The sequence below is a fragment of the Brassica napus genome, chromosome C5 (genome assembly GCF_020379485.1).
Source record: "Brassica napus cultivar Da-Ae chromosome C5, Da-Ae, whole genome shotgun sequence".
NCBI classification, from domain to species: Eukaryota; Viridiplantae; Streptophyta; class Magnoliopsida; order Brassicales; family Brassicaceae; genus Brassica; species Brassica napus.
The window spans coordinates 22756458-22828546 of NC_063448.1; the positions used below are offsets into that span (position 1 = coordinate 22756458).

General features: G+C 33.6%; 3 protein-coding genes and 3 long non-coding RNA genes across 13 annotated transcripts in view; 5 read left to right on the top strand and 1 right to left on the bottom strand.

The window, feature by feature from the left end:
- Positions 1–1001, top strand: part of LOC106407533 — a 2249-nt gene extending 1248 nt beyond the window's left edge. Inside the window, exons 2-5 of the mRNA XM_048757066.1 lie at positions 1–24; positions 137–246; positions 341–511; positions 717–1001. The exon at positions 1–24 is cut by the window's left edge and continues 35 nt beyond it. Coding sequence (XP_048613023.1) covers positions 145–246; positions 341–511; positions 717–800 — 357 coding nt within the window. The 5' untranslated portion in view covers positions 1–24; positions 137–144 and the 3' untranslated portion in view covers positions 801–1001. The remainder of the gene's footprint in view (positions 25–136; positions 247–340; positions 512–716) is intronic.
- A 6547-nt stretch (positions 1002–7548) lies between these two features.
- On the top strand, positions 7549–8049 carry LOC106408841 (uncharacterized mitochondrial protein AtMg00810-like). Its single transcript, XM_048757319.1, has one exon. It carries the CDS (start codon positions 7549–7551, stop codon positions 8047–8049), a length of 501 nt encoding a protein of 166 aa, XP_048613276.1.
- Positions 8050–20094: 12045 nt separating this feature from the next.
- LOC106409442 (probable purine permease 4) lies at positions 20095–21815 on the top strand. Its single transcript, XM_013850080.3, has one exon. It carries the CDS (start codon positions 20437–20439, stop codon positions 21610–21612), a length of 1176 nt encoding a protein of 391 aa, XP_013705534.2. The 5' UTR covers positions 20095–20436; the 3' UTR covers positions 21613–21815.
- Positions 21816–35432: 13617 nt separating this feature from the next.
- Positions 35433–37967, bottom strand: LOC125587001. 8 transcript variants are annotated; one of them, XR_007323564.1, is made up of 7 exons: positions 37446–37964; positions 36859–37003; positions 36421–36781; positions 36261–36345; positions 35865–36170; positions 35713–35790; positions 35433–35633 (listed from the first exon to the last, which is right to left on the bottom strand). It is a non-coding gene; the product is annotated as an uncharacterized LOC125587001 (long non-coding RNA). The 8 variants fall into 8 exon arrangements; XR_007323562.1 differs by having other exon boundaries at positions 35713–35803; positions 35909–36170; positions 37446–37961; XR_007323560.1 differs by having other exon boundaries at positions 35713–36170; positions 37446–37967.
- A 2815-nt stretch (positions 37968–40782) lies between these two features.
- On the top strand, positions 40783–41455 carry LOC125587002. Its single transcript, XR_007323567.1, has 2 exons — positions 40783–40917; positions 41008–41455. It is a non-coding gene; the product is annotated as an uncharacterized LOC125587002 (long non-coding RNA).
- A 19026-nt stretch (positions 41456–60481) lies between these two features.
- On the top strand, positions 60482–62669 carry LOC106407504. Its single transcript, XR_001281786.3, has 4 exons — positions 60482–60735; positions 60816–61045; positions 61148–61447; positions 61920–62669. It is a non-coding gene; the product is annotated as an uncharacterized LOC106407504 (long non-coding RNA).
- Positions 62670–72089: the final 9420 nt, after the last annotated feature.

Here is a 72089-nt window from a genome sequence, read left to right on the forward strand (position 1 = left end):
AGGGGAAACTGCGACAAATCAAAGGTATGATTAGAACCCAAAGAGACTCATGAAAACACTTCAATTCTCTGAAATTGATTGAAGTTTGTGCAGTTTTTTTCTTTCTGATCGTATCTTTGATTGTGAAAAACCTCAGGTGGATCCATGGGTGATGTACAACTAAAGAAAAGAGGATACATCTGGGCAATCTCTGCTGGGTTCAATGCAGCTCTTGCTGCCATCTCTGCAAAGTTCTTCTCATCTCTCGTAATAATAATAACATTTTCTTAGCTTCATTTGTTTTTTTTTTCCTTAGAGCATTTTGATTAATTTAATTTTGGAATTTTTTAATGTTTAACAGGTGCTAAAATATGGATTGGTTGTATTATGCAATGTGGTAATGTGGGGATGTTATGTAAACAGCTTAAGAGCTCTCTCTTCTCTACAAGCTACCGTCACTAACTTTGCTGCTAATTTCCTCTCTTCCGGTTTTGCTGGCCTCTTTCTGTTTCACGAGTCCTTATCATTCCGTGTAAGTTTTTTATTTAAATCTTGAAAACAATGTTTCTTATGCTATGCTTTTCTTGGATGTCAAAGCCTATTACTATTGCAGATTCCATAACTTGTACTTGTTTTTAAGGTTTGCGTGTATTTAGGACACCAATTGTTATGTTGAAATGGTAGTTTTGGAGTTGTAACATGAGTTTGGCTGATACATTTTCCGATAAATAATGCAGTGGTTTGCGGGAGCTTTATCGATCACCATTGGAGTTGTAATCCTCAGTAAGTCAAGTGTTGATAAGAAGGTCAGTACGGATTAGTACAAGAACCAATATAATAGCTTTCCTTCTTGAGAAGGCTGGTTTTGCGTACAAGGAGTTAAGAGCTGGAGATTAAGTTGTTTGAAGTTTTAGATTTTATTCTGTTAAGAGGACCAAACTTGTAATACCTACGATTGATTTTCATGATTTTATTGAAGTAGTTAAGACTGTTAATACTAAAATAATGTTTGTTCTTTTTTTTTTTGGGTTTGTCATGTCAAACCGCAACAATCTACTGCACGGGTCTTCTTCTTCTGCATCTTGATTAAAATCGAGAGGCAGTGGCAAGAAACTAAGAAACTAATGCGTAGCTACGATAATATGTGCCAAAAATATGTTTGAAACTTTCTAATCACAAAATATACGGTTAGATCAAAGAACCAGCCATGTCGTGGGGCTTACGTCACATATTTTTTCAATAGAAATATGGACAATTCTGTTTTACTTTATGTGAAGTGAACATGCCCTTACTCATTACTTGATTTTCAAGCTACAATGTCTTCTCTTAACGTTTCCATCTCGGGAGTAATAGGCAAATTACTAGAGATGTGAACAATTCTCCACTTCTTAAACGAAACATTTCGATTTTTTTGGAGTTCTTTTTCTTTTGCATTCACTTTTTTTAGGTTAACCACCGTATACATTGTATAGTTTTGCATCTGTGAATAAAGGAAAATATACAAAGATTTTTCTTCTACTTTCAAAAGCTATTTTCAATATTTTGTAGACTCACAAGATAATTCTCAAGAATCCACCAAACCCTGCTATAATCGTATCAAAACAACAATGAAATAGTGGTTTTGTAGGATACGACATTACGGAAAAACAACAATTGAATCAATCATCGTGATGATGAGTGGTAGAACAACTGAAAATTTGCAAAACAATAAGGAAGTAAGACAATGTATGCAAATATATCTTGAGATCTAATGACATTGTTACAACATTAAATATTATTTTGAGGAAGGTTGAAGTACCAAGAAACATTCATTAGATCTCGGAAAGACGACGTTCTAGGGTCACTACTGGGATAATAGAACTGTTAGAGATCTATATGCAGAAGCGCGTTAAACCGAAAACATACTATTCTAGTTTAGCGATGAACATTGCTTGATACAATCTGGAATTGGATGCAAGAATCAGAAATAAATCACAGATGGAAATCAACCACATGTCCCCATTCAAGTACCTTTCTAGTTGATTCATTGAAGCTTCTTCTCTCTAAAACTTTTTACTCACTCTTTAGAAATATATTTGTTATAAATATATTATTACAATTGGTTCTCTTCTATTTGCAATGTCTATATATATAGACAGTCAAGAGACATTTTGTGAGGAGTCACATATGTTCAAGGAAGAGACATGTATTTTCAGCAAAGAGACGCATCTTTTAAATGAAGAGTCACATATCTTCATTTAAGGAGTTATGCGAATAATTTCCTAAAACTAGGGGTTAACCAAACCGGTTTGTTATGCTGCCTAATCATGGATGCAAACCGACCATAAATTAATATCTCCCACTCACACATGATTGGGAGCATGTCAAGTACTAGAGAAGTCTTAAAGATCAAGCGCGAGAATCCTAACTCAGAAATCATAGGGAAAATGAACCGTGCGACCCTTACAAGTACACTAACACTTGGGAGTTAAATTATGCACCTGTTAGGAATACATACAAGTTACAACCCTAGAAAATTATTTTAGATGTTTAATAATATCTTAGTGTATTTTGGATACATATTAGGAACTACAATCATGTTTGGTACAAGTTTTTTTGGGATTTTGAAGGTTTCGGGTTCTATTGGGTATCCATTTAGGTTTGGGTTTGGATAATACTCATAACCCAAAATACCATAAAACCAGATCCATTCGGTATTTATGTCAGGTTTGGATCGGTTCGGATTCATTTTAATTGGAGCGGGTTCGGTTTGGTTTATCGGATTCGGTTTATTTTCCCAGTCCTAGTAAGTGAGATGAGCTTATACACTAGGCATGAATCCTCATATGTCTAATTGGGTTTGTTTCGAGTCATTTCGATTTGGAATTTTGAGAGCACATTAATACCATTCGGATATTATAAAATTTTGGTTCATTTTGGTTAGGTTTAATCATGTTTAGTCTGGATTTAGTAAATCACGTGAACACTAGATGTACCAAGAAATTTTTCAAATTCAGTTCTAAACCTTATTAAGTAATCTGAGACATTCATTTCTACATTAAATATACTCAATTAACTTGAACGAGTGACTTTATGACTTTGTTGATGACTGAAATCATTAAGGTAAAACAAGGATTTGATTGTGGAAAACTTTTAAAAACCAATCATATTTTTTGATGATAAATCATATATAAAAATATTATGCTAACAACAAAGAAGAATAAACCTCATACGTAAAGATAATAATTCTAACGCAAAAAAAAAGCTCACATATATTCATAACAGGTAATCATAACTCGTATACAAAACATTGTGCTAACGACAAATTAAGAAAAACAAATTTGAGTACATGAATTCGAGTAGTGAGACTAACTGAGCTAACAAAAAAATATATGAAAATTGCAAAATAAACTTGAAAATTTTGTGCTAAAAACAAAATAGCATATGCGAGAAAGTAAAAATCATTGTCTACCAAATCGAACCCAGTAAACCCTGAAAAGATTGGGTTTTCATGATATTATGTATATATCCAGTGCAAAGAAAATTACTAATACTTGTGAATGATCCTTGAAGTCTCTTTAGGAAGAGATTTTTGGAAGTGACGATTTTATGTTTCCATTTGGAAGAATTGAAGAAACAATACAAGATTATGAATTTAGGGTTTCAGGTTTGTAAATAGCCAAAGGCATAAAAGAAATCAGAGTAAATATACGAGAATAAAATTTATGAAAAGTATTGATATGAAAAAATAAACAGAAAAAGTTTTCATCTAGCAAGGCTTGCCAAAGGAAATCAAGCAAAGCCAGCTAGAATGAACAGTACCCGCGAAACTACGGTAAAAGCAGACTGATAGTATATTTTAGATTCCCTGGTAAGCCAAGGGTGTTTGGCTACTAGAGTAAGCCTATTCTATTCTGCTTCTGTCTCTTGATAACCAATTGTAATGACATTTTTAGATCTAAGGAAATAAAAAATACTTCCTTACTCTTTCTCTTTCTTGTTCTTCACTCTGTTCTTCAATTTCTTACATGGTATCAGAGCCTTTAAGCTCTTGAGTACCTATTTCTCTTCCGCAATCTTACTCTGATACTCTTTCTCTATTGATTCACCGGTTTACTTTCGCAATTTTCTCTTCAGATTTCTTTTATCTAGTGGATAATAAATATGTGTTTTTGAGAGAAGATAGAGCAGCACAAGCCAATAATGATTCCAGTCACCCTAAAGGGTTCTAACTACATTACCTGGTCGAGATTGGCTAGGACAGCTCTTGGGGAAAGAGGTCTATGGGAGCACATCACCACCAGTGAGGCACCAAGAAAAATCACCCAAGGAGAAGATGGCAAGGAGATTGTAGTGGTAGATGAAGGCAAATGAGGTCAGGAGGATCTCATGGTGCTGTCTATCTTGCAAGGCTCACTTGATACTCCTATCATGGAGTCTTACTCACACTGTGAGAGTGCAGAGAAGCTATGGGATACCTTACACAAGGTGTATGGCAACAGTTCAAATCTCACCAGAATCTTTGAGGTTAAGAGGGCAATCAACAACTTGCAGCAAGAAGAGATGGACTTCACCAAGCACCTTGGGAAGTACAGCCAGCTGTGGTCTGAACTTGAGATGCTGAGGCCAAGCACCACTGATCCTAGTACACTAGAAGAGAGGCATGAACAAGACAAGGTCTTTGGATTGTTTCTCACACTCAACCCAAGCTTCAATGATGTACTTAAACACATATTGAGAGCTAAGGAGCTTCCAAGCTATGATGATGTGTCTGCTCAACTTCAAAAGGAGCTAGGCTCAGATGGTCTCTTTGGTGGATTAGGGAAGCTGTCTATGGTAAACAAGGCTGAGAAGGTGGAGAGTGCTTCAGTCAACAAAGCACACTTCAAACCAGGAGGAGGAGACAAGTCTATGACTTGTGAGCATTGCAAGAAGCTAGGCCACTCCAAAACCAATTGTTGGATCCTCCATCCTCACCTCAGACCGGCGTCAACCAACAGATACAATTAGACCAGAGCACATGAAGCATGAGCTCAAGAGGCCTCAGTACCAAGCTTCATGCGCATGGGAGAATATGGAAGACCCATGATCTCAACCACCCACACTGGTGGATCCACATCCCATGACATGTCTCAGCCATCTCCTGATGATACTTTCATCCGCAAGTCAGACATTGAAGCCCTTATCAAGGCTATCAATGCAAACTCTGGTAACATAAGTATCAATGCTTTAAATTCTATCATAGTACATCTCATACTACTAGACCTTTGATCATTGATTCAGGAGCCTCTCATCATATGATTAGGGATGCTAGACTGATTAGTGATGTCAAACCTACTCTAGGGAGTGTAGTGATTGCTAATGGTGATAGAATTCCAATTGAAGGAGTAGGAAACCTGAAACTGTTTGATAAGAAGTCTCAAGCTCTTTATATGCCTACTTTCACATCCAACTTATTATCTGTTAAGAGAGCAACTAATGATTTAAATTGCAATGTTATTTTTAGTCCTAATGATGTTTGCTTTCAGGATATTAAGACTAGTAAGATGCTGGGAAAATGTGTGAGCAAGGGAGAGCTATATTTTTTTGAAGACACCAAAGTTTCAGATTTATCGTGTGCTTTTAATTTTGCTTCTGTTTTAGCTAGTGAGGTGTTATGGCATGCTAGATTAGGTCACCCTCATTCTCGTGCCTTAGGTCTGATGTTACCTAATCTATCTTTTAAGAATGAAAGTTGTGAGGCTTGTATTCTTGGTAAACATCAGAAATCTGTTTTTCCTAAATCAATGACTATTTATGAGAATTGCTTTGATCTTGTTCACTCTGATGTTTGGACTGCACCTTGTGTGTCTAGGGAGAACCATAAGTATTTTGTTACATTCATAGATGAAAAATCAAAATATACTTGGTTCACCCTGATTCAAACTAAAGATAGAGTTTTAGAAGCTTTTGTTAACTTCCAAAACTATATATCTAACCATTTCAATTCCAATATCAAAATTCTCAGGCCTGATAATGGGGGAGAATATACCAGCAATGCCTTCAAACACCACTTAGCAAAACATGGGATAATTCATCAAACAAGCTGTCCATACACACCTCCACAAAATGGAGTTGCTGAAAGGAAGAATCGCCATCTTATAGAGGTTGCAAGAAGCATGATGTTCCACACCAATGTCCCTAAGAGATTTTGGGGAGATGCTGTGGTATCAGCATGCTATCTGATCAACAGAATCCCCACCAAAGTTCTTCAATATGCCTCTCCCTTTCAGGTACTAAACAAAATAAAACCTCCAATTGATCATTTGCGCGTGTTTGGGCGTGTTTGTTATGTCTTGACACCAGGAGAAATGAGAAACAAGCTAGAAGCCAAGAGTGTCAAGGGAATGTTTATTGGATACTCCCACACACAGAAATGTTATAAGTGCTACATTCCTGATTCAAGAAAAGTTATAGTCTCAAGGGATGTTAAGTTTGTGGAATCTAAGGGGTACTATGAGGAAAAGAGTTGGGAAAGCCTTCAAGACCTCTCACAAGGACCTTCAGATAGGGCAAACAACTTGAGAATCATTCTGGAGAGTCTTGGCATCAGTCAGCCTCAGAGCAGTGAGGTGCCAAGGACTTTTCCCTCACCACCATCTGCTGGAAACAATGAAGAAGCATCACCAGTTGTAGAAACATCCCATCCTGATCCTTAAGGGGGCGGAGGGGGGCAGTGAACCTGAATCACAACCGCAAGAAGGAGACGATTCAGCAAGCACATATGAGCAAGATGGAGATGAATCTGATCAGTCTAGTGAAGATCAGTGTAATGGAGATCAAGGACAAGAAGAGGCAGTGGTAGCAGGGCAACAGATTCAACCATTGAGAAGGAGTATAAGAGTGAAGAAACCATCCAAGTGGGTCGACACCAGAGTGTACTTCAACAACAATGCAGTGGCTCACCCTATCCAAGCAACCTGTTCTTTGGCAAGTTACCCTCAGGAGCATGTAGTCTTCATCAGCAATATGGATCAAGAGTATATTCTAAAGACTTATGAAGAAGCCATGGAGTATGAAGAGTGGAGAGAGTCAGTTGGAGATGAAGTTAGTGCCATGATCAAAAATGATACTTGGTATGAAACTGAGCTTTCTAAAGGAAAAAAATCCGTTACAAGCCGCATGCTCTTCACCATCAAATATCTTGCCAATGGAAAACCAGAAAGGAAGAAGACAAGTCTGGTTGCAAGAGGATACACTCAAGTCTGTGGAGAAGACTATTTGGATACCTTTGCACCAGTAGCTAAACTCAACACCATAAGCATTCTTCTCTCCTTGGCAGTGAACCTAGAATGGGATCCTTGGCAGATGGATGTCAAGAATGCTTTTCTTCAAGAAGAGCTACTGGATGAGGTTTACATGAGGCCACCTCCGGGTATGGAAGATATGGTCAAGCCAGGGAATGTCCTAAGATTGAAGAAAGCAATCTATGGATTAAAACAGTCACCAAGAGCTTGATATCACAAACTGAGTACAACTCTCAATGGTAGAGGGTTTGTAAAATCAGAAGCTGATCATACTCTCTTTACTCTCACAAGCAAGCAAGGAATTATGGTGATACTGATCTATGTGGACGATAATATAATCACAGGAAGTGACAAGGAAAGTATCATCTCTACTAAAGCTTTTCTTAAATCTACCTTTGATATTAAAAATTTGGGTGAGCTAAAGTACTTTCTAGGGATAGAAATATGCCGCTATAAAGAGAGGGTTTTCTTATCTCAAAGAAAGTACGCACTTGATCTTTTAAATGAGGCAGGGAAGCTTGGAGCAAAAGTAGCTAAACCACCACTTGAAGAAGGCTACAAAGTCTTGCGTGAGGGGGAGTTTGAAGACAAACCATTTGGAAACTTCAAGCTCTATAAGATGATGGTTGGGAAGTTGATCTATCTCACCATTACAAGACCAGACATCTGTTTTGCTGTGAACAAAGTCAGCCAGCATATGCAAGCACCGAAGGTTCATCATTGGAATATGGTGGAAGGGATCATGAGATACATAAGGGAGGCTCCGGGTCAAGGTGTTTGGATGGGTTGCAACAAGAGCACATAGATTGTGGGATATTGTGATGCAGATTGGGCTGGTGATAGAGTGGATAGGAGGTCTACTACAGGTTATTGCACCTTCATCGGAGGAAATCTAGTTACGTGGAAAAGCAAGAAACAAAAGCTGGTATCATGTTCAAGTGCTAAGGCAGAATATAGAGCAATGAGGAAGCTGACAAGTGAGCTCATTTGGATCAGAAACTTGCTAAGAGAATTGGGCATAGAGACATCAACACCAAATACCATGCACTGTGATAACCAGGCGGCCATTCATATAGCTTCAAACTCAGTGTTTCATGAAAGGACAAAGCACATTGAAGTGGACTGTCACAAGGTGAGACAAGTTGTGGAGCAGAAGATCATTCTACCTTGCTACACTAGAAGTGAAGACCAGCTAGCTGATATCTTCACCAAAGGAGCAAGTAATAAAGTATGTGAGTTCATTCATCCGAGATTGGGACTCATAGACCTGGATAGATCATGATCCCCTTAAGTCATGAAACATCTACTCTTTTTCCTTTGTGTGTTTTTGTCCCATTGGGTTTTTCACACAAAAGGTTTTAATGAGGGATGTCTTCATGAGTTCCAAGCTTAACCATACCTTATGGTAAAGCTTGAGGGGGAGCATTGACATGAATAAATAAACAGAACAAGTTTTCATCTAGCAAGGCTTGCCAAAGGAAATCAAGCAAGGCCTGCTAGAATGAACAGTATCCCGCGGAACTACAGTAAAAACAGACTGATATTATATTTTAGCTTCCCAAGGATGTTTGGCTACTAGAGTAAGTCTATTATATTCTGCTTCTGTCTCTTGATAACCAATTATAAGGAAATTTTTTAGATCTAAGGAAATAAGAAATCCTTCCTTACTCTCTCTCTCTCTCTCTCTCTCTCTCTCTCTCTCTCTCTCTCTCTCTCTCTCTCTCTCTCTCTCTCTCTCTCTCTCTCTCTCTCTCTCTCTCTCTCTCTCTCCCCTCTCTCTCTCCCTCCCTCTCCTCTCTCTCTCTCTCTCTCTCTCTCTCTCTCTCTCTCTCTCTCTTGTTCTTCACTATGTTCTTCAATTTCTTACAAAAAGATATATGGAGAGACATCACTATTTGTGTAGATTTGATGCTTGATCGAGTTAAGAAAAGGAAAATGTAAGATTTGACAAACATATGAATTCGGGTTGTGAATAATATCGTCTATTCGATCAGGTTTCAGATATACATACTGATCTGAGCATCCATTATAAAAAATGATGAATCCTAAAATTCACTCAAAAATAAGGTTAGGGTTTACAGGTTGATTGTAGAACAAGGAAGTCTTTGCTAGGTTCCTTGACCTCCATTCCACATTGATTAACCCATTTCCTTGTAATGAAGGATCCCTTGAACTTTGTGCCATATTGATTGCGTTATATCTTCAAGATAAGGAGTCTCCAATTTCCGTCCAATGAGCAATATTCTATGCGCTCGCCATTGATGAGGTGAGCTATATTATGAGTTGTGCATTTAGAAAAGGCTGCCTACGCATCCTTTCAGGATCAAGCCTACGTAGTTCTCAGGTAATATCTTGTTTGTGGTATATTGTGTGCCTGTCCGAGGGAACTCCTTGTTTAGCTGGTCATCTTAGTCTCTCTTCTAGATAGGAAACTAGAAGAGAGGTCTCTTCTTTAGGTAAGTTTTTAGATATTTCTTATAGCTAGGCATCTAGGAGAGATAACTCTTCCTGAGATAGGCTTTTAGATCTCTCTTGCAACTAGGCAGCTAGTAAAGAGATCTCCTCTTAAGATAAGCTTCTAGATCTCTCTTATAGCTAGGAATCTAGGAGAGAGATATCTCTTATAGGTAGGTAGTTATAAGAGAGAGATATTCTTGAGATAGGCTTCTAGATCTCTCTTATAGCTAGGAAGCTTGGCGAGAGATCTCATATTGAGGTAGGCTTCTGGATATCTCTTATAGCTACGCAGCTAGGAGAGGGATCTATTTTTGAGATATGCGATTATATTTCCAGCTCTCCAGGTCGTCGTATCTTCATGTCGTTGGATCATCAGGTCATCTAGGCGGTCTGACAGCTAGGCAGTTAGGCAGCTGAGAGCTGGGCAGCTAGAAGCTAGGAAGCAACGAGTTAGGCAGCAAATAACTAAATAATAGCAAACATAGATAAAAAGATATAGAAATATGTGAAAAAATCAATAGATGACTTCCTTTTGATGATAAATATGTGGATCTTATGTGAGAATAGATGATGAATGTGTGAAATCTTCTTTATCTATTTCTTCTCTTCTCCGTTGAATATGTTTCCTCTCATGGAATGTCTCCGTTAGCTAGATAGTTATCCTCCTTTTATATATGATTTTTAGGCGAAGACAATGTCATTTATAGTCATTAATTAAAATAAATGATCGTAGTAATGATCATTCAAGACCATTGACCAAAACTTTTGATGAAGATTTGGTCAAAGTTTTGACTTGACTTTTCATGGGCTCCATGGGATGTGGGCCTTTCGTCTTTTATGGGCTTCTAGTTGGCGCCAAGTTTTGTATAGTCGGGTCGGACTTGCAGTTCAAACTGGGTGTGAAACCGGACTCCAACACAATGCCCCCACCGAATTCTGCGAGCGAATCACTATGCTCGGAGAATTGTTGATATTTCTCTGTGTGTGTTATTGAGCTCGGGAAACCGGACTCCTTCATTTGTGTTTTAATCCTAGTTTAATCAGTGCTTGATATCTACGTCGTCCGCATATGTGAGCATAGCTTAGATTTGATGAGATCTTTTGAAAATATTTATCTGTGAATTTAAATTGTACCAAGGCTAACATAAATTTCAGTGACATAGGGTGCACAAAGTGTTGACTTATTCCATATGTGTTACGGTAAAAAACTGCCTATAAGTACGAAATCAATTTTTGTTTTATCCTGTTTATATGTGGTTTTTTTTTTTTTTGTAACTTAAAGGGTTAAATCCGGGTCTATTAAAAACACAGACCTAACCCCCGGATGGGAGGTGCAACCCACGGATGGATCCTCTCCCGGGTATTCAAATGGACCATAAGCATGGGCCCATATCCGCGTGGCCACATGTGGAGCTAATAATTTCGCACTAGAGGGGAGTCGATCCCTGGCCTAGACCAACAGGGCAATTCCTCCTCTAGTGGAAACCACCACGATGTGGTTGTTTATATGTGGTTTTAGGTGCGGTAATGTGTCCGTCTTATCGTGTACCTACTTGAGCGTTTTAGGATGTTTGGTGTTTTCCGTGTTTTTGAAGTGTTTGCGGATATGATACCCGACTGTCTTTTTTTATAAGCGTGCATACGTTCACGCGGGGCACGGTGAGTGAACTCAATGGATGCACCTCACGGTGAGGGTGTCGTTTCACCAAGACACTTATTAGAAATGCTGAAAGAAACCGGTTATGCCTGGCCAGGCGCTGATATATATCTTGTTGTAATCAAAAGAATATCTCGTGGAGCGTGTAGTTGGGAAATAGAGTTACAATTTTAGTTCATATAGCGAAAGTTTGAAAAAATTAAGCTCAGCGAGCATGTGCTAAATTGAGAGCATGAGCTTGATGCATGTTAGCTCTAGTGAGCATGGACTCGGACACGAGCGAGAGCTCGATGAGTGTAATTTCAAGTGAGTGTGTGCTCATGTGATATAAACAGATTGAGAGCGTAAACTCGTTGATCGTGAGGCTGATTTGAGAGTGGGAGCTTGGTGAACACGGTATCGGCGTGAACCAAGTGAGCTTGGTGAATATGTTGCTCGGACTCTATTTTCTAGTCTTGATTAGGGATTGTTGTTGTATTTTTGTCGACCAAAAATAGTGTCTCAGCTTCATGACAAACCCATGAATGTTCCTTCATTTAATATGAATCCGAGGTGATATGATCCAGGTGGTGATATGATCTAAGGTGCTGGCATTATGACCTCGATATGCGGCCTGATGAATTCGATTAATAGAGAGCATCTAATATTTCTGGCAACGATGCTTTCTGTCGTTATACTCCACTGTCGGATTCATGCTCGAAACTCTTCTTCAGGTTCATGTTCTTGTTATGCCTTTGGCTTCTTGTACTTTGTAGTCGTATGGCTTTGATGAATCGTTATGTTAGAAAACGAAGGATTTGCTCAAAAGTGTTCCAAACCTTCCGAGTCCTATTCTTAATAAAGTTACTTCTTTTCCACAATTTTGATGTTTTGATTCATGTGTTACTTTAGAACCCTCTACTCCTGCCAATGGTTAGGCTGCTTCCATGTTGTATGTGAGCGTCAGATTTAGCACGAATGAATGTCTCTGACTTTCTCTTATGAATATTCTTTAGAATGACTGCTTTTTATTTTAGTGGAGCATGGCTTGTAGGAATTTATGGACGAGCTGTTATATGTGGCGAGTGAGCTGAGAGCTCGGGGAATTCTGAATTGGCAAGAGAGATTACTTCTACGGTTTCCTTGGTGTGGAATGATTTACCATAATCATTAATGAAGAACTTCAAGATGTGATTTTGGTGATGTCATTGCTGTTGACGAACAAAGAGGATGGTGATTTGAGATTTTATTTAGACCTCGGTAAATGGATTCTTTGTCGTGTTGCCGGGTTTTTTCTTACCTCCACGTCATTGAGCTCTTGTGAAATGTTGGGCAAGATATGGGCTTTTGTTTTAAATAACAAACGGGCTTCCTTGACTTCAGTGTGATTTTTGCTTGTTTATGACAACAAGATTGACGAGCTTGATAATCTTGATGACCATCAAAGTCTTGGTTTGAGTGCTGGTCGTCAACATCCAATTTTCTGTTTCTTCCAATGTCTCCCTCTCCAGACGTGTTTTTGTTTCAGTCATTGTCATGTGCGTATTTGTGTTTCACATAGGATCTTTAGAGGGATATTTTTTGAATATATTCTTTCTTCTAGCGCCAAATGATGAATCATAAAATTCACAGAAATAAGGTTAGGATTTTTGGTTGATTGTATGACAAAAAAGCCTCGCTAGGTTCCTTGACCTCCATTCTGCACTGATTATTCTATTTCCTTGTAATGAGAGGTCCCTTGAACTTCATGACATATTGATTGCGTTGTGTCTTCAAGATAAAAGGTCTATAATCTCCCTCCAAGGAAAAATATTATATGAGCCGGTCATTGATGAGGTGAGATATATTATGAGATGTGCCTTTGGAAAAGGCTGCGTACGTATCCTTATCTGGATCAAGCCTACGTACGTAGTTCTTAGGTAAATTTTTATGTGTGGTACCAGGTGTGACTGTCCGAGGGAGCTCCTTGTTTAGCTAGTCATCTTAGTCTCTCTTCTAGCTAGGAGCTATAAGAAACGTCTCTTATTTAGGTAGGGTTTTAGATCTCTTTAGTAGCTAGGCAGCTAGGAGAAAGACTTCTTCTTGAGATAGAATTTTAGATCTCTCTTGTAGCTAGACATCTAGGAAAGAGATCTCTTCTTGAAATAGGCCTCTAGATCTCTATTGTAGCTAGGAGAAAGATATTTTCTTGAGATAGACTTCTAAAAATCAATTATATCTAGGCAGCTAGGAGAGAGATTTCTTCTTGAGATAGAATTTTAGATCTCTCTTATATCTAGACAGTTAGGAGATATATCTTTTTGAGATAGGCTTCTAGATCTCTCTTATAGCTAGGCATTCAATTAGATTTCAGTATTTCAGGTTATTGTGTTATCAGGTCGTCGGATCGTCAGATCTCCAAGGTGTCAAGTCAGCTAGGCGGTTTAACAGCTAGGCAGTTTCGTAACTAGTTAACTAGGCAGCTTAACAACTAGGAGCTCAGAGTTGGAAGCCTATGAATTAGGGAACAATAAGCTAAATAATTACAATCATAGATAAAAGATATAGAAAGATGTGAAGAATTAATATATGACTTCACTTTGATGATACGTATGTGGATCTTATGTTGGAATATAAGATAAAAGAGTTGAATTTTCTTCGTATATTTATTTTCTTCTTTTTTGAATATGTTTTCCTTGTTATAAATCAATTGATGGATGTCTATAACCGGCCTGGTCCATAACCGGCTCATACAATTTGAGAGAGAGACGGCCCAACCCTAGAGAGAGAGAGGCGGCCGTGACCTTAGGAGAGAGAGAGAGAGAGGCGGCTTATGCTTTGGAGAAAAGGAAACTCTATTTCTTTTTCTATGTATTAGTAGTTTTCCTTATCTTAATTGATTTAGGTTTTGGATACTTTCCTTTTTACTTATCTTGTAATCCCCTATATAAAGGGAACACTTATTCATTAATGAAACACAGAAACATTCAGCTCTAAGTCTAGTGTTTTACAACACGTTATCAGCACGAGTCTCTAAACTCCCTGAGAAAATCAAAAACCCCTTAAACCTAAAACCTAGCCGGCGACCTTGAACCCTAACCCGACGAATCCTAATCTGTTCTTGCAAGCGTTCCAGCTTGTGTTCATCCGATCAGCTCCAGCCCTAAGGTGTTTCTGATACAAGACGAACACAGCCTCAGCTCCATCCATTCTCAGCTTGCATCTCGGACAGCTACAGCTCGCGTTCCCCGATCAGCCAGCTCGCGACCCAACAGAGATCAGCTCGCGCGACTTCAACTCTAGCTCGTTCCAGCTCGCGTCCGTTCGAGGTTCTCTTGGTGGTCCGGTTTCTACAATCTGCATGAGAGTTAGGTTGATAGATTACTCTGATTCTGAAACCCTAAAATATAGCTGCATATTACCAACCTTGAAATTGGTAAACCCTAATTGATATGCAACTGAATGATAAGATTGAATGCATCTAAATTGATTATCCTTGTTTGCATTATATTCTGTTGTGGTCGTGTGATTTTGCTATGAACCATACCGAACGGTCGTGTGGCCTAACCATTCCGATGCATTGTTCATACTCGCGGCCTTGTTCCCTTGATAGATCACATTGTTTGCATCATGTGATTGAAAGCCGTGTGGCTTAATGCATCATAGCTTGGCCGTGTGGCCTTGAGAGACACCATATCTGAATGGTCATGTGACCTTGCTTGCATATCTCATGAACCGATCTCTAGGATCGTTGTATCACATTACATGGCCGTGTGGCCTAAGCATCACATATAGACCTAGCATTCTCGACTTGTTTCGCACCATGATCGAGTAGTAAAGTGTTTTGGTCGAGAGACTTATGAAATCATATGCACTGATTATTTTGAATTGGTTGCATCCTAAATCATGAATTGATTGATAATATGGTTTCAGATGCCGAAATATGAGCCTTTGGATTATGCCATTCTAAATCCCTCTGGAGAAAATTATCTAGAATGGGCAATGAACACTTCAGTTGTCCTGAAATCAAGAGGACTCGGAAGGAGTATCATTCAGGGTAACTATGCAACTGGAAGTGAAAAGTATAGGGCCATAACAATTATGCGCCATCATCTCACTGAGGATCTAAGAAATCAGTACCTAAGTATTGAGAATCCTTGTGACCTTTGGACAAAATTAAAATCTAGATACACAATGGTGTTATTACCAAAGGTCAGGCATGAATGGATGAGTCTCAGATTCCAGGACTTTGAGTCTGTGGATGAATATCATTTTGCTTTGTCCAAAATCGTTTACAAACTGAGACAATGTGGTGAAGTGGTAACAGAGGAGGATTTACTGGAAAAGACCTTCCTCACAGCCGGTCCAAGAGATCTATTGTTACAACATATCTAGAGAGAAAAAGGTTTCACCACCTATAATGATCTGCTCTCATGCCTAACTGAGCAGAGTAATCAGTTGCTAAAAAGAAATAGTGAGATGAGATATTCTGAAGCAAATAAGACTGATGTGGATCAGGATGAATCCAAGGCAGCCGTGTCCAATGTAACTGATGGTGTGGCCGGCATGTCTATTGAATAAAGAAAGATCTTGACATGCTAATTGTGTTTTAAGTATTTGATTTGTGTTTTGCTTTAAACCTAATTGTCATTCACGATTTTATATATAATAATAGAATTGATTTTAGTTCATTACTATTATATCTTGTCTGATCTTACTTGATAATGTGAATGATTGATAAAGAAATCGCCTAAAAGGCATTATGATACGGTATAGTAGCCTAGTAAGAAATCTATGGCTAAGGCATTGCCTAAAGGGCATTATATACACCCAAGAATATATGACCCATTGAGTTAATATGGTTTCCAAATAGAAACAATGGGCAAAAGGAAACAAGTTCCTTCAGATTAAAGAAAGAAAGAAAATGCCTAAGACCCTTTAAGAAAGTGGTCAAGACTATACCTATGTAATCTACTGATCAAAACTATGCTAAAGATCAGTATGATAAGAGGCAAGAGCCGTGGTGATCATACTGATATATCCCACGAAAATTATACACTTTATGGCAAGACCAGATTAGCCATCCTAGTCTAAACTTGATGCAAAGATTGATATTGAGAAGGCAAAAAGAGTTATCTCATAAGATCTCACGTTGTGAAACATGTACACAAAGGAAAACTCATTAGGCTTTATTGTCCTAAGCATCACGAAATTATAGTATGTTCATGTGGGGGAGAGAGGATAAACCCGTGATACATGATCAATACTACAAATTCGTGAACCATGGTCTATGACCATGATATAAACGGCTTGGCCGTGCAGTCCATTACTTATAAGGATCATACATCCATCCTAAAGCTTAGGGACATCATGGATTTACATGTATATAAAGTAAAAATATATCAGGCCATATAAGTGATCATAGATATTTTCATCTCAGATTGAATACGGGTCGTAAACCAGACATACACCATCTTAAGAGACTTTGAATAAACCACCACAAACATATGTGCCGTCTAAGATGGAACCTCAGAAGAGGGATTGGGAATATATGTTGGATAAGAGTATGACTTTCTCCCACGACTTCTAAGAGACCTTGAGCCAAATATGGGTAATCAGAAAGTGGCCAGGTACATGGATTGCATGATCAATGAATCTGACTATCCAATATTAAAAGGAGAAAGCTATAAGCTGGTAAAGAGTAAAGAATGATAAGAAACAGAATGGTATCAACCATCATTGTCTTGGCAAAGATCCTCGGATTAGAATTATAGACATCCAAAGAAAGAAAAGATTATACATAGCTAGCTAATCGAGATGCAAGACACTGACCCGAAAAGAAAAGAAAAGAATGACTAAGTCATAACCAGCTTAGCACCAAACGAAATCTGATGTCCTAGAAAGAGACACAGTCAAGTTGTAACAGAGTCTATACAAGATAGACCAAAGTGTTCCATAAGATAAGGAACCTCAGAAAGAAAAAGGTGCATAGAATACAAATCCGAGGTCATAAGGAAACCAGACCAGACATTGAGAAAAGGCTGCGCAGCTAAACATCTAAGGTACCAAACCATGTAGCTTGGGACGCCAAGCTGCTAGGTAACAAAGGTCTTGGATAATGAAATCTCAAATCGATTAGATCATATCTGGAACACAATGGAACCATATATATGTGTCGACACATAAAGATATATTTGTACATAAGAGAGTAGCACTTGAACATAAAGATATAAACGAGGATCAGAACCCACGAAAGAGTACTCATAAAGAATAAATATTAGATTGAAAAGATAAACGTGGGGTTTAAAGTATCTATAGAGAAAGATAGGCGTATTGGCCACATACATATATACAGAAACGTCATCTGATATAAACCAGTGAAATAGATGGGTCTTGTGAGGTAAAAGAAACCGTGAGATATGGTACATGATCACGAGGTCTAAAGGTGTTCATGTTTCCTACTAACAGCATTCAATCATAGCTTGTTACACAAGGATACTCACAGAGACCATGGAACAGATTATAAGGAGATAAACTCCTATGTGGTGGATGCTGCTACACAATTTCGAAATTGACAAAGGTCTGGTCATAAGAAAGAAATTAGATTGACATATAAAGATGTAGTAAGCAGCATATGGATCACTGGATAAAGGACATCATTGTTCCTAAGCTGTTCATGGACTGAAACAAAGCAGCTGCATATAGTATATAATACTAGTAAAGGAGTTCTATAAGAACGATCAATAATTAAGTCCATATGTAAACTAATAAAGAAATTCGAATTCCTTGTTTTATACTAAACCAACCTAAAGAGAGGTTAAAAGGTTTATACAGATCTGTGACACTAGCATGGACCGACTAGATTGTAGTACGGGCTAGTGGAAAAGAAAGATCAGCCCAAAGAAAGGTAATTCGGATTGCCTCAGCTTGCTACCTCGGATAGCATGTTCTCCGGATAGACCAATCCAACATCAGATCCCTTAGATAAGGATCCGGCATAGAAGAACAGTCTGCTGCTGCTGTGAGGCTGAGAGGAGACATTTAATCTATCATTCTCGATCGGATACCAATAGGTTGCAGTCCATAAGAATGTGTGATCGAAGTCCATGACCTAATATATATTCATTGTGTGATATGATCCACAGCAACAGAGGTCATGAGACGACATCAATATAAGGATAGGACTGCAATGAAAAACGAATATGGCATTGCCTAAGGCAATAGAGATCGATGACCACATGTGAGATTTATGAGTGTATTTGGCCATAGTTAGATAAGATTGTAAAATTCATTACAACAATGATCATTGATCAAGTCATGATCTTGGACACTCATGAGACAAGTTATGAACATGTATAAAAGAAGTATATGACTCAACATGGATCGATCAGATTAGTGCATAGTCGATGGTAGTATAGAGAAAACTCATACAGTCCGTTACCTATCAATCAACATTTTAACATCTTCATAGGCGGCTAATAGCCAAAGAGAGTATCCGTGAGGATGTTTTTGGTCGAGGACCATAGTCCTACATGTCTGACCAAAGTATAGAGTGGTCGACAGCAAAGGTTCACTTCTTGACCATGTACACACGATGTCAGAAGACATGAGAAAAGACCGGAAAGATCAAAATGGTCCAATTACGGTTCAGTAATAAACTTGGCCGATTTGATTACTCCCTTCCTTCACGTCCAGGAAAGATCACGCATCAGATGCGTAGACTACAGAACCTACACTGAGGTTCACATAAGGGGGAGCAGTACGTGTTGTACTCTTTTTCCTTCATCATGGTTTTGTCCCACTGAGTTTTTCATGATAAGGTTTTAATGAGGCAACATTAAGCGTATTACAATCCCTGAATGGTTATGACATCCAAGGGGGAGTGTTATAAATCAATTGATGGATGTCCATAACTGTCCCGATCCATAACCGGCCCATACACTTAGAGAGAGAGAGACGGCCCAACCCTAGAGAGAGAGAGAGAGGCGGTCGTGACCTTAGGGGAGAGAGAGAGAGACGGCTTATGCTTTGGAGAAAAGAAAACTCTATTTCCTTTTCCTTGTAATTGTTATCTTTCCATTATTATGTATTAGTAGTTTTCATAATCCTAGTTGGTTTAGATTTTGGATACTTTCCTTTTTACTTATCTTGTAATCCCCTATATAAAGGGAACACTTATTCATTAATGAAACACAGAAGCAGCTCTAAATTTAGTGTTTTACAACATTACTTTCATAAAATATCACACTCTACCTAGGTAGTTATCCTCATTTTATATATAATTTTAGGTGAAAACAAAATCATTTATAGCCATTAAATATAATAAATGATTGTATTAATGATCATTAAAGATTATTGACCAAGAGCATTGAGCCATTGACCATTGACAAAGACTCTTGACTAAAATTTGGTCAAGGTTTTGACTTGACTTTTCATGGACTCTATGTGGTATGTGTCCTTTGTTTTTAATGGGCTTCTGGAAATCGCTAAATTTTGGATAGTCGGATCAGATTACATTTTAGACTGGGGATGGAGATGAAACCGAACTCCAGCACAAAATCTAAAGATTTACTCGGTTGATCCAAACCCAATCCATACCGCTTTTCCGAGACTGGGTTTCGTTCAATTTATTGGATTATGTCGATTTGCCCATACTAGTTTTTACACATCCGAATAACTAATGTAAAATTGTATTTTTCTTGAATTATAAGAATCACAAAGGTTATATCATATGGACAACACTAATAAAAAAACCTTCGATAATTTTGTTGCCTACTCTTTAGGCCTAAACCTCGGAAGCCGTATTTTAACATAGTTTGATAATTGATAGTAACGCCCCAATAGCCAATACATCACATTAACTAACTGAAATAGTTTAGTTGACTGATAATATAAAATGAATATATGCAGTAATTTCTTTAAATCAAAATTAACATATTGGTCACCATATATACACATATGAGTGAGTGTTTACGTGGTTAGACACTGATACCATTCCTCTACCAAAACGTCTTCACCTTTTCAACTCTTCATCTTCATCTTCATCTTCTTTCTCTTCTCATTCGAAATAACATCTACAAATTAAATAAACAAATAATATCAAAACACAAAGAGAGAAAAATGAGTGATGTTCGAGTAAACGCAGATCAACAAGAAGAAGGAGAACAACAACAAAACCTGGTCAAAGCACCGGTCAAGCGATCCCTCGGCCTCCTCATCACCACTTACGGCTGCCTCTTCGTCGGCTCCATCGCCTCGAGCCTCCTCGCGAAATACTACTTCGTCCACGGTGGCTCGAGCCGGTGGGTCTCCACGTGGGTCCAATCCGCCGGATTCCCACTCCTCCTCGGGCTTATCTACTTCCCTCGCTTCGTCTTCAAAACAACTAAGCGCCGTCCCTTCACGCGCTTCACACACCGCCATCTCCTCTTCTCCGTCGTAATCGGACTCATCCTCGGTTTCAACAACTTCCTCTTCTCATGGGGTACCTCGTACCTCCCAGTGTCCACATCATCACTTCTCCTCTCGACACAACTCATCTTCACTCTGATCTTGTCCGTGATCATAGTGAAACAGAAAGTCACTTTCTCAAATCTCAATTGTGTTGTTCTCTTAACGTTAAGCTCTGTTTTATTAGCTCTCGGTTCGAGCCAAGATAAACCGGCCGGTTTAACTAAAACCAAATATTTCATCGGGTTTTTATCCACGATCGGAGCCGGTTTACTCTTCGCGCTCTACCTGCCCGTGACGGAGAGGGTCTACAGGTCCGTTTATTGCTACGCGATGGTCATGGAGATGCAACTGGTTATGGAATTTTCTGCCACGGTTTTCGCCACAATCGGTATGGCTTTCGACGGCGGGTTTAAAGAAATGGTTAAGGAAGCGAACCAAGTTTTCACTAAAGGACCGACGGTTTACTGGACAGTGGCGATTTTAGCGAATGTGGTGACATGGCAGCTCTGTTTCGCGGCCACGTCAGGGATGGTTTATTTGACGTCTGGTATCACCGGAGGTATCTGCATGACGGCGTTACTAGCTATGAATGTGATTGGAGGTGTGGTGATGTACGGCGATGCGTTCGGCGGCGTGAAGATTGTGTCGACGGTGCTATGTGTTTGGGGATTCTCGTCTTATGTATATGGGATTTACGTGAAGATGAAGAAGGATGAGGAGAAGGAGGAGGAGGAGGAGGAGGAGGGACACACCGGTATGAAGACGGTGGAAGACGGGGGAGAGTTAGAGTTGGAGATGGGTATGATTAAAGATGACGTGGCGGCAGCGGATGAAAGGGTTTGATGATATGTGTGATTGAGATAGTCGTTATGATTTTTAGGAAGTCAAATAAAAAGTAATATATTTTATAATTTTTTACATCTAGAGACATTTTCTCACATTCAAATTACACTACAAGACACTTATCACTTGAGACACACTTTCTTTTGTCAAAAAGACTCTTATGACCATAAACTAAAGAAAATCTGTCTTCTCTTCTTATTTCATTTTATTATTTTTCGTATTATACTTTATGTATTTATTTACTTTTATCTCAAGTTCTAAAATATATTAAACAAAAATAATTGTCATAATAAACTACTAGAGCTTGACCCGTGCACCCGCACGGGTGTTTGTTTTAATGTAATAGATATATGAAATTTTTACAATATATTTAATATGTCTGTATAGATGTTTGTTCGATTTGTAATATATAACATTTATGATAGGTCGATGGTTTTTAATTGTTTATAATTTTTTGGTTTCTCATATTGCGGTTGGATATAAAACCGTTAAAGTGATATCTTATATAACATATTCGTCAATTAATAATGTTTAATTACAGTAACATTTTTAATGTATTTATTTTATTAATTAAAGCACCAATTATTATATTTATGTATATTAATAAATCTATCTTTTGAAAATAAAATATTTTATGTCAAATAAAATGTACTAATGTTTTATTAAGATAGATAGAAAATGTAAAATATTTTATTTGTTTTGTTTAGATGAGATTTAGGTATTTAAGAAAATGATGTATACATCCTATTCAAATACTCAACTATTAAAATTTTCCCAATATGGATGGTAACTAATTTTACAAATAATTTTTTTATTATTATATTGAAGGGAATGTATTCTGGATATCCTATGAATATTCTAACTTTTTAGTAGCACATATTTAAATATGGATGTAATTAAGACCGATTTTTTTGATGAGAAATAATAACATACTATCCAAATCGTTGTTACCCAAACCGTAATTGTTTTGTCAACTTACCAAAACCGTATATATTTATCTTTTATAGAAAAGAAACAGTAAAATATAGCAATTATATAAGACTGAAATTAATTAATAAAATATATTAACTTCTTGATATATTATTAATATCTTTATAACCACAGAAATGTCTATAAATTGTGTATGTATTTTTCGCAACTAATTTCTTAACATATAATAGCTTATTTCCGCAAATAAGACTCAAAAACTACGAAATTCAAAAAGTCTTACAAAGTTATAATGTATACTTTGTAAATATATGTTTTGCATATATCAAATTGGGTTAAGATTAGAACAAAATTGATAAATATTAAATTAAACCGGATTAAACCATCTTAGCTATAAACAGGTCTACATGAGTGATATAGATGGTTTCATTGTCCAAATGTGAAATAGTCAGAATACTAATTTTTTTGTAAAACAAATGAAGGCTTTTTGTGTCAAATAAATTTTAACCGGTTTGTATATGCGTTTACGTGAGATAGCTATTGTTATGTGATAAACAAATATTCACTTTCTAAAATAAATACTATAAATGAGAATATATGCTTTCAATCAACGTTTCCTTTAATAATTAACCAAATGATAGTTGTTAGTTTAATTAATAGGGTACAAATATTGTTTCGAAATAATAGCTCTAGATTAAATGTTAGTGGCATTCAATGGTAATTATTTAGAAAAAGCTAGGGTTAAGTACTAAATGTACTTCAACTTTAATAGTTTAGATATATAAAATTCTTTATCTTTTAAGATCCATGTTCATATATATATTATATATATTAATGTGTAAACAAAATGTGGACGTGGACATGAAAGCGTGGATAACAAAATTATAAATTAGTTGTGGACATGAACATCTTAACAGAATTATAAACTAGTTGTGGACATGGACAATATTAATTCGATTTCATTCATCATCTCGGGATCTAAATTCAATTCTAATCAAAATTACATTCATCCACATCATGACAAAGCGCAAATTCCTTAGAGCAGAAATCTCTGACATGCAAGATCTATTACTCTCCGACAAAAGGTAAACGCTTCTTCGATATCATCTCTTTCTCATCTTGATTGAAGTTTAACTGCAGATAATTTATCAATTGAGCTGAAGAAGCTAAGTGTTTGTATTGGAGATAACATAGTTGGTGTCCACGTTTTATGGTATAATTTTAGTAACATGAGTATATGTCCACGTATTGTTGTATAGTTTTATGGAATCAAAACAGAGAGTTTGTCCACTTATCTACTATAAACACATTAACATCACATATCCACACATTACTCATCACTCATCCACACATCACCCGTCCACAAATCACCCAACCACACATCACTCGTCCACAAATCACATATCCACAACTGTCCTTTCCATTAAGGACAAAATTGTCCACAATCTGTTGCTGGCCCACAACAAAGTGTGTCACATGTAAGAAGTGTCTGTAGTTGTAATAGAAAGTCAAAAAATATCTCTTAGTGTAATCAACTCTATCTTTTATGTGTTCTTTCTTTTTCTTCTCAACTTTTATTTTTATTTTTAGGTAATGCATCTGCTTTTTTTGTTTTTGTTTTTAGGGTTCCCCCCCCCCCCCCCCCCCCCCCCCTTTTGGTTATATTTATGAATTATCTAACAATGAATACTGATTATGTAATCATGTAAGTGGGTTTCAATGTCGGTCAATAGTCATATCTATATCTATTGTATGAAATTACGCATTATTATTCCCATTTAGTAATAATAAATTTAATAAAAGGTTCATTTGACAGACCAAAAAACAAGTAGCTAAGCAAAAATCAAGATCTTAATTTGACTTTCACTACTCGGATTTTATTACAAACAGGTGTTTTCCTGTACCATGTGCAGTAAAAAAATTTAAAATATTTTTTAACAGATAAATTTAAATTATATTTTAAAATAAAATTTTATTAATATTGTAAATTTTCTGTAATTTATATATTTGAAATTATAATATTAGATAGATTAAATTATATTTCAAAATTTATAATGACATATGTGAATATATTTATTTTAATGATGATTTATGAGTTATTTCCATATTCTAAATTTTTTTCCAAAAATATAAATTAACATTAAATGTAATATATGAGTTATTACCATATTTTAAAAAGTTTACAAAAAATATAAAATTAAATTAAATGCAATTGTCCATGTCATATTAAGCTATAAGACACGTCATCAATTTCAGTAGTCCTGTCATATTTGTTTTGTGAAATTGATTGTATAAAGTACATGCGGCAAAATCACTTCGTAAATATAGTATAGGGGATAGATAAGATTTGAAACGAGTAAATAATTCATTAATAGCCACTAGAGTTTTGCAACAATCGCCATTATTTCAAATAATATCAAACCCCAAAAAATAGCACTTTAATTTTTTTAAAATATATTATTTCAGATAATGTTTGCAATTTATGCGATTTATGGTATGTAGTCCACGTAGCTAAATAATGATGATTTTTCCACAATACTCTACAGGAAGAAATCATTTAACAAAGAGAAAAAAATACATTCTCTAGTGTATAATGGTATGCTTCGCTTTCTTTTCTTCCTTTTAGGGCATTTTTCACAGATAAGAACCGTTTCAACAAAAAAGTATTACTGTTTTACTATAGATCTTTAATAAAATATTTTGTAAAGAAAAAACTGTCATTCACAAATGTATATGAGTATCTCAAATATCTCTTTTTGTAACTGGCATTCAAAAAACAACTTTTCTCTCTTATTTTTATTTATTTATTATTTTGAATTAAAACATACATTAAAATATTTTTGTATGAACATGCTTTTAGCTTCGGTTTATTTTTTATTTTTTTTCACCAATCTCTTGTTACTAATTTAAGCGAACAGAACAATATTAGCAACATCTTACAACTCACAATGTGCAAACTGATAAACTAAGACCCCGCCATAAAGTTCAAAAGAATACAAGGATAGAGACAAAAACTTAAAAAAGTTTGATAAAATGTTATGCAAGATATCGAAGTTGCCACTTACGATCTAATCTAAGAAAGACTCAAACCATATTTCCAAATCTTCAAATAGCGAACGATTAGTCACAAAAACATGTGACGTCGCAACACTACTCAAAGCCTCGATTCTCAATTGAATGAGGATCATCGCATCTACCGGTCCCAAGTGAGCCATCACATAAGATAGCAAACGGCTAGACATTTGATAAATTTTCCGGGTTTTGAATACCGCAGGAGGGTCACCTCTTACAAAGAGGGAAGTTGGTGGAGAAAATCTCTTTTTTGAGAAGGAGGATGCGGAGAAAGATCTTTCTCGGCCCTGTCGAGAGGAGGTTTGAATAAACTCAGCCATAGAGGTTGAGGTTACCGGGCTGTTTGCTGCAAGCTTTTGTCTTACCAAATCGTGAACCAATGAAGTTCTTAAACTTGTGATCAGCGCTATGAAATCTATCCGTAAGCCAACAAAATCACCAGGAAGCTTCCGTTGTGCTCCTCTGTTACATAACACATGACACACGTTGGTGATTCTAGATAGGCCAACTGAAATTCCCGTCCCCGTGAAACATTGTTCCTTAGCTGAACCATACCAGAAATGTTGGAGTTGACCGGAGAATAAGCAACACCAACTGAAATCTATTATCACCACAGGAGGTTCAAAGAAACAAGTACTTGGTCTGCCATGAGTGGACTGTGGTGAATAATTATTTCTAGAGGAAACTTCGCGAGTTGTTGAGTTAGCAAGTTTGCCCTTTTCTCTCATTTTACGGCATGTTTTGCATTTTGTTTGAGGGTTTTGCGACGAGGTCGTTGGCAAAATGAAAGCATATATCTATCCTGTCTATGTACTTCCCTTTTTTGTAAACTTTATCCTGTTTATTTACTTAAAGAAAATTTATATTGGAACTAATGAGTAATGTGAAAATATATTATGTGAAACTGTGATGAATAATTATGTCGGTCGACGGTCGGTAAATATCTCTAAGTGTATATGTCATAATTAATTTAAATTCATACTTTTTTTTTTTGTAAAAAACTAGCACATATATAAAAATATTACAACAATATTAATTAATAAAATATTATATTAAAATATATAATTTTAAATAGAAATACATAATTAATATTAAAATTCAAGTAAAATACCATATTATTCCATAAAATTATTTCAAAAATGTATATATGATCAGCTAGTACATTTCAAAGTAAAACTGACTCTTTTTATTTTTAATTTGTACATTTTGAGCTAAATATTGTTAAAATCGGGTAATATTAATACTTGCACACACATTAGATCTGAAAAAGAAAATAAAAGAAGAAAATAAAATATTTCTAATACTGGTGATATTAATACTAGTGAATACATTCGATCTGAACAAGAAAAAAATGTACGAAAAAACATCACAAACAACCTCAACAACTATTTTTTGTTACACAAAATTTGTTTGGACAATATTTTGGAGATTTTGGAGGTTCTGAATCAAAGTTACCTTACTATTGGTGTTGTTGTAATATTTAAATTTGTGTAATATTTATGTTTTCATGTATTTTTTTGAAAGTTTTTTTTGTTAAGCTTTTTTGTAAATTGTTGTTTTCTAAATATAGTTTAAAAATATTTTAATTCTTATTTTAAATTTTTTTTAGTTTTATTTTTAAAACTTAAATTTATATAAAAGTTGAAATATATATGAGATATAAATTTTTTAAGGATTAAAACGATAAACGAGAAAATATTTAAGAATTATAAATGTGATGTGTAATTGTAGGGATCAAAATGCAAACAAAATATGAAACTTTAAATTTAAAGTTTTGAGTAATGAAACTCAAATATAGAGTTTCACTTTTCAAGACTTCAAATTTGAAATTTTGAAATTCATTTTTAGAGAGTAAAAAACTTCATATTTGGAGTTATAGAGTGTCTTTTGGAGATGCTCTTAGTCGTCTTCATGTTTATGTTTTTACCTTTTTTCTATTTTACCTTTTTTTACTTAACAAAATTGTATTAAAACAAATGAAAACATTATATATTTTTTAAATTAATTTAAGGGAAATTCTCTCAAATAGTCATTTTTAAGTTTTTGTCATAAAATAGACCTCAAAAAATAAAATGACCAAAACAGCCTTTTTTGTTTTAAAATTTTATTATATTTTTTTTTATTTTTTAAAATTTGAATTCATCCCCAAAATCCTACCCCTTAACTCTAAACACTAAGTCTTAGCTAAATTACCATAAGGGTATAAATGCATATTTACCTTCCTTCCAATAAATTTTTTTGTGAAAATAAACTAAAAAAAATTATTTAAGGAAATTTTTCTTAATTTAAAGATATAATTGTATTAACAAAGATTAAAATCTTAATGGGACAATAAATTTACATAAAGTCTTAAAGAGACAAACCCAACTTTTGAGTATCCCATTTCTCTAGTTTTCACATTTTATTACGAAGAGATAAGGATCCAATCTAATAAATAATTCATTACTATCCGTTAGTTTTCATGAACTGCCATTATTTCAAATAATCTCTTTCTTAACAACTTTTTAGATAATCTCAAACTCCCAAAAACTTATATTTCGGATCATAGTCCATCTAGTTAGTTGATTAGTTTGAGCCTTGTTGGTCAGAGACCTTTCTAACAATAAGCAGCATTTAAAGACAAAGTGAAAGTGCGATAAAACTGAAATGGATTAAAACATATAATTTCCACAAGACTCTCAACAAAGAAATGATATAATAAAAGAAAGCACTCTCCTGGATATAATGGCATGCTTTGCTTTCTTCTCCTCCTTTTAGCTTCAATTTATTTCCAGGGGAAACAGTTCAATTTATTACCGCATGGTTTGCATCTTGTTTGAGGGTTTTGCTATGAGTTCATTGACAAAATGAAAGTATTTATGGTATTTTTTAACGCTAATTTATTAAGATATTAAAATTATCAGAAAGATTACATAGACGATTCGATAACCAACAATACTATCTGATTTATGAAGATTTACGTTTAACTGCATCACCGGAGCCGACATATGAAAATCTACACCTTGACGGGTTTACTTGCACCATGTTGAAGATCCGTAAGCCTTTCTTCCGTAGTCTGCATAATAGTTTAACTAGGTAATAACTCGCGTCTTGCGCGGGATGTGATTATTAGTTTCGTTATTTTTAATAAAAAGACATTAAATCAGTTTAATCTGGATAATGGTTCGGTTTTAAGTTTTTTTTTTTTTTGGTTTTTAATCTTCTAAAATATAAATATTATTTTAAATTAATATTCATTTAAGTTTATTTCGTTAAAATGTTTGATTTTTTTTGGTTTTATTTCCCGTTAAAAACCAAAAATTAATATTATTTGTTTATTTTCATGTTATGGATTTTTGATAGCCGATATGTCGAACCAATAGTTTCTAAACAGATAATAGTTTAAGAAAAAAAAAGAAAATTATTAAGACAAATTATTTCACTACAATTTGGTCGGTAGTGAAAGAAGCATTAAGAAAAAATATTTCAACTTTCAAAAAAATTGGATACTTCAGTTGTGGTAAATACTTAGTTACAAGGTGCTCACATCAAGGTGCACATGTATGTGTATGTAAAAAGTATATAAAAATAGTTGACAAATATATAAAGATAATGTTAATTAATAGTAAATGACATTTTTGTTCAAAATAATACTTGAAAGATAAAATTAAAATTAATTTAAAATAAAAAAGGCCTTGATATTAGTCATTTTTTACATATAAAGAAAATAAAATTGTATCCGTAAATAGGGGTGGGCACAGATCGAATATCTGGGTATGTGGAAGCATTCATGTTGATTCGATCTTTAGCCACCTAGATATTCGGTGACTCGGATATCCGAAATGTTTTAGAATTGTAAGGAATATCCGATTTGATCCGTAAATAAAATAAAATTTTAAAAATAATTGAAATTTTTAATAATAACATTTTGTTACAAAAATAAAACATTATTTAACTTTTTATATTCTAGTACCTAATATAATAAATTTAATTGATAAAAATATTGTAAAACTGATATAAAGTATAATATATATAACATATATATATAATTCTGTACATATTTGTATATATATATGTATATAACAAATCGAATTTGATATCCGTTCCTAAAAATATTGGTATTTGTGATTTGATTCTTTTTTGGATATTGTATTTTAGTATTTGATTTGTTTCGTAGAGTTACAGATATCCAGATTTTTTGGTTCAAATCAAAATGGATAACGAATCGAATCAAAAATTATGAATATTTTTCTCAACTTTATTAGTAAACAATAAAAATAATATATATATAGTTTGGCTTTTGATTCATTATCTATTTTTATTCGAACAGAAAAATCCACAGTTTTAGTGGAATCATGTATGTGAGTTTTATATTAAAAAAATCGCAAAGTACATAGTGTGAACATATTTATGAATATAGTGTGAACGCGTTAGCATACTTATTATCAAATCATTGTGAGGCTGCCACATGTCTATTATAGTGTGAATGCATTTATTACAATGCTTCTATTTTAATATATAAGGGATAAATCGTTTTTTTTTAATTGAAATTTGGATCTGTTGGTATATAATCATTAATGAACTCTTAGTTAAACCACTAGACTAAGGAGGCTTCAACAATATTTATGGTATTTAATGTATACAAATATATGTCCTTTTTTTTTTAATCGTCTGATAACATTGTTCAAAGAAGATGAAATGGTAGGGAACACTCCCATAAGGGACCAAAAGAAAACATGGACACAGACACAAATCTTAAAGGAAAGATGAATTAGTCTTGTCTTAAAGCTTCTCGTAAAAGTCGATGGTGCAACCAGGCTAGTCCGCCTAAAGCTAGGTATGACTGAAGGCGCCCATCTCTCATGACACTCTTTGCTATGTCCCGAGCAATCAGATTAGTGTGTACTTTCTCGACTTCAAACGATACCGCACAAAGAAGGCACCAAGGGAGTTAATCTGCTCCAAGAGAGCCCTGAATCTTGGCCACAAAGAGGGAGCTGAGATTGCTTCAATAATTTCTAGATGATCTGAAGCAATGCTCACTGAAGTGAAATGCAAATCCCTCGCACTTCGTAAAACCCATATTGTACCTCTTAGTTCGGCTATCAGTCGGTTTGCAGACGGTGTGAACGCATCACGTTCATGGAAAAGGACGTTACCAGTGTGGTCTCGCGTGATCCAAGCTACACCGAAGATTGCCATTTCTCCAGTTCACATGAACGTTGCACTTAATTACACCTGATAAGGGGGGACTCCACCGTTCACACACTTCTAATGTAGAGCTCTGCCTCGTCAAGCACTGCGCTTGTTTATTAACTTCCAACCAGAGAGTTGCCTCTTCCTCCGCATTATGGACCCATAACAAAGGAGATTCTTGAGTCGCTGCATATAATATCACATTGCTATTCGTCCACACATTCCACATCAACCAAGGGAGAGATCGAACACTCGCGGTTTCATTACCTCGGTTATCCAGAACATGAAACAAGAAGGTCACATTCTCCTCTAGAACCATGCTGAAACCTTGCACCGGTTTAGGACACAGAGATAGGTTCCACAGCTCCTGAGCCTTAGTACATCGAAACAACATATGATTGATTGTTTCAGCTTCAACCTGACATAAAGAACAAAGCCCCTGCACAAATACATGTCCTTTTAAAGAAAAAATATATTGGAACTAATGTTAAACTAGAGCTTGACCCGTGCGATCGCACATGTATTTATTTTCATTTTTATAAATAATTTTTTTTATATAAATTTTATAATATAAATTTATAGTTTACACATAATACATAGTTGTTTAATATAACATTTCAAACATAATAATTATATTTATCACATTGCGTAATTATATTTTGTTTTTGAAATTTAATTGTATCACCATATTTTTATCATTTAAATTTATTGTATTCAATTTCTAGTGGAATTTTATTTATATAAAAATATGCTACCAATAATTTATTAACAGAATAATTATATTTTATTTATATATTATATAAATGATTATTTCATGTGGTTTTTATTTTTCATTATTAATAATAAATAATGAGAAATATAACTATATAATTTTAAAATGATAATGTGTTCTAAATTGAATAAATGAATACCTAAATCAATTTATGTGGCTTTTACATGTTATTTTACGTTTATGTAAATTAATTATTTTTTCTATGTTTAACATTATGCTTTTAACCATCAATTATATCATTCCACATTGAGTATCATATAAACAAATCCCGCATGTATAAATAATTGGATTTATATTTTTTTTTTGTCAGCAGTTGGATTTATATTTATATGAAAATAATCTACTTATAATACTTTAATAGATTGTTTTATATTTTATTTATATATTATATTTATGGATTTTATGTGGTTTTTTACCTTTTCATTTATTATTAATAAATAATGATAATTTTTAATGTCTTAAAGTTTAAAAAATTATGTAATAAATTTAGTAAATGAATAAAATAATTCCAAATATCATTAAAATTATGAAAAGTAATGTTATATATGATCTAGTGCATAGAATTTTGAGGAAGAAGAGTTACGTTGATAGATCTTTGCAAAGAGAACCCATTTATGTATAGTATTGATGTACATTAAAGTGTTTTATTGCATTAATATAACCCTTATAAATTTTAATGTATTTACAAACCCATTTAAGTGTAAGAAAAGGACAAAAGTCAATATTGGCAAGGAAGAAGAATTACGTGGGGGGAGGTCTGGTCATCAAAGAGACAAATGATGATATATTATATTTTGTGTTTCATATTGATGATAATTAAAATTTATAGTATTATGTGCAATGCATAAGTAAAATAATTATATTGAAATCTTTGTTCAATTTATTTAGGAAGCTGTGAGTTATATTGATTTTTTTATGCATTCAATTTAGGAAATTATGTATTTAATTTGAAAGAAAAAAATTAATGCTAAAAATAAAGTGTAGTTATTACTTCAGTGACATTTAAGTGTAATTAAGTTAAAATTTTAAGGGTTAATCTATATTTGTACTTCATTTTTAAAATATTAGATTTGTACTTCCATTTTAATATATTTGATTTACAATTGCCCGAAACTGTGATGAATATTATAAATGATGACATAGACAAAAACATAATTTCAATATATATGTTACATCCAATAGAAAATTATAAAACCTAAAAAAGGAAAAGTGTTGTCGTTTATGGGTCACAACATACCCAAAAATAAAAAGAAGTGATCACGATCTTTAAGATTCATATTAATAAAGGATGACCATCTTGATTAATTAGAGAGAGAGAGATTAAGAAAATAAAAATTGAATGGGTGAAATAAAGAAGAGACATGCTTAATTGATGATGATGCAGCTTGGCATTAACTCGGTGTGGATTACTAACATTGTCTCCCTAATGCTCCTTTTGTTTTTGTATTTTTCTTGGGGCACTTTCATATGAAAAAGATTGTTTTATTCTTATTATCCTTTTGTGTTTTAAATAAGGTTATGACTCTTCAGTAATATTGTAAGCCCTTGTAAATATTTTAGACCCACGAAATCCAAATTTTTGTTCCTTTTGATTCAGTGACAAATTGAATCGAAGTTATGACCCCAATGTAGGGTTATGTATGTTTCCATTATATAAATACGACTTTACAATGCACACATATAATTTAATATCTCATAATCTCACATAAATGAATTTACTATAACCGTTACAAATGTCCGTCGCTCTACATGCTCCAAGTATTAATGTTCGATTTGCCTCAGTACCCTACGATTATAAAACAAGTAAAAACAAACGACTTAGATATCATATGTATTATCAGCTGGTAGTTCAAATATTAACAAAGGAAGAGAGACGGTAAAAAGAGTCACCGAAAAAGCGACTCTCTATAAGTGTGAGACTGAGCATAATCCCTAGAAATAGCAATTAAGATCTAGTTGTTGGTACTTCCTTGATTCACACATTATATATGTGCTTTAAATCTATATTTGTTGCAACCCTATTCAGTTAGAATTGTGTAATCTCTTGCGGTCTGTAGATTGACCACAAATGATTCAAATAGATCTCCCAAAACAAAATTCATCAACAGAAAAGACAAAGTTTATTCAATTTTTGTTTGTATAGGTATATTAATCATTGTCCAAAAAAGAGGGTAAATTGAAGTTGACTTGTATATCGTAGATTGAACCTATAGACGTTGGAAAATCATGAAACTCGTCGATCCATATTTGTCGATGTTAAAAATGTTTAGATAAACCATATTTTTATATAATAACTAGTGATATTCCGGCGCTACGCGCCGGGTTCATATATTTTATTTTCTAATTAGTTCAAAATTGCTTTTATTCTTATCCATTTAATAATGGTTAGTGACAATAGTGTATTACTTTTTTTTTTGAAATTGTTTAGGTCAAAGAAGAATATTAAAAATAATTTTCACAGATTATTGAATAAAAAAAAATAAATAACTGATAGTTGCATCAAAGTAAATATAGTTTAAATATAGTTGAACTTAAAACATATAAATGCATTATCATGTTTGAATGAAGATAATAAATTTGTTCATTTCATTAAAGTAGTAACAATCCGACAATCTGCACATGCTTTCTCAATGTCTTGGATGTGTCAATCTATTAGGGGCTTCATTGTACATATTGGTTAAATACTTTGTTTTGGTTATGTTTTTTGCATGGGACGTTTTCAGATTAGGTACCCCTTAACAGTAGCAGGTGATACATTTGTTCGTAAATCATATATTAATTTTAGTATTAAAAATATTCATAATAAAATAGAAATGATTTTATGTTCTTTCATTGTTTGTTCTACTTTAATATTTTCTACTTTGATATTTTGTTCCAGCGTTGGGTCGTTTTCAATTTTTTTTTTGAAACTTGACGTTTTCAATTTTTAATAGTCATGAATAATCTAAAAATCTGAGTGTGGTCATTGGCCAAGTCATTGTATCAGTCCTTTACTTTACTGTATCAAAGACATTTTTATTGCCAAAATGCTCAAGCTTACTTTTCTGAAATATGGCCATCTTCTCTCTTCTGTTTCTTTTGTGTATTTTGACTCTTTTTTTCCTTTATTTTATATGAAAGCTATTTATAGAAATACATAAAACCTAAATTGTTAGATTGTCAGAGTTATACAACTTGTGTCACATATTGCTTCCTTTAAACAAAATTTTTCTTATATACTATAGCTTCTTTAATTTTGTAAATAATTATAATTCATATTACTGATTTTAAGATGTCCAAATTTCAGACTCCAAAAAGTCTAAATTAACAAAAAAATTCTATTTTTTTAACAAAGATAAAATATTCATATTCACGCTTTTATAGTGCTCTTGCCTGATAATCACGGTGAACATGATAATCACGGTGAACAGAGATTGACGGATCTCATTTGTTCTTTCCTTCACCCTAATTCGCCAACCTCAAGAGTGAAGACCCAGCTCGCTGATTTCTTTGATTTTGCTGGCTTTTCTTCTAAAGGGAAACAACCATCATTCAATCTAGAATGCTCACTATATGGAACTCCTACAATGATAAATAAGTATAGATAGTCAGACAAATTAATCTTGATGATGATTGAAGCTATGTGCATCATATAATATATCATTGCCGCTCATAGAGAATGTAGGGAATGTGTATTACAAAATTAATAGAGTATTTCTTTTTCATTGGACGTGTAAAAATTATTTTTAACGTTTTTTTATATTATATTTGCTCTATTAATTTTGTAATAATTTTCCATTGAACACCCAAAAAAAAACTGCAAGGCAAAAGAATTCACCTGTAGGTCTAAATGCCAAATTGCTCCATAATATTCTAACATTCAAGTTTTCATCGACATAAAAATTTTATTGAAACAGAAATAAGATCATGAGAGATTGACATAAAAGTTGTATAATAATTCTTGAACAAAGCATTGTGGTTTCAGAGAATACTTCAACTCTCAATGCTGACATAGGCAGAATATGAAGACATGTGGCTTTCACTATGTACAAAGATTCTTGGTTTATCTGTAGAGCTCTAGATTTGTTCGCATTAGCTACATCGCACAGATATGGACATAAACTTTTAGAACCCAGGAATATAATGGTATTAACTATAAGGAGAATGATCCCGACCTCTGTTTTCTACACCATCATATGTGTTGGTTGCTGCAACAGAGATTCCAGTTTCTATTCCCCAGCAATCTACGGAGGCTGTGGCAAGCGTCTGGAATATGAATTTTGATGTTTAAATGTGGATACTTAAAAATACTCTGTTATTTTGTGACCAGCAGTGCAAATATGTCTGATGTTTAGAGTAGTTGAACTGTACTTTGGTGGTGCCCTATAGGAAGCCTAGGGGGACCCTGTTCAACCTTTTTTTTGAACCTGCATTTAGTCACCAATATTTTGAATGTCAGGGTGTGTTTCCAGTTTTACAAATCTAAAAGAAACATTACGTAATAGATGCTACACTGAGTTTAATGATATCTGAAAACAGTGACATAATCCACAATAAACTTGTTGGAAACCACCATTTCTTTTATGTGCTTGGATCTCTTGGTGAGCTGCTCGAGCAGTCTTTCCCAAAGGCTCTACAATATTACAGTTTGAAGTTGGTGAAGGTCTGATTTTAACCAATCAACTGTGCGTCAGCATGGTGATACAAAGTAGTGAAAGTAAACCTTTAGTGGCTCTCGTAGCTGTGCAGGGTTGTGGCCTTAAAAACTCCTCATTAACCATGACCACCTTTCGATGTTTTTCCAGCCACTGCATTGGGATAAATAATCTCAGTGTGTATAGTTGTTTATTAATTTTCTCCTTCTCATAAAATCAACGTAGTACCTGGTTGTTCATTGACTATTTGCGACCAAGCAGTGGAGTTCGTAAGGAAGATGCTTTGAACGCTTGTTATCACTCTGTCGGAGCTGGAGCTTGGTTTCTAGCCGGTGGAGGTGACTTTTTCTTGACCATTGCATGAAGTTGCTTCGTGAATGTTGTAGCTGTTAGCTTAAGTGTTTTCACTGATATAGAACAACATTAAGTTGTACATCTGACGAAACGGCTTACGCATTGAGCATATTGATCTGCGGCGGCTTTAAAGGAGTCACTAAGCTGTAAAAGCATAGCGTTAATCTCATCGGGAGTAGAGAGTGTCTTTGATACACAGAACTTAAAAACCGTTGCTGTCAACATACTCATGCATCTGTAAGCAAAAAAAAAAAACACATTATATATCAATTAACCAAAATGGTTCCATAAGATGAGTGGTTCATATCTCACATGACCCTGGGGAATAAGTTTGCAGCAGCTTCCACAAATCAGTAACTTGGAGCTCTTTCATCAGCCGTGAAAAGATGTGTTCCCTCAGTGTTTCTAAATCTTGCCTTGCTTTCTCCAAAATGATCACTTGTTGTCTCTACCGAATCTGCCAAAAAAAAAATTATAACCCAAATACAGAGCATATGTGTTTTAAGTCACTGAAAATGAAAACCAAATCAGAAGTTTGATTTACCAGTGAACCTGATCGATCACTTTTGAACTGTTCATAGTGGTATCACGATTTGTTTTCACCACTTTCTCTTGTTAGACATTATATATATATATATTTTTTTTTTTGGTCAAAACTCTTGTTAGACATTATTTGTAGAGAAAATATTTGAGATAACGCATTGTCAGCCGAAGAATCAAAGCTTTGATTTTGAAAGATCTTTCCTTTAGTCTTCTACACATAAAGCTCAGCCTATATGAATCAATCCCTAGACGCAAGGTTCAATATTTCTAACAGCAAACTAAAAGACCTAAAAATTGAGTTTTTAACGGGAAGTAACGAAAAACACTTAAGAAGTTGTTTAGTAAGGATTCAGTACTCATCATCCCAGCTTCTTCAACGCCTTTCTTCACATTCCGAGCTTCCCAAAAAGGGAGCAGCCGTGTGACAATTGTCGCCATTACAACGATTCAATGCAGAGAGCGATAGTTGGGAAGCCGTCATGGTTTGGATAGTTTTTTGGCCGTTTGTGGAGAGGAGAGTCACAACGCTTCTTTGAGATAATGAGTGTGAGGAAGCTGACAGAGGTGGTGATGAGGAATAAATGAAACGCGGGAGGAGTGGAATAATCAAGGAAAAACTCGGAGTAAAGAACAGATTAATGGATGGTTGAGACGTTACGAAGATCGAACGCAGCTTTAAGTCTCTGTGAAATTTCGTAGGGGGGTCGTCTTGAGAGGAAGAAGGAAGGTCGCAGGCGTGAAAGGAAAAATGAAGAAGAAACCTAATCGTGTGGGCTTGTAACAGATGTTCAAAGGAATGGGCTAAAGGATTGAGCTTAATATGAAAATGTAATAAAAGTCCAGTTCGAATAAGTGGCATTAAAGAACCAGATTGCACAAAAATCACAAATAGCTTGGTATGGCGACACGTGTCACGAAAAGCCCCACCCTATGTGGTGACGTGGACGCATGAGGTGAGAGAAAACCCTCCTTTATTGTTATAGATATAAGATTATCTTATGCCTAATGGAATATTTTCAAAAGAGCTGAGAATACATGGAATGGACTTTTGGGGTGATTAAAGAAATGGGGCCATGATTATCGTAAGTGCGGAGGTAATGAATTACGCATTAAGCAACTAAAAGAAAGTGAAAGAGGAGTTAACTAAATCGATACTTCAAATTAAAAAAAAGGTTCATTGAAAATGCCCTTTGCGTTGTTTTAGGTTGTGGGATTACAAAAGGATAATCTCCAAAGATTATAGATCACAAATTTGAGCTGTAATTAGGAGGTTCACACGTCTATTATCATAGCAAATTACATCAAAACTCATAACGGATTTGGTACCTATGGTTGTGCTTAATCAAGAACCAAAATTAGGTACATTTAAAAATTAAAGATTCCATAAAAATAATGCAATTCCAATATTTGGGGCGTGGAATGAGTATGTATATAGCATCAGTATCTTGTGTGTTCCCAAAGATCAATCATACTAATCTTAGGGAATCGCATTCTACATTACTTAGTCTTAGATTTATATTGGTTAAACATTCATAACCGTATAGTAGAAGCGTCTTATTTCTTTTAATATACTGTATGGTGGAGTGATATTAAAAGATACTAACAAATATTAACTCAGCTACAAACACTAATTTTAAATTTACAGAGTCGTAGGATTGATAAATCAAACCAAAGTAGAGATATTCTTTGATGATCGCTGGATTGACCAATGAACAAGTGCATACATAACTCCTCAGTCTACACAATACATATTTGAAGTGATCCCTCATTACTAAAACCTTTGGTACACTATCTTGATAATCTGTTGAGTTTATCAGAAGGTTATGTATATTAAATTCACAATAAATTTCAATGATTTTTCTCAATGAATATCACATTCAAAAGGTTAGGTGTAGATGCTATTTCTACATCTCAAATCTAATGTTCTTTTTGTTATATAAATAAAAAGATAAGTACTACCGCAGACTAAAAGAAGACAAGCGAAGCACGACTTCGGATATCCATAACCCAATTAGGATACATATATACAATTAGTTTTGTAGTAATTGTGACGAAAACATTGTAGTTCTATCGCCTCCTTAAGCAAATAGCAAAACTAAAACAAAGATATAAATGTACCTATATAGGACCCTAGCCAATTATCTTCGACCTCTAAAGCAAAGTGTGCCGCCTTCTTTCTTTCTTACATCAAATTCTAATAATTTAAAACAAAATGTTGTTAAGAATGATTATGAGTAATGTTCATCGCGACTAGAGATGCAAATAAGATCAATCATTTAAAAAAGTTTTGTCCCACAAATATATATGCTTCCAATGATGAAATGATTATGTGGAAGACATAGGAAGGTTTTCACTTTTCACCAACTACTCTTCATTATTCCCCCACATAATGTCTAATATTATATATTGGCATCATCAGTTTCAACTTTTGTGTTTTCTTTTCCTTGTATCCTCTTATTTTACATGATTAAGAAATCTAGGATTTGATTAATTATAAACAAAGAATACAACCTTGAACCTACAGTGTATCATTTATCAAGTCGTGTTTTTAAAGTTAGTCCATGAATGTGTACTGGAACAGAATGATCGATTTTTTTTTCTTCAGAAATATAATTTAATAACTATAATAAGGATTTGTTCCAAACAAAACTATAATAAGGTGTCACAAACAATCTTTTACGTGTTATTTTTCCTTTTGACATTTTGGCGTCCCGTAAAATATAAATAGCAGTTGGTGAAATAATATTTTGTCTGGCTTGGGCTTTGGAAGTGCATGTATTTCCGTAATATACGCCTCGTTTTGTTCGTTCTTTCCATTACATTACGTTACGGGTTTCATTTCAGTTCTCTGGCTGAGTGCAAAACTGCAAATGAATTCTTTTAAAAGAATATTTGAGTATCAAAACTAAACTAGATTAACTAGGAACTACATCAGTCCAATAAACGAGACTATATGCTTGAAGGATTATTCACAAAATGGTTTGAATTGGGAACAATAACAATGGTCTCGTCTATATACAGTCAGGCCCTTCACAGACTTGTAATTAAAATAACGTATTATTATGGTTTTAGGAGTATATACTCTAAGTCATGCATGTCCACGTTTTCTACTATATATGGTTTTGATTTGAATGAGAAAAGCTGCTATTTTGACCCTGTTGTCTAGGCAGGCTAAGCTTAATCTTTCTCTATCCACCTGGTGGCATGGTGCAGACGAGAATCCTACTTTAGTGACAACACAGCTTAAATTTATAACCCTGCCAGCTAACATAGATTCTTTATAGCTACTTCAGATTCAGACATCATTTGAATCGATTTTGGTTTCATTGTTACTCTCCTTATTAAAGGGGTGGGGTGAAGTTTTTACAATGTAAAATTTAGGATTCTAATAAATATATAAATAAATACTTAAAAATTTTAAAAAATAGTTTCAAACAGAACTTTTAATTTTCAAAAAAAAATTTTAAAAAAGAAAAAAAAAATCATAAAAAAATTCAAAAAAATATATTTATAAAACAGTTCGAATTTGAAAAAGTATAATTCGAAAACATAAAAAATTATAATTTTTTATTTATTTAAATAATTATTTATATATATATATATATATATATATAACAAGAGTATAAGAGTCTTTGCACTTTAATGAAAAAAATATTTTTGAAAATATCACTTCAATGGTGGTAAACATGAATGGGTACCATAAAAGCGGTAAACCTGAAATTCACCCAAATGTTTAACTTGCCTTCTTCTTCTTCTTCTCCAATTTGAGATTTGATCCAATCCGTAGCCTAAGGAGAAACGAAAAGGGGAAACTGCGACAAATCAAAGGTATGATTAGAAACCCAAAGAGACTCATGAAAACACTTTAATTTTCTGCAATTTTTTTTCTTTCTGATCATTGATTGTAAAAAACCTCAGAAGGTGGTCCATGGCTGATTTACAGCTAAAGAAAAGAGGATACATCTAGGCAATCTCTGTTGGGTTCAATGCAGCTCTTGCTGCCGTCTCTGCGAAGTTTTTCTCACTATCGTAATGAAAATCTTAACTACTAAATATATCCCATTTTCATTTGTGTAACTTTTTTTTTCCATGAGAGGGGTTTAATAGTTTTGTTGCAATTGATTAATTTAATTTTGGAAATTTTTAATGTTTAACAGGTGATAGAGTATGGATTAGTTGTATTATGTAATGTGGTAATGTGGGGATGTTATGTAAACAGCTTAAGATCTCTCTCTTCTCTACATGCTATCATCACTAACTTTGCTGCTAATTTCCTCTCTTCCGGTTTCGCGGGCCTCCTTTTGTTTCACGAGTCCTTATCCATTCCGTGTAAATTTTTTAAATCTTGAAAACAATGTGTCTTATGTTATGCTTTTCTTCGATGTCAAAGCCTATTACTATTGCACATTCCATAACTTGTACTTGTGTGTTATTTTTAGGCACCAATTCTTAGGTTGAAATGCTATTTTTTTGGCGTTGTAAGATAAGTTTGGCTGATACATTTTCCTATAAGTAATGCAGTGGTTTTCGGAGCTTTATCGATCACCATCGCAGTTGTAATCCTCAGCAATTCAAGTGTTGATAAGAAGGTTGTCTCCAACTCCACTCTATTTTGTATTCTAAAATAGAGTTTAGAGTAAAAATGTTCCACTGGTACTCTATTTTTCACTTTATAATAGAGTAAAAAATGGATTTACTCTATATATAAAGTAAGTTTTTCTTTTCATCACTCTATTTTCCATTCTAAAATAGAGTATCATTTGAGTTTATCACAACTTTATTATAGAGTTATTCTATTTTAAAGTGAAAAATAGGATGAACCATTGGAGATCGTCTTAGTACAGATTAGTTCAAGAACAAATATAATAGCTTCGCTTCTGGAGAAGGTTTGCTTTTGCGTACAAGTATTAAGAAAAACTTCTTGTTATCAGATGCATTAAGTTGTTTGAAGTCTTAGATCTTTTTCTGTTAAATACCAACTAAAAAAATGAGTGATTTTCCTGATTTTGTTGCAGTTAGATACTACTGTAATCAATGTCAAAGATACAACAATCTAATTACTGCACGGGTCTTCTTCTGCTTTTCATTCAAATCAACATGCAGTGGCAAGAAACTAATGCATAACTAACTAGTAACTACTACAATTTGTGCCACAAAATTGTCTGAAACTTTCTAACCACAAACTATGCGGTTGGATTAAAGAACCAGCTATGTCGTGGGGTTACTTACATATTTTTCCATTAAAAATATGACAATTCTGTTTCATATGTAAAAAGAATGCATATTGTTTTTTGGGACAGCATGCATGTATACCCAGTGCCGGTCCGGAGTCCGGTGGTGCCTAAAGCACATTGAAAGAATGTTTCCCCTTAGTTACAAATTTTTTTTTTTTTGCATTTTTAACATTATTAAAAAAAAATTTTAAATTATATAAATATCAATAATTTTCTTGCAAATTTTCTTTCATAGTTATTCAAAAATTTTGAATAACCAAGTGTTTTAACTAGTTCATGTTCTATTAATATTATAGACAATACATTTAATAACTTATGAAACATATTCCAACGTAAATAATTTTGTTGGACTTTAGTTAAAAAAAAAGTAAACATTAAAACTAGAGATATAACAATTCTAGCAACAACCAGTGAACAATGGAGAACATGATCAGTTTTGAATTAGTAGAATACAATAAATAATTGGAGAACACAAACTAGATTTTTATATATTTACTCTATATTTAATATTCTATATACTAAAAATAAACAAAGATTCTATTAAAAGCAATCGTATCTGTTACCACTCATTTACTTGCAATCATTATTAAAAAGAAGACTTAATCGGATACAAAAGGAAGCAATCGAACTCTACATCTGTAGGAAAACAAGACAAGTTAATAGACCACCAGACCAAAGAAAAATTTAGACATGTGGTGCCTCCAAAATGTAAATAATATTTGGCGCCTAAAAGGCTAAAACCCAAGCTTTATGAGCTTTACCCCACGGCCAGGCCTGTGTATACCTAGTCATAAAATCATTACTTATTTCCAAACTATATAAAAATTGAGGTTATAAACTATTGAAAATATTCACAGGATTTAAAATTACTATTCATAATATACCAAATCATTATTTACAGAAATTCAAAACTTCCAAAAATACCTTTATTCAAGATAATACAAAATAAGTTAAATTAAAAAAAATATATACTAAAAGGAATAAACTCAATATATATACTATTTTGAAATTAACTAAAATTAACAAATATTGTCATTTATAAAATACGATTTTAAAAAATGAAATATAATTTTAAATTTCATATAAAATAAACTATGCTAATAAATTAAATATTATTTAACATTAATAAGTTATATACATATTTAGAAAACTAACTTAAAATAAAAAAAAATTATTTAGAAAGAATAAAATATTTAAGCAAATTAAATGTAATTTTAAAAGAAATTTAATCATATAACCTTGGAAGTTGTTACCATAATATTTTTAAACTACTAATCATAATATGTCAAATAATTACTTACAAAAATTCGGAACTTCCAAAAATATTTTTTCGTAATAAAAATTCATATATAATAAGGTAAACTATCAAAAATATTAATAAAAAGAAATATAACTAATTTAAATACTCATTTTAAAAATTAACATAAAACTAACAGATATTTGTTTTAGTTACCATTTTAAAAAACCAATATAATTTTAAAATTCCATATCAGATACACTGTGCTAATAAAAAATATCATTTAAATTAATAAAATTAATATATGCAATTTATAGTGCACTGAAAGTTGGTGTAATATAAACTAAACTAACAAAATAAAAACCACTTAAACCAACTTTATATATACTATTTTACAAAATTGACATAAAATTAACAAACTTTTTGTAAGAGGAATAAAAATATTTTGAATTTCAAAGCTTTTTTTTTTTTTTTTTTCAGCAAGAAATTTACAAACTCATGTTGACTCTGTAAACCATATTGGTAACTCCGCATCCATGTGAACGACAAAGGACAATTGCTTGTGTGCACTACGTGCTAAGCTATCCGCCCGAAGATTCGCCGTCCGAGGTACATGTACGATGTGTGAGTTGAGGAAGCTTCCTTTGAGAAGCTTGATATCTTCCAAATAGCTTTCAAATGCTGGCCATTCTTCTGGTTCCGAAACCATCTTCACCAATTGAGAACAATCCGTAGCAAACGTAACCTGGACCTGTCTTAAATTCTTCATACATTCCATTGCCCAAATCAAAGCTATAAGAATTTAAATCACATATGATTAAAAAAAGATGAAGCTACATAAATATTGTGTCAAATCAAAGTTAAAGTATCAATGAAATATACCAAATAAAAAATAATAGTATTTTAAATGTTAAGATTTTCAAAAATAGTTCCTACAAAATAGAATAAATTAGTATTATGCAGATCATTAATAACTTTTTTCTAATTTAACAAAAATGTTTAATTAAAAAAACTCCTAAAGTATGTTAAAAATATAAATATCATATGGATTAAAAATATGTTATTAATGCGAATGTTCTAAACTTATAAAAATTTAAAGAAAATTAATATGAATGTTATGCCATATAAAATTGAAGGTTTTAAGCCATTAGGGTTACCACTTAGGATTTTAAACAAATAATCATTATATGCCAAAGTTGAAGAAAAAATCATAATATGCCAAATCATTATTTCCAATTCCTACCTTCCAAAAAATAGATTTTCCAAGATAAAATAGAAATTTAAATAAAATATAGTTAACAACAAATATATTTAAAATTCAACTTAATATAGATACTATTTTCAAAAACTAACATATATTTTAAACAAAAAAAATACAATTTAAAAACACCAAATATAATTTTTCAAATACATATAAAATCATCTAACCTAACGAAAATTTCATTTAAAATTAATCAACTTGATATGTACTATTTTTTAAAAATAAATGACATAAAATTAAGGAATAGTTTTTTAGGAATATGATTTTTCAAATCAAATATAATTTTAAAAGTCGATATAAAATAAACAGCACGAACACAACAAATATCATTTAAGTTAATCAACTTGATAGATACTATATTTAGAAAATTGACATTAAATTAACAAGAAATTTCTTAAAAAATAATATGAAACTTTTTTTGAATCTATAAGAATTTAAATTACAAATGATTAAAAATTTGAAGCTACATAATATTGAAAATTTTCATATTAAGTTCAAATATCACTACAAGAAAACGTTTCTATAACAACGAAGATTTACAAGGAAATTTACATGGCGTTTACAACAAAATTACGAGGAGTCCAAAATTCGTCGTAAACTCGATGTAACTTTGCGACGAAACAGTTGCGTCGTAAAGTCAATGTAAGTTTACAATGAAAGTACGTGGAAAGATAAATTCGTCGTAACCGTTACATCGACATTACAACGAAACATGTTACCGTTATATTTAGGTGAAAACGTGTAATTTAACTTAACTAATGTCGTTGTAAAGTGGTTGTAAGTTCATGTAAAATCGTTGTTATATCCATGTAAAACATTCTTTGTAAAATCCATGTAAAACATTCCTTGTAAAATCGTTGTTATATTTCACCTACCAAACTCGAAAATTTCTCTATATATATGTCATTTCCCACAACTCTCTTCCTCACAACACAAAAACGAAAAAAAAAATCAGGAAAACAAATTTTCAAAACAAAATCTAAGAAAAAAATGGCCGGTGGCGGTAGTATTTACGAGTTACGGAGTTGGATGTATTTGCACAAAGATTCCGACGGGAGGGTGACGAACGCATTTCTGAGCGGGCTAGAGACATTCATGCACCAGGCAGGCTGTAAACCGATCACGTAGGAAAGCGGTAAGATGTTCTGCCCCTGTCGGAAATGCAAGAATTCAAAATTTGCACGTAGTGAAACTGTATGGAAGCATTTAGTAAACAGAGGATTTACACCACAGTACTACATTTGGTATCAACATGGAGAGGGTTATGGGGAAAATGAAGCTAGTAGTAGTAATAATAATTTTGAGGATGCTCATCATAATGAAGAACCGAATCATTTGCATAATGAATATAATTATCATCAGGAGGAGCAGATGGTAGATCATGATAGAGTTCAATATATGATTAGTGATGCATTTTTAGAAACAACTACAACAATAGCTGATGGAACTGGAAATGTAGAAGAACCTAATTTGGTTGCAAAAAGGTTTTATGAAATGCTAGATGCTGCAAATCAACCAATCAACACTGGTTGTAGAGAAGGTTTCTCTAAATTGTCTCTAGCAGCTAGGATGATGAATATTAAAACGGATCATAATTTACCTGAGAATTGCATGGATGCATGGGCGGAGTTGTTTAAAGAGTATTTGCCAGAAGACAACGTGTCTGCTGAATCTTATTATGAGATTCAGAAATTGGTTTATAGTCTTGGGTTGCCTTTGGAGATGAATGATGTTTGCATCGACAACTGCATGATCTACTGGAAGGAAGATGACAAGTTAGAAGAGTGTCGATTCTGCAAAAAACCACGATTCAAACCGCAAGGCCGTGGGAGGAATAGGGTACCGTACCAAAGGATGTGGTACCTACCGAAAAGATTATATCAATCTGAGAGGACTGCTGCGTCGATGAGGTGGCATGCTGAACATGTCCAGAGAGATGGCGAGGTTGCACATCCATCAGATGCAAGAGCGTGGAAACATTTCAACAAGGCACACCCATATTTTGCTACATCCATCAGACGCAGATGATTGTCATTTGTTTATGCAACGACTACTTCCATTTGCTTTTGCCGAGCTCCTTCCAGCAAATGTCCATTAAGCACTTGTAGGTAATTATAAATTTATAATATATACACATATGTTATGAAATGTTATTAATTTGATTACTTTTGCAATATACAGCCTTCAGAGCATTCTTCAGAGATCTTAGCACACGTACGTTCAAGGAAGAAGTCATCGAACAACTTCATCAGAACATTCTGATCATATTGTGCAACCTGGAGAAGATATTTGCTCCTTCATTTTTTGACGTCATGGAGCATCTAGTTGTCCACCTAAAGTATGAAGCATTGCTTCGTGGACCTGTTCACAACGGATGGATGTATCCGTATGAGCGACAGATGAAACATTTGAAGGGGAAAGCAAGAAATCTTGCAAAGGTGGAAGGTTCAATAGTTGCGGGGAGTTTGACAGCCGAAACATCTAACTTCACATCATACTACTTTGCTCCAACTGTTCGTACGAGAAAAAGAGTTCCTAGAAGATATGATGATGGTGGAGTACCGACATCATATGCAATTGATGGCGTTCCTGACATTTTCTGCCAAATTGGCCGGTTTGGTGGTAAAACGAAAGAAGTATGGTGGTCATGTGAAGAGGATAAACATAGTGCCCACACTTATATTCTGCTCAACTGCGAGGATGCAGTGACCCGTTACTTTGAAAGGTAAATATTTTTGTGAATGTTAATTATATGAATTGAAGTTAATTATATATGACTTGATCATTTGTTTAATTTGCAGCATGGTTGTATCTCAAGTTGACGAAGCAATACCAGGAATATCTGCAACTGATGTGGACACACGGAAAGATAAGCACTTTGTCAAGTGGTTAAAATCACAGGTACGTAATATATCTCATACATTGATTAATTAAGCAAGTGTTTTGATACTTCAATATTAATTAAGAATATCTGTTTTTTGCAGGTTGATTATGACGATCCATATTATCCCTTATGGTTTCACGATTTGGTTCAAGGTCCAGTTGCAAAGGTCACCACATCACCTATGTAATTCACACGAGGATTTACCTTTCACACATACGAGTATGGGAGACATCGGGCAACGAGTAACTATGGAATATGTGTGAAAGGTGAAACAGACTTTTACGGGATCTTGCAGGAGATTATTGAAGTGGAATTTCCGGGGTTATTGAAGCTAAAATGCGTCCTCTTCAAATGTGAATGGTTCGATCCTGTTGTGAACCGAGGGATTCGGTATAACAAATTTGGTGTTGTGGATGTCAATTTTGGGAGAAGATACAACAAATATGAGCCTTTCATTTTAGCTTCACAAGCCGAGCAAGTTAGCTTCCTTCCTTATCCTCGGCTTCGAACTTCTGGGATAAACTGGTTAGCTGCTATCAAAATTACACCTCGTGAACGCATTGTCGCTGGAGAAGAACTGCCCTTGCAAGAAGAAGACGCTATCACTGAAGTTGAGGTACCTGAACAACAAACTGATGAAATCCTTTTGATCGACCCGGAAAACTTTCAATATGAAGATATTCCTGAAGATGCGACAGATGAAGCACGTGAAGACGAGTTCGAGAGAAGCGGCGATGATGATTGTAATGATAGTGATGAGAATGAAAACGATTTAGAGTGATGTAATATTGATGAGAACGAAAACGATTTAGAGTGATGTAATATATGTAACAAATGTTGTATTTCTCTATTGTAATGTATGTTTAAAGAAATATTGTTTTTATATCATCTTAATGTATGTGTAACAAATGTTGTTTTATATAATATGTATTTTTTTTAGATTTAAAAAAAATTATTTGGAGTTTTAGGGTTTAAGTTGGAGAAAGAGTAAGAAGAAGTAAAGAAGAAGATGTTAGATGATATGTGACTTTGGGGTTTAGGGATTTCATTCTCGGGGTTTAGGGTTAAGCGTAGTAAAATCCTTGTAAAACTAACACGGGCCTGGTAACTTCGTCGTAAATGAGAATGCCGATTCCACGTAATTTCGTCGTAAATGGAAAAAGACGAATCCTGGTAAATTCGTCGTAAATGAAAAAAAGACGGGCCTGGTAACTTCGTCGTAAATGAAAAAAGACAGGTCTGGTAACTTCGTCGTAAATGAAAAAAGACGGGCCTGGTAACTTCGTCGTAAATGAAAAAAGACGGGTCCGGTAACTTCGTCGTAATATTACGTGAAGTTTACGACGAATGCCTTTTCCTATATATTGAGACGCGCCAGAACGAGGGTGTGTCGTTCATTACTCCCAAAATCCTCTCTCCCTCTAAAGGTACCCCCCTCTCTCCTCTATTATTTTTTTAAGTTAGTTTAGGTGATTAATTAGTTAGGTAATTAGTTTAGGTGATTAGTTAGGTAATTAGTTTAGGTGATTAGTTAGGTGACGGAATAATAGTTTAGGTGATTAGTTAGGTGATAGAATAATTTTTTAATTATGTCGTAATTGATTAAATTTATTTTAATTTTTTTTAGATGGCTCCTAGGAGGAAACCAGCAGCACCTACTTATTCTCATTTGTTTGGCGATGGTTCTGGTGCATCTTCTTCCGATCCATCATCTTCCGATGCAGTTCCAGACTCTCAGACTTCTCAGAGAGTTTCTTGGAGTCCTCCTCCTCTACCGCAGATGCCTCCACCTCCTCCTCCAGCGGCCACACCTCAGCCTGCCCCAACAGGTGCAGTTCATCCAGATTTGCGTGTGCTTTCATATGCACCATACACGAGATATACGGTGGAGGATTTGCTTGCCCATCCTGGACAGGAGGGTTTGGAAGTTCTAGACCCCGATAGACCCCGAGGAACATATTGGTAAGTTATTAATTTTTATTACATTAAAATTTAAATTATTTTTATTTTCTAACAATTAAATTGTTTTTTGTTTCAGGTTTGGGGCTAACAACCGTGTTAGCCGGAGCATTTCAGCGATGATTAAGGGTTACTAGGACGGGGCATATCCGATTGGGAGCATGACACCAAATCACGTTAAGATCACTTGGTTTAAATGTTTTGCGGTAAGATTTTTAAATTTAATTAAATTATCACTTTTAAATATTACTTTTTATTTTAAAATATTTATTATTAATTGTAATTTCTTCAAAATTTTTGTGTTTCAGCAAAGGTGGCATTGGTCTTTGGGAATCACCGAGAGGGTGAAGAGGGAATTCGTTGCAAAGGCAAAGACCCGCCTTTGCAACACAGTCTCCGATTGGAAGGACAAGTGGGAGATCTAGGGGTATGAGGGAAAGCCCACTGAGCTCACGATGGATGTGTGGGATGGCCTCATCGCCTATTGGAAGCTACCCTCTTCGATCAAAAAGGCCAATTCGTGCTATGCTTCTCGAAGAACGAAGGATAAAGATGGTCATTTGCCCATGGTTCACAGAACCGGACAAAATCCTCATGCAGAAGTCTGTCTAGAAGCTGTAAGTTTTGTTTTTAATATTTATTTTTAAATTTTCAATTAATTTAAATTTTAATATTTAATTTTTGTTTTTTTGTAGTTAGAGAAGACAGGAGTCTTACCATCTCTGTCTGAGCTATTCAAGATGACTCACGCCACATCCGACGGAGTTTTTGTGGATCCTGCATCTGAGAAACTCTTCCATGCAGTGGCTGCTCAGATTGAAGAACGGGAGACACAACTAACCCTGCAGTCTCCCGATGGATTACCCGTCACATTGACCACCGAAGAGGCCGACAGAATCTTCGAAGAGGTACAACTTAAAATTTTTGTTTACGTTATTTTTATATTTTAACATATTTTTTGTTTTACGTTATGTTTTAATTTTATAAGTAGCTCCTAAAAAGAAAGGACGAATAGTCGGCATATGCTCTGTTAACGAAGTTGAAAGGGCAACTTCGCCATACACTTCGAGACGGGATGAAGAGACTTCTCAGATGAAAGCTCGAATGGATAGCCAACAGGTTCGTTTAGACTCTTTTGAGGATCTGCTAGACGTGATGGCGGTGGGAAACCCGACTATGCAGAGAATATTGAGTGAGAGACGAGCCGCTCTTAGGTTTCCATCACGAAATCCCGAAGAGTCTGATCCAAACCGTCAACAGCAGAGCAACCCCACCGACTACTTCGACAATATGTAGTTTTTTTTATATTTCTGTTTGTATTATGAATTTAAATATTGTATGTCTTTTAAATGCTTTTTTAAAATATGTTTTTCATTTTCATATTTCGTTTTAAAATTTAAAATATTTTAAATTTCGAATATTAAATATAAATTCAAATTTATTATATACTAATAATAATATAATAAGAATCAATGTAAACTCCTCGTAAACATTACATAGAATTTACATCGAATGTTTACGAGTGATTAACATCGAAAGATTTACGAGGGTTTTACATCGAAATGTTTACGTGTTCTTTACAACAAAAATGTTTACGTGTGCTTTACATCGAAATCATTACGTGGGCTTTACCACGAAGTCTTACGTGTCGTTTACGACGAATAGTTTCCCTGCGCTTTACGAGGAATATATTTCGCCGTAAACGTAATGAGTCATTTACAAGGAAACCTCCGTTACGACGGTCTTTTAACAACGAAACGTTTTTCGAGGTTAATTCGTCGTAACACCCCGTTTACGACGAATTTACAACGAATACTGCACTCGTAAAAAATATGTTTTCTTGTAGTGTATTAATATAATATACCAAATCACAATTTTATTTTAAGGTTGAGATTTCCAGTAATATTCCTACAAAATAAAATAAAAATTAATATTATGTAGCTTACTAATAATATTGATAGTTTAACATTTTATAGATTAATAAAAAATATGTTCTAAAGTATGTTAAAAATACAAATATCATATGTACTGAAATAAAATATATTTTTAATATAAAATTGCAACCTAATGCAGTTGAAATAAAATCAATATTTATTTTAATATATATTTTATTATTTCAAGGCATTGTATGCTATAAGAATCATCTAAATTTGTAATAGATTAAAAAATTTAATACAAACTTAAATACTGTATATCTCAATTCGTTTCTTTCTACCGAGCCATTTCATTTTTTTTTTTTTTTTGGTTTTCATCGAGTTTACAAATAAACTTGATGGTAAGAGTAAGCCACTGTTTATTATGATTCTCAAATTATTTTTTAATCAACCAGAAGAAATGACGAATTAATTATTTCATAAAAAAAAAATTTTAAATAACATTATTATCTCAACTTTCATAATAATTTATTAAATAGACAATATGGAAACATATCTAACATGGTGTAATAGGATCTACATGAAGCAAAGGTTTGCGAGCTTCAAGATGGAAGATCACAAGAGCATTGAGAAAAACTTAGATATTTTTCTCAAGCTAGTATCAGATCTTGCAAATCTAAACATCAACATTACCGATGAAGACCAGGCAATTCAAGTTCTATCTAGCTTGCCCCAACAATTTTATCCACTAGTTGACACGTTCAAGTACGGAACTGTAAAAGAAACTCCTATGAACGACATGATTAATTCAGCATACTCCAAAGAAGGGGAGTTGAAGGAAAAGGGATTGCTGAATAAATCCAGTTCTGACGCAGAGGGTTTGTATGTGGAATCAAGGGGCAGATCAGAGAAAAGGGGTTATGAAGAAAAATCAAATTCATGGAAAGGGAAATCTAACAGCAGGGGCAGATCTAAGTCTAGGTAAAAGTTTGATAAAAACAAATCAGGTTTTTTTTTTATCTGTGGAGAAGGACCTTAGAAAAGAGAATGTCCTGAAAGGAGACATAGAGAATTTGCAAACATTGCGACAGAGCCAAAGAAACCGTTAGAGTTAACATCTACACTACAAAAATGTTCACATTGATAGCACATTGTTATAGCACGTTTTACCGAACTACTAACTTAGATGAGTTTAAAATTTCCGTACTATAGAATAGCATTAGATAAATGCTATGATAGAATGAAACCTAAAGTAGCACTTAATTAATGCTATTTTGTAAATAAAGTGAGCGAGAAAATAAAATCCCTGATTCCGCTAATACTTAGTGGAAAATTAGACTAAAGCGCCAATGATATTATTTAAGCGGCTTTGATAATGCTATCAAAAACATATAGTAACATTTTTCTAACCCTAAGAAAAGCTATTTGAACCCCTAAACTCTAAACATAGTTTTAAACCCTAAACTCTAATATTTACATATTATAACTTCAAATCTTAAAATTAAACTCAAAATTAAATCTTCTTAATCTGAAACTATAATTTCCTAAACACAAATCTTTAATCAAACTCTATATCTTATAAAATTCAAATCTAAATTATTAAAATTTAACTACAAATATTATATCAAGTCTTCAAATCTATTATTTTCCAACTTTAATACAAAATACAACTTTAACCCTAAAACTTATATTCCAACATCCAAACCTTAAATCACAAAACTAAACTTTACTCTTTATCATAATTTTTTTATAAATAATAAAATCTAAAACTAACTCCTAACACTATATTTCAAACACTAAACACTAAACTCTAAACCTAAACTTTGATTTATCATAATTGTTTATAAATCATAAAATCTAAAACTAACTCCTAACACTATATTTCAAACACTAAACTCTAAACCTAAACTCTATATCCAAACCATAATCTTGATATTAATCTAATATTTTCAAACTTTTATAAATCTTAACCGTAACCATAAACTCAAAATATTATAAATATTTGTATAAAAAACGTTTAAAATCATGTATATATATTTTAAACAGAATAAGAATGGTTAATTGCTATTGGTCAATCTAAGAAGGTGAGGATTACCTTTTTTAAGTCTCAGCCGTTGATTAGACATAAATCTAATGGATGAAATGTTTTGCATTTAAAAAAAAAAATTATTTTTTCTTTTTTTTCTTTTTTCTTCATTCTCTATCTCTTTCCCAGATTTGTCGCTCTCTTCTCTATCTTCATCTCCTTATCTCTTCCTCCTTAATAACTGTGATTTTTTTTCTATTCTCCTTTGCTTAATAATTATTTGTTTTCTAATATCTTCTTCTTCGTCTCTTTATCTCTTCACTTTTCTCAAGAAACCCGATGAAGAAAACGACTTGAGAAGGTTCCGGTTTGAAGGGAGGAGGAGAGGGAGGTCCGGTGTGTTAGAATGAAGAAGAAAGAAGCATGGATGAGTGTGATCTATTGCCTGAGAAATAAAGAAGATAAAGAGAAGAAGAGATACTTGAAATGAGTCTGGTCCATACAAACTTGCTACACAAGGCAGTCCGTACAGTCTTGGCTTCCAATTAACTTAGAATGATTTTGAAGGCAAGAGAAGATGGGAACTCGTTCAGTTTGATCTTCTGAAGTATATTTGAAGTTTAAATAGAGCATCTGGCCGTTGGAAAAGATTGTGTTAATATATAGAAAATTTGAAGTTAAAAGAATTCCTTTTTCTCAATTTTTCTATATTCCAATGTAAATACCTCCTAAAAACTTGCTCAAATCCCAATATTTTTTAAAAATCCTTAGGATTTAGTATATATTAAAATTCTCTCAAATGCTCAGTTCGATAAGCCCCTCTTAGGCGACAAGTACTCTCAGGAGAAGAGAATCAAAATCTATTATTATCATTGTTTCTGAAAAATCGATATATCATAAAAAAACCGAGTTATTTATTTGTATTGATGCCAGATTCAAATCAAACGGATGTTTTCCTTTTAACAAATCTACTAGATTTTGACCCGCGCTTCAAAAGCACGGGTTTTGTTTCAGTTATAAATAAATTTGGATATGAATTAGTACTTTAGGTATTTTTCGTCTTTCGTCTTTTCGGATACTTAAAAAAAAATTTTTTGCTCCTAAATATCCAAACTGAGCTAGACTATTACATAACCAAATTACATGTATTTTAGATTATTTGCATTATGGACTCGAACTGACTCGATTCCAAAAGGAACCAAACTGAACTATAACCGAAAATATTTCAAATACCTAATTGGATCCAAATGTCGAGGACTCGAATAATTCAGATTTAAAAGAGAAAAAAAAATTTACCCGACCTTAATCGAAAACCGAATGAGTATTCTAAGAAATCCGGAATGTAAATATATATTAGTTATATTTTAAAAATTAGGCCGGTTCAGGTATTACAAACATGTTTCAGATACATTGGTTATTTGGTTATTTTCAGGTTCATATACATCAGAACCGAACATATCCATATTTGGGAGGACCTACTCGAACCCTACCCAAAAAACTCAAAACTCTAATACCCTAAAGAATTGACTCGTACCCAAATGGGTACCCGAATGCTTATTCATACACTTAGGTCTGGACGTTTGGGTTTTTGGGTTCGATTTGGTCCAATTTTTTTCGGATCTGGGTCCTTCAGATCCTAGAAATTTGGTTCCAATAGGTATTCGTAAATTTTTTTCTGGTTTGGGTTGGTTCTGGTCTATAATTAAAATACATGTACAATACTCTTAATTTTTGGATCCATATTGAATTCATGTATTTTCGGATCTTAAAAGTACATGGTATACCCAAACCCTATAAAATTTAGTCGAAATTTGTCATATATATTTAAAATTTTACAAAATAACTTAAAATAAACTATTAATAATTAAAATAAAATATTTTTAAACTCTAGATTTTACATTTTAAGCTTCATATTACTTGAAAATGTTAGAAAATAATAACAAATATTGTTTGTAAAAGATATTTTATCCAAATCATAAAATAAATATAGAAAATAGAACACAAAAATCATAGTTTTGAATATTCATGTTTTTAAGTTAGGTATTAATTGGCTTTTATCGGGTCGAGTCTATTCGTTTTTTTTGGGTTCAAATTCTTTTGGATAGAAGAATTTCCGATCCAATAAATACTTTATATTTTCGGTTTGGTTTCGGATCGAATATTTTTGAATCGGTTCCGGTTCGGATCTTTGGGTCCGGGTAAAATGTCCAAGCCTGTTTGATTTTGATGATACAATAACTTCTTTAAATTTTATACTAAACCGTGGCAAATCTTCACTAAATAATTATAGAAATGTTTTGGTAGTTTGAAGTTTATATGTGGATATTTTGGTCTATTTCATTTATAATGAATATGAGACTATATTTTACATATATTTTATGCTTCAATATATTGAAAAATAATGAGATCATGGAAGTATATTATTAGAGTTACGTTTTACCAAAGTTGTTAGATATTTGGTAAGATCCAGTAATCTTAGTTTAAATAAAATCCAAATCATATCTAAAGATCTCAATTAAATTCAAATATTCAATCATCTGAAAATTATAAGAAATTATTTGATCAATTAGGTAATAGTAGATTTTAAGCTTTATATTAAACTATTGTAGTTAAATGGTCTGTTACGATTTGTTTCAATATCATACCACCATGAGTTTTTTTTACAGTTTATTCAAATCATCTCTGTTGATCTCAATTTTTTTTTTTAGAGTTTTTCTTTTTGCTAATTTTTCTTAGAGTTTTATCATCGTTTAGAAAACAAAGTAAACATAGTAATTACTGTAGTTTGTGTTATACCAGATAAACTCATATAGTATGATGATAACATGTTGAAAATATGGAAATAGAAATCTACTTATATAATGAATCAAAATGTGATAACAATGTGATTATATGTATGCATTTTCTGAACGTAAATACATTACTCAAGCTGTTAAAATGACGGGTGACATAATAATTTATTGGAAAGCTGATACAATTATTGTTTTGGTTCGTGTTTTAGTCGACCAAACCATTTTGTATAATACGTTAGCAAATTGACTAAAGTAATCTTAGAGAAATATTTGATCAGTTATATGATAACTCAAAAAAGGGAAGAAGTAAAAATCTGCAAATCTATGGTATAATGTTATTGACTAACTTATTGTTACAAAGATATAAGGTAAGACCAAAAATGTATTTAAATCTAAGGAAATGGTCCAACAACCTTTTTTAAGTAGATTTTTCAGAATGATTCCCTTTTAATAGCATAGATTGAATACTAATTATTGGTTCAGTGTTTTTTTTCATCCATAAGCAAAAAGTGAATAAAATTATTGGTTCCGTGTTTTTTCTTCTTCGATATCATAATAAAACCGAGTTATTTATCTATCTAATCTATTAAAACTGAAGTACAAATTAGAATTAACTCACGATTTTCCTCAATAATTACAAGTGAATGCCATTGAGTTAATTAATCTATCACTACTATATAAAAGCTACTAATTTTGAGACTTCTTAGGAGTGCCACATAGGACAAAATATTCTCCACCAATCAAACTGTCACATCATCACGAATGTTTAGATGATGGGTCTCGAACCATCCAAACCCATCAAAATAGTCAGCTCATTGTATAACTTATAGCTTCATTTTTCTTTAGCCTATTCGCCTCAGACGTCTCTAACGACTCCAAATCTGTTCGTCTACCCAACTTCACCGGTGTAACTCCTACGACTACAACAATGACACTTCAATGTTCCATTATAACTCATCAAGTGAAGACTTTTTGTACCTCTCCACATTCCTCCTCTCAATCTCTTGCCCAGTTCCTTAAATTTGATTTGTCACAAAAAGTCAGTGCATCAGATAGTTTTTGAAATTCAAATAATAATAGGTATTTTCCTGCACTATGTGCAGTGATAATTTTTTTAAAAGTTCAATTATATTTAAAATGAAATTTATTAATATTATATATTTTATTATTTTTGACTAATATTTAATATAAAATTGATTATTTTGAGACTATAATGTTTGCTATTGTAATCAACACCCTTTTACAGTACTCTGTTTGTATCTTTTTTTATTAGTCATCTTCCTGTTCTCTTTTGCTTTTTGGTAAAATGATTAAAAAAAAAAACTGAAGGTAAAATTAATCTTTTTGTTTTTAATCATTCATGTTATCTTCACTACTATATAAAAGCTACTAATTTTGAGGCTTCTTAGGAGTGCCACATAGGACAAAATATTCTCCACCAATCAAACTGTCACGTCATCGCGAATGTTTAGATGATGGGTCTCGAACCATCCAAACCCATCAAAATAGTCAGCCCATTGTATAACTTATAGCTTCCTTTTCTTTAGCCTATTCGCCTGAGACGTCTCTAACGACTCCAAATCTGTTCGTCTACCCAACTTCACCGGTGTAACTCCTACGACTACAACAATGGCACTTCAATGTTCCATTATAACTCATCAAGTGAAGACTCTTTGTACCTCTCCACATCCCTCCTCTCAATCTCTTGCCCAGTTCCTTAAATTTGATTTGTCACAAAAAGTCAGTGCATCAGATAGTTTTTGAAATTCAAATAATAATAGGTGTTTTCCTGCACTATGTGCAGTGATAATTTTTGTAAAAGTTCAATTATATTTAAAATGAAATTTATTAATATTATATATTTTATTATTTTTGACTAATATTCAATATAAAATTGATTATTTTTGAGACTATAATGTTTGCTATTGTAATCAACACTTTTTTACAGTACTCTGTTTGTATCTTTTTTTATTAGTCATCTTCCTGTTCTTTTTTTTCTTTTTGGTAAAATGATTAAAAAAAAAGACTGAAGCTAAAATTAATCTTTTTTGTTCTAAATCATTCATGTTATCTTCAAAGTCAATACCATGGCCAGCGTAAATGATCGACGTTGAGATTTCAGCTTTTCTGATTTTTATTATTCTAATGTTTCAATATAATTTGAATATTCTCTTTGTTTTATAATGATTTTTTCTGATTTCAACGTAAAGTATTTTTTGTTTCACTATATAAATTGTTTTTATATTTCAATGTAACTTTATATTTATTGGATATTATGTAGCCAATTAAATTATGTAAATTACTGTGATTAAATTTATATATTAAATGACAGTTTCTAAAGTAATAACTTTTAAATATTACATATTTAATTAAAATTGATTACATTTTGAAACATATAGAGTAATCTATAAACTAACTATATATAGATATGAGGACAAAATTGTAAAGTGGTAACATCTTGAATTTCTCTCATTCTATGCATTCCTAATTGGAAATGATCAACATCTAATTTTATGTTATTCTCAGTATATTAGAAATGGTCGAACCGTAAACCAATTAAGGATGATGTAAGGAAGACATAAAGATGTATTTCCAGTTATCACAAATATATAATCAATTGACAACAACTTAATTATGTCCAGCGTAGGAAAACATAGAAGAGTTTCCATACCTTCTAATATTATAATATCTCACTATATTAGTGGTTAAATCAGTTTTCTCTAGCACAAATTCTCACTCCATTCTTAGAGTTTAAGCTTTTAATATCTGATGATATTAGTAGTTTGATCCCAAAAAAGAAGAAACGATCGAACTGTACATTATAATTGGAGAAAGAAAACAAACAAAAATCAACCGAAGACTTTTAAGGTATATGAAACAAAAATTAGAAATATCGATTCTTTGCAATTAAAGAATAATGCAATAAAATTGTAAAAATACAAAATAAAACAAAAAAATACACAGAAAGAAAGATTTAGTAAAATAAAATCATAATATAATTTCCATAATTGATAGTGCTCAACTACACTAAAAAGTCTAAATTTACAACATACACAGTTTTATTTACATCTTTAAATCTATTATCTGATTAAAATGATTCTAAAAAAGGTGACAGCACGAAGAGTTAAAAAATATACTATAAAATATAATACATAACGTTAAAAATACATTATCACTGATCACTAAAAAATCATGTTAGTAGTAATAAAAATGAAATGACAACAAATTTATTAAAACCATAGAACGACACGCAATAATGTGTTATTAAATATGCTCAACGCAAACACACATAAAAATGAGACATCATATTTGAATATATTTAAATAAATAATTTTAAATATATTATATTCTTGATAATTTTAAAATTACTTAAAAAGAAACTAAATTATTAAAAAAATAATATACAAATAAAACTAAAGCAATATTTTGTAACGTCAAAATAATAAATGAATAAAAAATATAGTATGTTAATAAAATAGATTTTAGATTTTAAAGACTTCTAATTCATGTAATATTACAAAATTGACATTTTTTTATTACATTTAATATTTTACATTAGATATATTAAAATAATATTCTAGATCGATATTCAATTGTCAGTTTTCAACTATTACACGTAAAAAAAATATTATTAAGTACGTTTTTTTTTTTGAAAAGGAAGTTTTATATTTTAAGTAGGTTATTGGAGTACTTTTTATTTTCGTAAATTTATTCGAGATGAGATTCTGATCTTTTAAACTAAGATAATTTGTGTTTTATACATAATTATATTTTTTTTACATAACTCTAAAATCTTAGACTTGATTATTCATATTTTATTAGTTAATTGTATTACATATAATAGAAATATTTACTTCAAACTAAAAATCTAAAAAAAAATCAAATTTAAAAATTAGTTATATATAATTTAATATAGAAAAATTCACATATAAATAAAAATGATAAATGTAACAATTTTAAATATATTATCCGCGCGTAGCGCGGAGAAAGGATCTAGTTATTATAAAGAAGGGTTTGCTTCCCTCCTGTTGAGCCACGTCACCCGCCACGTCAGAAAATCGCTCATCCTCAAGGCGACACCTGTCCCTGTTTTCGAAACTCACCGTTTCATTTAACTTCACTTCAATGTGCGGGCTTTCGATCTGTTCTGTGTGTTACATTTTGGGCTCTAGAATCGGGTGTTTTCGCGGCCCGGGTTGATGGAATCATACACAACCCTATTCTAAAGAATTGAGGAGATGGAGATCGTCTTCCACGGCGGTGACGCCCTAAGATTCTTCTCACTTTAGGATTTCATTGTCTTCTTCGATCTGTCACGACCTGAACCAACCATGGAGATTCTGAAATTTGATGGAGACGAATCATCGTGGAGAAACTATGTGAGTCTGTGTTATACTTTGTTTGCGTGGTTTCGTGCTATTCATCGCCCATTTATGCATAGACATTCTTCTCACTTCAGGATTCTAGGGTTCGTCGTCTCTGGAAAACAAGGTTCTGTGTATCAACAATGGTGATTATGAAACAGGGCGTGACTCGCCGCTTCGTCGGAACTCTAAGTCGTTTTCTCGATTCGTTTCCTTCAAACAGTTACAAGTCGCATTGATGAATCGTCATTAACTATGCTTTAACTCTTCCTGCCTACAATCAATCTAATCCATCTTGGAAGCGGTGATTCTCACCTATAAAAAGGTGAGGCCTTAACCACTGATCATCATCTTCACAGTGCGTTCCTAAATCTCGATTGACAATTTCAGTGTAATGGCTATTTTATTTGTGTTTCTCTCTGAGTAGAAGGCTGGCCGTTGTTCTTCCACGGTGGAGGTGCGACTGCTCCGATTCTGGGAGGCAAGAAACATTAAACATGGTGGCGACTAGATGGGTGTGGACATGTTCTTCCTCGACGCTGAGGTTGTTTCTTTCTTCAGACTCATCGTATCTTGAAACAGATTCTGACGTATAAAATATAATCTCAGAAATTTTTGAATCTTTGAGTATACATATTTATTTCACTTTTTGGTACGACAATGAGGCCGTTCAGTTATATTTTCAGAGGTTAGTGATGACGACAATGCTTAGGATGGTAGTTAAGAGGTCAGTGGTTGTTTTTTTTTTGTTATTACGCAGAGGCATATTAGACACTTCCTTTCATATGTTCGTTTTGTATAATCAAAAGAATAAGTAAACCGATGAGTATAGATAGCTGCAAATTCTCTCTGCTTTCTAAAAAGTATTTTCTCTAAACGTTTATGGAGCTGATTAGAATGTCTTTCTTGATCTTTTTTAATTTTTGCTTCAGTACTTCCACAATACATACTATAAAACTGTTAGTTTGTTATTCTCTCAACAAATCTCATTCGTGTTCTTTCTATTGGCAATTGATAGTTTTCGTTGTTTTTATGAGCTGCTTCAAGAGTTTTAATCTTCAATTTATTTTAAACTTCATCCCTTCAACATATAGCTTTGTTTGAATTCATGGTATTTCTTAAACATATCAGGTACTTATCTATTGTGCTATGATTTTTTCTTACATTTTTATTGTTCCCCTATTACTTCTGTTGAGAAGAAAAACTGGCATGGCTCCCGAGTAGTCCTCACAGCTGCCAGATATGGTGGCAAAGTTGGAGCCAGAGGCACAGCCGAAAACAAATCAAGAATTGGAGGCAGAGGAGTCAAAGGCAGGAGATGATTTTGATTCAGCAAAACCAATCAAACATACCCCTATAATCCTGGAAACTCTGCATAGAATCTTTCCACTCCAGGCAGTGCAAGCTCAAGATCTCAGTCTCAGCCAGCACAATTAAGGAAGTATAAGAGCAGTATTCCTCCTGCGACTGCTCTTCCTCCAAAGGCTAATGAAGTGTTGCGAAAGTAGGAAACGGATCGACCAAAACTCAGTTGAAGGTGTGAAGAAAGATGTCAACAAGATCTTTGAGTTGATGTGTCAGGTCTTTTTGCTTCCCAGCAAAAGCAGAAAACCAGGAGGGTTACATTCTGAAGATGGTGAAGTGGAGAATAACGAATCCTTTCCAAGTATACATGTTAATGAAGAAGATCTTAAGAGACTCAAGGATTTCAGACTATTAGAGACGTGCTCTTGGAGCTTAGTACTGACATCAAGATTTGTTTCCTGAGCTTTGTTGTGCTCCCGGAGAATCAAGAAGTCAACAAGATGATGCTCTTTATTGGTGTATTGTGAAGCCATTCTTCCTGGTGAAGTCAAACCTAAGAGACATTCTCAAGGAGTTCATGGAAAATATTTGATTGAGCATGTTGAAAATTAATGCAAAGTTTGAGCCAAATAGCTTTATGACAATTTTGTGCATCCATTCGTCGATGGTTCTTATCACAGAGTAGATAATTATTTAGTATGTATCAGAAAGAAAAAAAGCCAAATATGGAACATTCAAACTTCAAAAATATAGAATACATAGTACCTACACAATACCAATATATTTAGGTGTGCGTGTTAGTAGTTAGTACCTAAACATTTCATATATTTTACAGAATCATTATATAATAGATAAACTTACATATTGAATAGCAAATAAATTTACACATGCAAAATAAAATTTGGCTTCAAGATTTTAAAGATTACCATGTCAATTTTATTGATCATCAAAATTTAAAATGTTTAAGTATTCAAAATATTAATTTCTTTTTGAGATATATATATACATCTGGGATGAAAGTTATTTACATTCTCTTCAAGTGAATAATTTCAATTCAATTAGATGCTTCAATAAATATAATAAATATACATATCAATAAAAGTTTTATAGAATCTTTATGTATGTCTACATATAAATATGTATTAAAATATAAATTAATGATATTTCAAGCAAAATATTTATAATTAATCAAAATATTTTACTCCAATTTATCAGATATTATATGAAAGTTGATAAGATCATTATAAGAACTAAAAGTTCAAAATTTGTATAAGATAATAAAATTATAAGGACTAAAGTGATAACAATAAAAGATAACAATGTTATTTGAAAAACAAACATTTTCAAGGACTTAAAAATAAGAAACCTCAAATATGAAGTTCTGTACATTAGAATCTCAAATATTGAGTTTCAGTATACAAAAATTCAACATTTAAAGTTTTGAATTTGCTTTTAGAGTATCTAAAACTCATATTTAAAATTTTGAAATTGCTTTTAGAAATGCTCTTAACAAGAAACAATTTGGTTTGAGTTCGTACTCCATTATATGTTCGCTTCAGTTTAAAATGTATTTTTTTAACAAATTGTGTAATCAGTGAAGTTCTTGCTTTAGTCGATAATGTTTGGCAATAAAAATATTTAACCGATAATGTGGAGATTCATTATATTGACACAAAATAATGAAAAAAATATATATAATAGAAAGTCTATAAATTAATACTCGACAAATGAATAAACACAATAATTAATAAAACAATTTGGTCTTGAATTGGACATATGTAAAATATAACTTAATTCGATATAATAATAATAAAATAACTCTTACATATATATATCTTTTATATAAACATAAATAAAATCATATTTTAAAAAATGAATTCATCTTTCATTTTTTTTCACTACTCTGATGTTTTCATTGAATTGCAGATAAAAGACATTTATATACTATCATCAAATTCAACACACATATTACATCAAATAATTTAATTAAGTAAATAAAACTAAACTAATATATTTTATCCTGAAGTTAATTTTTTTGGACAACAGAAACAACTATTGTACACAAGCAAAATATATCTTATCACATATGATCTCTTTTCATCCAAAACTTTTTAAAAGACAAAAAATCATTAGTATACTAGCTTTGCAGATGCAATCATAAAACACAAACCACAAAACATACATATAAATAATAACTTAGATCACAAATAAAAATATATCCCGCCCGTAGGGCGGGCCGATCCTAGTTTAATATAATATTATTTATTTTGAAAGTAACTGCCTGGAACCCACAATCAAAGTCATTGTTCCACAAAATATTCCTAAAATCATGTCATTCCCATTAATTTAACTTATTTTAATGTCAGTTTAATTAATTTCAATCACACTAACCATAAAGATATCAATCTTTTGAGTCCAACAAGTTTTCTTAACTAACTAGAAATTGTACTAGCCTTCATAGTTATTATAAAATACTACCAAATGAACGAAACATAAACAGCATTATAAGGTTTTACTTTTTCTCTAACCTCCAAAACAAAACTTTTCTCTGTAAACTGATCACTTACATGCATTGATATAATACTCTCACAGGTCTGTCGACGAAAAATAATGTACAAAGTAAGCTCGACACTATTTTATCTTTCTACAACTTGACAGAGATGTTTTGTTATTCATTTTTGGTTATGATATATTAATGATGGAGTATAAAAGAAGAAGAGTGAAATCATCTCATCATCATCATCATCAGAAGTTTTGCCATATAACTATGGCCGTGAGATAATAAATTCAGTATAAAAGTATAGATTAAACAGTGTAGAAAAACAGAGCTGTAACAAAACTTTTTTAAGACACTACCCACCCAACAACTTCCTACGATCTTCTGAATTTGAGATTTCAGTTTTTCTCTATAAGCTCTTTGTGATTTTCCTGTTTGGTTGCTTTTGTGATGTACTGAGATTTATGTACCATAGTGAATGAGCTTTTCATGTTTCTTGAGAATTTTTTGATCTGTAATTGATTCCAGTTCGTTACTTTATAACCATGTGTAATGGTTGGTCTATGAGGCAACTAAGGATAAGTTGTGTTTAAAATTTGATTGTAAGTTTTGTAACAGATATTGACATAGGGATAAAAGATTAATTTATTGGTACTACTCTCGGGAAAAAGGTGGTGTTAAGCAGATGTGAGGGGACCTATAATTAAAGCATTAATAGCCATTTAATATATCTTATTAAAAATGAATGACGCATTTTATAAGGTAGACTTTGAGTAGTAAACAAAGTAAAATGAAAATTTTCACTTGAAATTAGTGGTAGAGATTCCTTTCTCGCAATGTTTTTCATTTACCACTTTACATAATATACAAAGTTTACACAGTATATATGTTACAGACTGTACATAAAATATTCAATTATTTTTCATATAAACAATAATCAAATAAAAAATATCCACCAACATTGCTAATAAAGTTACACAATATACAAAACTAAGTTATAATGTTTTAAAATAATTTTGTTATGTATAAACAAAATGAAAAATTTATATAAATCGAAAACGTATCCGCACGGGTGTTGATTTTGGCAAATCGAAAAATTTGTAGTGATGCCAGATTCAAATCAAACGGATGTTTTCCTTTTAACAAATCAATTGATTAGTAAATTGGGTTCAGTGTTTTTTCTTCTTCCCTAAGCAAAAAGTGAATTAAATTGTGAACACAACAAATATTTCAGTTGTAAAATAATAATGGGAAAATTGCCAAAACTAAATAAAAAGACAACATAGTTGTCCCTATGATATAAAATCATATTTATCCATTTATTCTCCTTTTTACCCTTTTCATTTCTGAAATTTAATGAAATAAATAGTTTTATTAATCCAAAAAAATATTAAAAATATAAACAATTAATTAAACACCTATATACACAAACACATATTTTTTTGGTTAAAAAACTTGATAAATAAAATTTTAAAATTACGTTCCAGTAAACGTAGAATTCGTCTTCTACGAAAAATGAGTTAGTAGAAAACGAATTCCAGAATAAACAAGTCCATCTACTTTTTTAGAAGAAACAATCTAAAAATGATTAAAATTCTAAATATGGAGAATGTGAATTCTACTAATTGTAAAGATCGCTACTTTTCTTTTGAATGCAGTTTCTACTTTTATGAAGTATTCTAAAATTTTGGGTATGCGAAATCTAAACTTAATACGAACGTCTACAAAAAGTAGAAATTGTATTCAGAATTTTTGTCATGGTTCTACACAGTGTTGGATAAAAAACCAGTTTTTCTGAAAATTAAAGAAGTTTCAGTTAAGAAAATATTATAATTTCCTAAAACGTGTCCTGGTCGATTTTCTTTGTCAAAATATCAAAAAAAAAAAATCGATTTTCGCTTTTCTTCTTCATCAATCTATGATTTCTCCATAGCTTGTCCTGTGATTTTCAAAAACTCTTGTTCTATGATGCATATCTATACAATATGTGGTGTTTGAGAATTTAGTGTAAGCACATGATGAGTTTTTTTTGCTGATGATAAAGGGGGTAGGCTACTGTTATTGGAATCAAGTTCTACCTTAGAGGATTGATACCACTCAAATTACCCTAAGAAGTGAATTACTCTCCCAAATAAGAGGTTCAGTTGCAGTACTTAGGGATCGAATCCACAAGGAGCTAGGGAACCTATAAAATCTAGTCAGGTTATTAATTCTAGGTGTTTGTTGTTTTATAGGTTTAAAAGTAAATAGCAATCCTAATTGAGCAAGTCTATTGCTCTACTAACAAGATGATTAGAGGTGTTACTTTATTGGAAGATATTAGATGCAGGGTTTCTATTCAGGTGTTGGAGATTATAATCCTATAGATGCCTAACAGTTGCATGCATGATATATTAGAGCTCAACTCCTTAATCACAGTGATCAGCGATGACAATGTTTCACTGGTTAACTAACTAGATCTTGGATCTCAACTGTCGTCTTTTGATCACAAGAAAATGTCGATCGATGATCCTATAGGGATATCGATCAATACACCTTTTGAAATATCGATCGATTGTCAGATGACGATATCGATCGATAGCTTCTAGTTAAGCCCTAGGCGCAGGTTGATAATGCTCACTAGTCTCCTATATCAGCGGTTAGCTCTCTCTAGCAGTCCTAGCATGACATATTAGATTCAGGACAGGATGATCAAGGATGCTTGACACATGCAAATTCCTAGGTTCAATATTCTAGTTAGCAAGGCTAGAACAAGCATTAAGAACAATCAATCAATGAATATCACAACTAAGCAATTCTATAGTTGGGGCTAATCCCTCTAACCTATTTGAACCCTGAATCTAACAAGTAAACTACTCAGACATAGCTAAGAAATTCATGACACAAAATATAGATAAAAACTGCATAGAATAGAATAGATGAATCAATGGAGTTCCAATCCCAAATCTCTCTATGATCTTCTCTCCTAAAACTCTCTCTCTCTCTCTATCTTGCTGAAAGTAAGAATACAATGATGGTAAAAGCTCTCTTTGCCTCCTAACACTTAGGCAAGTATATAGCTATTAGGTTAAAAACTCGTCCGGGGTAATCTTGCAATTTGGTGAAGCCTTAGGTTTAAAGTCGGCTGGAACCAAGTCGCGTGTTCCGTGTCTCGACATCGATCATTGGTACAGGATGTATATCGATCGATTGCTTCTTCTGCATATCGGCCTTTAATGGTCAGCACGGATGAAATCTCTTTTAAGCTCCTAAATGCTCCATAATCATCACTTTACTCCAAGATACTGCTGAACCTGAAAACATACCTAATATGATAGAATATATAATATATAGATAGTAAAACACTTATATACCATGGATGAAAATGGGTCAAATCCATGGTATATCAACTCCCCCAGACTTACCCTTTTGCTTGTCCTCAAGCAAAACAAACATGCAATCTCTCTGAAAGAGGTTTGAAAACAACAGGGACTCACAAATTTAAAACATAGAAATCATCACCTCTACAATATTGCAATCCAAATCTAAAAAGTCCTAATCACAAAAGCACATCATGCAATATCCTAGCTTAGCAACCAAATTCAACTAGTCAACAACTCAGCAAATCCTGTCTGACATTCCCCTCTACTAACCTCATTTCTTAGCATAAATATAAAAGTGAAGGCTTTACCTTGGGAGTATCGATCACATGATGCAAGGATTATCAGACAAGTATCTGGATCTGCATGTAAAAGTTAGTTCATAATTTCTCTCTCTCTAATTTCTCTCGTGAGTCAAAGTCTGCTTTTATTGCAAGATTAGTGACCAAAATTGGATAGACTTCCATGAATCAAGACTTAATGGTGGTTGCCACCAAGCCCTGTTCACTTTTTTTTTACCTATATCCAAGAATTCTTTGTGAAGCGAGCCTTGAAGATTACCGCCTCCAAGTCCCGTTCGAATTCTTTTTATTGGAATCTTTATGAATCAAGACTTAATGGTTTTAGCCACCAAGCCATGTTCAGATTCCTTCTAACTAAATCATAAGTCCTATTTAAATACTAAATTTTGGAATTTTTTTTTTATAACACTAACTACTCTAGGGTCGAAATAGAGAGAGAAAAAGTGATAAATGAATCTACACAAGGCGTTACCTTCCAGACTTGTCTGAAGAATCTGATCTCATGTATACCAAGCCCCAAGACAAGCAATTATGTCAGGTTTAGTGTTGGAGGTCAGCTTTGGTTCCTTCAAACAATCAAGGCAAGTGTGTATAGTTGACAGGTTGATCCACTTTAGCATCTTTAGTACTATCTTTAATCAGTAAATCTAAAATGATGCTAAAGAGTGGTTAGACATTCAAGTATAAATCAATAATAAGATCATAGTCCCTTTCTCATAGCTAAGTATAACTTTATTAAAATCATTTTAATAAGAATCATAATAAATAATGTCAGTAAACCTCCCCCAGACTTAAATTACACTGTCCCAGTGCAACACAGTTGGAGTTATGGTGGAAGTAAATCATAAGTACTCAAAGTAACAAGTTAGGAAGATAAACCTGACCGGAGTGGGAATCGATCGAAGTGCATCGGTATGCATCGATCGTCGCAGGTGTCAGCATGTCGATCGATGTCGACGTCTCATCCACGGTCGATATGGTGATCATCATCCTACTTGGGTCTTGCAATAAATCTGAAAGAATAAAAACGAAAGTAAATGCTAGTAATTAAGAAAACCAATTAAAATTACCTAATAGTGGATTGCTTCCCACTCAGCGCTTTGTTATAGTCATTTAGCTTGACTGTGGAGGTGTTTGGCTAGTTGGTGGAAAGACAGCTACTTGTTGGGAAACAAGCATCCACCTCATCTCTGCACATTCTGGACCAAGCTGCAATGAAACTTCTTGTGGCCTCATCGTTTCTGGTCCATCTCTCATCCATCTTTTGTATTGCATTTGAGATGTTCTGTAGCCTCTCCTGAAGAGTTTCAATGCTGAACTGATGCCATCCTATCTTTTCGTAGGCGTATGCTGATAGCTCGTTCAGCTCCTCGTGCATTGACTCTATCTTGTTGTGTATGAGCTGCTCGTCGTCTGATGTAGACTTGGTATCGATCGATGCAACCATATGTCTATCGATCGTTGCTGGTGCAGTACTGTCGATCGATTTGGAGCGTGCTCTGTCGATCGATGCTTATATCTGGTGTTGAGATGCGAGTTGCCTTTGAATGGCTTTGACTTCCTTCTGTAGCCACTCTGCTTGGCTATCTAGTCCACCGAGTCGAACGTCAAATGGAAAGTAGATGTCATCACACCGCTTCTCAAGTCGTTCCTCCATGGTGTCTATAGCAGTGTAAAGCTTTTATGTGATCTGATCAACTTATGCTGCTGTGTAGGGAAGGTGTTCTGTAGGTTTCCTGTCGTCGAGCGATGCCCTGCGGAACCTATCGATCGATGTCGATCCTTCATCCTGAAAATCATGTTGATCATGAAGCTTGCCAATATCCTTCTGGACTTTCATCATCTGCGTAGACAAGCTGTCCAAGTATCTCATGATAGGTGAGGTGAAACGGTCGTGCATATCCTCATAAGATTGTAACCTATCTTCCATGGCTGAAAACTGGCTGTCGATCGATTTGATGGCTTTAATATCGATCGATATACTAGGTATGGTATCGATCGATGCATAAGAACGTTTTTCTGGATGAGGGTGGGTATCGACCGATGTTGAGTGAACTCTGTCGATCGATGGTGGAGACGTGTTGTTGAAGGAATGGCCTGAATATCTGTCATCCTGCATAGCAATCTCTATAGCTCTTTCCTTCCAGTAATCCTCATCATATTCCTCTGTAGGATCCTCATTGGATGAAGAAATTACAGTATCCACTGCAAAACTTTCATGGAATCCACTGTCTGCCCAACTGCCTATTGAATAGTCATCTCGTCCTCTGTTGTTAGGTTGTTGAAAGGCAAAGTCTGGATAACACTGATCTGGTAATGTGAAGTGGTATACCGGTTGCTTCCCGTTGAGCGACGTGGGATAGCGTTCATCGGTCGTCGGTGACTCATTGGAATTGATCGATGAAACAGTGCGGGTGTCGATCGATTCCGAGTACTCTGTTTCGTACTCTGCTCCACAATGTCATGCTGCAATGTAGCCAAGATCATTTCCAAGCTCCACGAGGTTGACCTGTTGTCTCACAACTCGAACTGGGTCATAGTGAACGTCTGGATCTATCAGTGTCAGACACAATCTGTTGGTGTTCATGTCACATACAGCTCCTACTGTAGCCAGGAAAGCTCTTCCAAGCAGAAGTGAAGAGTTCCAGTTTAGCTTTATGTCCAGGACATGAAAATCTACTGGGACAAGGGCATTACCAATCTGTACTTCAAGGTCTCTTATGATGCCTCCTAAGCTTCTTTCTGAAAGATCCACGAAAGTGAAAGATTCTGATGAAGACTCTATTTTCAGACCCAACTGGTCTGCCATAACCTTAGGTAGTATGCTGACTGATACTCCTGTGTCACAAAGTGCATGGGGAAATTCAATACCCTTCACCACACATGGTATTGCGAACTTCCCAGGATCACTCTTCTTCTTCAATGTGATCCTTAGTTTCATCATTTCCTTGACATGATGAAACATTCTCCTAATGTCCTCCTCAGTTTCCTTAGTCTCTCTGAAGAACATCCACAACCTGTGTGTGAAATAAACTTCATCAAAAGGTTTCTCCACTGGGATTCTGAGGACTCTCTTAGTGAAACCATCCATCTCCTTCTCATTAGTTTCCCTCTTAAGGTTCTTAGGAATCTTCTCCTTCCTCTTCCTTAACCTTCTTCCTTCAGTTGCCTCATCAACTTGCATATGCTCTGGTGCAGTGTCTGAAGGGTTGGTTGTAGGTTTTGGTGGGTTGGCTGATGGTTTAGGTGGTGGTCTGAGTGCGTTGATTTGGTCATTATCAATAGATGGTAACCACACTCGGTAGGTGAGAGGTGCCCGTCGATCGATGGGAGATGAGGGGGGTCGATCGATGGGAGATGAAGGGGGTCGATCGATGTCGGTCTCTCTCTGTCGGTCGACTGCTGGCTCAAGCGATCGATCGATTTTGACATAGAAAGGGGAGGGTGGGTGAGGATGTTTTTCTGCGAATTCCTCATGAGTCATGATTCGAACTGCACTACACTCCGCAGTCGATTCAGCAGACGACGTCGATCGATCTTCGTCATGGTCTGTCGATCGATGTGTATCCGTTGACATCGGTCGACACCATTGTGATCCGCCGAAACTCATGGAGCTTTCAACTTCGAAGTCTCCTTCTCCAAGCTTCTCATGCTTCACCACTTGCCAGAAATCATCATCTATGATGGCATTGACGTGGTGTTTTGATTTCTCAACTCCTGCCTCTCTAGCCAAGGCTTCTTGCCTCTTTACAGTGTCTCCAATCTGAACCACTTGCATTTCAAGCTTCCTAACCTGAGTCCCTAAGGTCTCAATTCTTGTGTTCAGACTGTTGTAGACGGAATCTATCTTCCTATTGAAATCCACAGTGAGTTGTTGCTGTCCTTCCAGAACTCTGTCAAGCATTG

What these genes read in the sequence shown, in the direction of transcription:
- LOC106408841 (XM_048757319.1), top strand. Translation starts at nt 7,549, where the DNA reads ATGGTGATACTGATCTATGTGGACGATAATATAATCACAGGAAGTGAC.
- LOC106409442 (XM_013850080.3), top strand. Translation starts at nt 20,437, where the DNA reads ATGAGTGATGTTCGAGTAAACGCAGATCAACAAGAAGAAGGAGAACAA.